The sequence below is a fragment of the Erythranthe guttata genome, chromosome 7 (assembly GCF_056151865.1).
Source record: "Erythranthe guttata isolate IM_541 chromosome 7, IM_541, whole genome shotgun sequence".
In the NCBI taxonomy this organism is placed as follows: domain Eukaryota; kingdom Viridiplantae; phylum Streptophyta; class Magnoliopsida; order Lamiales; family Phrymaceae; genus Erythranthe; species Erythranthe guttata.
This window is the reverse complement of record NC_142539.1, coordinates 4660153-4721830: the sequence shown is the minus strand read 5'-3', so window position 1 is coordinate 4721830 and position 61678 is coordinate 4660153. Positions and strand designations below refer to the sequence as shown.

Sequence of the window (61678 nt, the reverse complement as noted above, 5' to 3'; positions counted from 1 at the left end):
CCAAATTGCAATCTAGATAGAAAAGACTATTGTGAGGATTACCCCGACCAATCGTCTTCTTCGTTGATTGGTCCTGAAATATACATCCAGATGAAGAAAAAATTATATCACAATTTGTGGATTTCGTAAACTGTGACATGGATAACAAATTGAACTTAAAATATGGAATGTAAAACACATTCGAGAGAATGAAAGTACCAAAACATTTGACAGTGCCTATGTGAGTCACAGGCGCGTGAGAGCCATCAGGTGATTGAACATATATGTTTTTTACGAATAGGGGAATATGAAGAAAAAAAAACGAGAGAGATGTACGCATACGATTAGAAGCACCGGAGTCAATAATCCAACAAAATGACGAAAATGTGTGATTTTTACCCGCTAAGTGCACTGAGGGTCCACTGGTCTCTTCTTTGGCAAGAAGTCTGAGAAGCTTGTTGTATTCTTCGTGCGTGAGTGAACTAGCCATAAGAGTGGAGTTGGATGGTGGTGGCAAGGATTTCTTCACATGTTTGTCGGGAAAGCCATGAAGTTGATAGCATGTAGCAAGAGTATGACCATGTTTGTTGCAATGGTCGCAAAATAGACGTTGACGTTTTCCCGATGGACGAAATGGAAGTTTAAATGCTTGAAGTGCAGCGGCATCAACAGTAGGAGTTGTGAGAATATTGATCCCTTGCTGCTTTTCTTCTTGACGAACCAAATTGTAGATACGTTGAATGGAAGGAAATGGTTCCATCAAGAGAATCTGGCTGCGAATAGCGGAAAAACGATCATGTAGTCCTTAAAGAAATTCCATGGATCGATCTTGATTTTGTTGGTCAATAATGCTTTTAGCATTACCACAAACGCAAGGAGTGATATGGATAATGCAAGGAACCGAGTTCATCCCATAGAGATTTGAGTTGTGTAAAATACAATGAAACATACATGCTTTCTTGCTTGAGGACAGAAATGGACTGTTTCAATTGACAAATTTTTGGAGCATTTGATTGAGAAAAACGATCCTTCAGATCGGTCCAAATTTATGCTGCAGTTTCAACATACAAGATACTTGGACGGATCTCAAGTGAAACAGAATTAAGGATCCAACTTCCTACCAAATCGTTACAACGTTCCCAATTAGAAATGTCAGATTTCTCTATCGGAATTGGGAGTGACCCATCAACGACACCAAGCTTATTTTTTGGCACGAAGTGCCATTCTGACTGCACGACTCCATGATCCGTAATTATCTCCTGTCAACAAAGGTGTGACAAGGATAGTAGAAGGACTATCGGAATGATGGATTGTGTAAAAATCGGTTATGATGGGTGTGGGTGATGATGAAGAAGACTTTGTAGGAAGAAGATCGTCGGTAGACATTTTGAAGAATGAGGAGAAAAGAATCAAAGATTCACTAATACCATGTAGAAATGATGAAACACATAATGAAGAAGATGAATTGTGTCTTGTATTTCATCAATGAGTGCTTGTACATTTATATACACACAAAAAAGAAACAATAAAAGGAATAAAATAATTACACTTAATCAAATCCCTAATCAAATCACTAATTAAGACTCGATTGAATCTAATCAAATCACCTAATTAAGGCTTAACTAAATCAAAAGTGAATATGAAATATATTACTCTAACATATGTGTTCAGGTTTCTTGTCAAATGACTCCTAGATTCGGTCCAAGTTAGAGGATTCTTATTCCTGTATAAAGGACCTCTAATTGATGAATTAGGGATGAGATGCGATTGAAGAAAACATGAGAGAAACAATAGAGAGAGAATAGAAAAGATGTAGAAAAAAAGAGATACACTAGATCGAAGAAGATAGTGTAAGAGAAATAAATCTTTTGTGCTTTGTAATTCTCGAATACTGTTGGTGTTTGAAATTAACAAAAGCGGTGTTCCCTTTCCTGGTGGATGTAGGCCTTTTCCTTGGCCGAACCACTTTAATCTCTGCATTCTTTATTCTATTTTTTTTTATATTCATCATATAAACGTAATTAGAATTTGTATAGTTTTGTGAGTTGATTGTCACAACAGTTGGATGATAATTCTCTAACACAAACTAAGATTTACAATGTTTCAGAAATAAACAAACGCACATAATCTGATGATTGAATATGTGCACTAGAATATATAGATATACCTACATAAAATTGCACACGTAGAAACATACATATACTCACACACAAACACCTACTACACGAACATATATATACATATACGAACACGCGTAGACATATATGAATGTGCGTACAAACCAAGAAGAGTAAGCTTTTAGCGACACTAAAGTGTACTACTATATATACATATCAACAGTCCTAGTAGTCGGCCTCTAAAATCTCACGAACGGGCCGGACAAGCCCTTTATTAGCAATACAGAGTTGGAAAAAAGAAAGACCTAAATTAAAATAAGTTTAATACATGTTTAAAGCTAAACCAACTTAATGAACTCCATAACCCACATCCCATACACATAACAAACAACCTTAAACTCCCCGAAGCCAGCTTTCTTTGCCATGCCTTCAAATTCTTCCTTTGTCCTTTCTTTTCCTTCGAGAAAACATGACATCGTAAGGTTCATTTGAGAAGCGTACTTTGCGTGAATGTCGTCTTGGTGCGTGTTTGGCAGAATATAATCCATAACGATCAACTTTCCGTTGTTTGGCAGTGATTTGTAGCAGTTCTTCAACAGATTTCCGCATTGTTCATCGCCCCAATTGTGCAGTATAAACTTTGCAGTCATTTTCAGTACAAATTAATTAATATATACATATAGCATCAAATTATTATTATTATTATTATTATTATTATTATTATTATTATTATTATTATTATTATTATTATTATTATTATTATTATTATTATTATTATTATTATTATTATTATTATTATTATTATTATTATTATTATAATTATTATTATTATTATTATTATTATTATTATTATTGTTATTATTATTATTGTTATTATTATTATTGTTATTATTATTATTATTATTATTATTATTATTATTATTATTATTATTATTATTATTATTATTATTATTATTATTATTATTATTATTATTATTATTATTATTATTATTATTATTATTATTATCTACGTACAAAATTGGATATTAAAATAAGAATGGTCAAGTAAAGAAAATTGTTGTACGTACGTACCTTCAACAAAATGGCATCTCCATTTGGTACTTCAACAAACATATCTCCACCAATGTGCTCTATGCCTACATAATACAGTTCTTTTAGGCTTCATTTATGAATAAAGGAAAAAAATAAAACTAATTCCAAAATTCAAACAATAGTCAAATTTCAAAAACACCCACTTCATTTATTTTTTGAAATGGCGTTTAAAATAAATGTATACTCATTAAGTAAACAATTAAATAACATTGTCATTATTTGACAAATAACATTGTGGTATCAGAGTCACGCAAAATGAAAGGTCTTGTGTTCGAATTCCACCATCACGCATTTCAAATATTTTAAGTACAAGCCTAGAAACTCTAAAGCGATCAATGATACAATATGGGAAAATAAAATCTCACCGTTGTAGGTCGGCGCGGTTTCTACGACATGGGGCAAATCAAAATTAACGCCGCGAATCGAAGGGTACTTTGAAATGATAGTATCGAGAGATGAACCACTACCACCTCCGACATCCACAAGACAACTCAAACCCTCGAAACCTTTATACGTTTTAACAACTTTTTTGATTATTACAGAAGAGTGGGCTCTCATGCCGTCGTTAAACATCTTAGTAGCTTCCACATTCGAGGTAATGAATTCGTAAAACGATTTCGCGCATATCTTTTCAAATTGATTGCCTCCTTCGATAACTGCATCTTTTAAGCTGCAAAGAAAAAAAAAATACCTCAATAAACTTGATCGAATACGTTTGGTTGATAAATATATGGAATTCAACTTTTCGTTAGGAATTTTTTTAAAATAAAATTATAGGGAGTCCGTTTTTTTCTAATTTTCCACATGTCATTTACAAGTGGGATCCGTTTTTTCTCTAGTAATAGGGAGTCCGTCCCAAATTCGCACCCTGTATAATATAATATAATATACTCAATAATAGTCGTTTTATAGAAGTAGTAAGAGTTTCAATAAATGTTTCTTGATTTAAAAAAAAAATACATAAAAAAACTAAAATAACTTTGATCATTTAATGATGTGATAGAGAGAATTAATATTAAAGTTAAATAAATATGGGTAAAACACGAAAAAATGCAACTAGTACATTACTGAAATTCTAAAGTGACAAATAATATGAAATAAGAATATTTCTCTGCGAACGATTGAGTGGAACTGAGCAAATAAGAATAATTCTAAAATGACAAATGACAGTTATTGTAGAATGGAGAGAGTACCTGAACCCTATTTCTCCTCCTTTGCGAACGATTGAGTGGAACTGAGCAAACGAGACGCCACTCTCGTCTTTCACAAAGAACTTGCCCGCCGGAGCAATCCCGTATCGCCGTTCAACAGCGCCGCCACCACCATCAGCAAGTACATTGGTCGAACAAATAAGCAAAGAGTGAGAAGCCAACAGTTGGAGCATCGCGTCGAGCACGGGGGCAGCCCCATCGGCGGCACTCGGCAGCTGAGCGGCGATATCGGAGGCCGACATGCGGGCCCCATCTCCGGCACCGGAAATGATCTCAAAGAGGTCAAGGTCAATGGCGGCAGCCAACGCCATCGGAAAGGTATGAGAAAGACAAGCCGCCAAGGCCAAAACACCTGCTTCATCGTCTTCCCCATGCTTGTACTCATTACCATTGATCACCACCTCCATATTATATATTTATATATATATATATATATATATATATATATATATATATATATATATATATTCTTTTTTTTTTTTGAAAACAGATTGGATTAAGTGATGATCAATTTGAATATTTTTCAGTGAGTTATATATACTATTAGAAATACTCTCTCGAAATCTGGATAAGAATTGATATGAGGAAGTGATGTCTGCTCTCTTTATTGTTTTGCATAACAAATTTTGTCCCTTTTGTATCTATATATATATCATGGCTGCTCTCTTTAACGCTTTCTTTGTCATTTTGATAAACATTAACATATATTTCAAGAAATGTAGCTGGCCGGTTTTAGGGGTGGAACCAGGATAAAAATTTAGGGGCACCTAAAATTTTGGGATTCAGGGCAACGCCCTCAAAAAAAACTTAGGGGCGGAACAAGGATCAAAATGTAGGGGCACCTAAAATTTCGGGATTCAGGGCAACGCCCTCAAAAAAAATTTAGGTTCACAAGACATTGCCAAAAATAAGTTTATATTGATATATATATATATATATATATATATATATATATATATATATATATATATATATATATATATATATATATATATATATATATATATATATACTATTTTAAGCATAAAAAAAATCTAAATTAATTCAAATTATTCTAATAAGGATAGGGATAATTAGTTGAAACCCCTCACTCATTTAGTATAATAAGGATGGATCTACTCCCTTTTATATTATTAGTGGAAAGCCCCTTAATTATTTAATTAAATAGATATTTATGAAATTACTATCCAATATACCTAATTTGCCCATCTATCCCTTATTAGTTTACATCTGTGATCCCTAAATTCTGAAATTATGTTTCACATGTTGTTCCCGATACATAAAACGGGTAGTGATTTAGTAAAATGATCAAATAAATTAGTCGAAATACGAAAAGATTAGCCGAGGCGAGAAAACTCTTTCCTTAAGACAATATTGCCCCGCTACGGTGCTTACGGTTATTTGGCAAGTGTCTCCCAAGATACAACGGCTAACTCGGCATATGAGCACTCAAAATCCCGAGTACAACGAACGTTACTTTGTGTCTCAAACTCTCGAATCGAATACGGAAGAAAATATTCTACGAAGAATATTTCCGGGCTTAAAGAAGGAAGAATTCCATAGAACAAAATTATAGAATTGAATTGATTTTTATGTTGTTATTAAATCAAACATGTGGAGTTTATATTTATAAGTTTCCAATGGTTGTGATTAATGAACACAACCTTTAGGAAATTAAACAAGTGAAGAGGTGTGACCACACCTCTTCATATTGTCACACCTATTTGATCAAATAAGTGCCTAAATATATATTTTTATTTTCATTCAATTTTTTTTTTTTTTTATTGAATAAAATTCCCAACAATCCCCCACATGAATGAAATTAACGAAAAACGATGGATTCTATCGAGAGTTCAAGTGGAAACTATTGCAATGGGGATAGGTAGCTTTTGGCTTTGAACCTTCCTTAGAGGTATAACATCGGATTTACTTGGCTAGTTAGTGAACGCGATGTCTTGAACTGCCAGCCGTTTGTGTAAACCAAGACAATGATAACCACACAATAGTTTTCCCACATTTCATCAGTTCTCATGGTTGCGTCCATTTTGGCCCTGGAGCACTGCATCTTGGATTCATAAGTGTTTGTCATTTTGAAGCGGCCCACACTTCTACACTTAGATAGGTGATGTCCTATTAAAGGTATCCTGCCAATGCCTCACCTTTTGTCAAGATTTTGGAATCATTAAAAGCTTTCGCTTATCCTTTACCCTCTCTGCAGGCAGCACTAATGTCTATCACGGGAATGAGTTGGAAATATATAATTCCATAGGAATATATACTCCTTAGTGCATCACTGAATTTTCCGTAACTTAGTTGTCCCTTTTGAACCAGTTCTTGGGATCTCCAGTCATCATGGTTGGGTGTCCACTATAGAAATTCTTAATTTGTGGGTTTTGATCTCACTCCCCTAGACATGTAATATGTTTGATCTCTTTAGTTGACTTTTAGTCGCGGATCCGCTATTGACCATTGATTTTCATAATCAATGTTATATTATTTCTCTTGAGATCAATTGCCTAATGGTCTTATGTGTACGAGTGTATCGATACTTGCCATTATACATGTCGTTTGTGCCCTTAACGTAACCAATTGGTTATCACAATTTATTTATAATTGTAGACACCGACTTAGTCCAACACGGAACATCCTCCAATAATTTTATGAAGTTTATTCAACATCTTTTCTAACCTTATATCAAGTTATATATTCGAATTCAACCATGAATCGAGCTATTCAATTTTGTTTGAGGATTTCCAAGATACATAATCTTAGTGGACTGATATATCCAATGTACTTTCCTAATACAATTGTATATTTTCTTTAATGTAATTCATTTAAAGGCGATACTTAGATTACCTAAGAACCCTTATAATATCATTGAATGATTATTTATTAAGGAATTACATATTTACTAGTTTGCAATTCATTACGCTGCCAAACTATCCAAAAATATTTGTAATTGAACCATTGTTCATCATTATTTTTTGCAAGTAAGACTTGGTCTTTAAATAACTAGATCAATTTTCTAGTAATGTATCAACATGAGACTTTCAAATGACTATCTTTGTCTTAGTGACTTTAATTTATAAGATTACATCGTCTAGACCCTCGTCTTTTGACATCAAACATAATTTTTTTTCTTTTTTTTTCAATATTTTTTCAACGTTCAAAATAATACCATGATCATTATCTCATGATTATAATGTCGTCTATGGACATATACTTCCATGTGCTTTTAATAAACACACCGGTCACACTCGTTATTACGAGAATTATTTGATAACATAATTTTATCAAATATTATTTTTAACGGATTTCAATATCTTGTTATAAATAATCAAAAATTTCATAGCTACTAATTTAGCTTTATAGGACCATCTTTAACATTATTTTGAATAGTCCATCTAAACCTTAATGGTTTACTACTTGGAAGAAGACAAACTAACTTCCACGTACATTCTTCCAATGTAGACAATATTTCAATAATTGTCCTTCGTTCATTTTATAACTCATAAGTTATAAAATCAAATCAAATCAAACATATTGATTTTATTTTCCATCTTGTTGTATCTTGATTGTTCATCACTTTGATGATTTACCACTCACACATATTTTAACTTGGTTGTTCACTACTTTGATGATTTACCACTCACACATATATTTTAACTTGGTTGTTCATCACTTTGATGATTTACCACTTACACATTTATAAGTTCTCTTATTTAAAACTTATTTATTTTCTTATTTTACAATAAACCACGATATAATCAATTTGCATCAAGAGTGACTACAATCATTATAAATATATTCAATATTTATCCACTTGATTATACTAGGCTTTATATTAACTTAGGTATTTTTATTTTTACCTTGGCCTAAACACCCCCACATTTCTAGATATTAATGTGGTTATGGCCTAAAGACCCCCACATTTCTAAATATTAATGTGGTTAGCTCGGGATATCTAATTTATGTGGTTAGGGCCTAAAGACCCACACATTTCTAAATATTAATGTGATTAACTAGGGATATTTAATTTCCCCCACAAATTCTAGAGTATGTATTCTAGAATTTACCAATTTGATATCCATAAATTTTTTTTTTCAAGAGTTTCAGTACTCATTTTTAATTCATTTGTTAAAGTTGACATTTCCCTACCTTCATTCACATAGCATTTAAATGCTTTGAAATCCTTATTTTTTTTATATTAATAAGGATACACAATGTAACAAAATACATTTCTTCTTTAGTTAGAAAAATATTTTGGATCACCAATATGATTTAATTACAAATAATTTTATGTCTTTCTCTCAAGAAAGCACAAAACGATGAAACTTATCAAGATACTTAAATCTTGTCAACAAACAAGTTAATAAGTTTTCTTTCTTTTCTCAAAAAGAGAAAACTCGTCAAGATACTTAAATCTTGCCAATAAACAAGAGAATATTAATCTCCCCAAATGGTGGGTGATCTCCACTATTCAATATTAAAATTAGAATATACAAATTCTAATCTTAATTGGTCATAACTTAGGATTGTATGTCCTAAACATGTCGTTCAAAATTCAGCCAAATCCAACGATTTAATTCTACAAAACGAGCTCTTAAGTAAACTGCTCGAATTTTATTTCAACAAAACATCCATTGTTGTTAACAACTATTTCGGATCTTTGAAAATCAAAATCCGATCTCATCCATTCACATTGTAGATCATCATCATGCAAATGTGATATCAAATCATATCGAACCAACGATTCAATCTTCTTTTATGTTCTTGAGACAAGAACTACTCATGTGCTCTCATGAATTGAGCTTCTCTTTCTTTCTATTTCATTTCAATCATGCTTTTAATTTTACTGTAGTATGATTCATATATAAAACATATGTACATCAATATTATAATAACATATTATATGACATGTGACCACGACTTTCATACTAGTTGATCATAGAAAGAAACAATAGATCAAGCATATTTTATCAACATATACATAGTATACACACGACTACATAATAACATAAAGTTTGGATATTATTTCATGGCATAAATTAATTCATGTCCAACATAATGAATTGATAAAAATTCTATCGCACGTAATCAATGCATGTCCATGCAATAACACAATTATAAGGAACTAGTATGGCTTACACAAATAATAATATGTATAGTAATATTCCTCTTACTAAGTAACTCATACTTAATATACGAGAAAGTCTAATCGTTCATAGACAATAACAAAAATGTTAATAAGATCACGTACTCACAAATTTCATATAACATATTCGAAAATCAATCAATTGGACGGTTCCACATCAAATGAAAATTGGGAGAAAGTTAATCCCGTATCAAAACTATATGCAATTTATCAAAATAAATATTGCATTTTCATCAGAAATGTCATGCGGTTTATGATAAACTTATTCAAATAATGAACATACACATACCTTATCACTTTATTGCATTTAGGATAAAATGATTTATATCATTAATGTAGATACACAAACATAATGAATATTCATTAAGCATATATATTGTATATACTTTTTGTATATAGTTTACCATTCTTCCACATATTAAAATTAAACTATCATGCAATAATCCACCATTTTATCATATAGCATTATCAATTTATTGCACAAATAGATATCTTATAATTAAAAAACGTACCCGATAAATTATATGTTCGTGAATTCAAAATTTGTGGGTAGCACCAAATCGTGTCAATATTATGGCAGTGCTGAATGATTTAATCATATCTCTTCCGTCTGAAGTCCGATTTTGTTGATTCAATATAATCCGAATAGCCAACAAAATTTTCTACAACTTTTATCTTTTACTTTTTCTGAGATTCGGACTGGATCATGATCAAAATAAGCCTCGAAGTCGGAATAGGTGTGCTGTAAATTTGCAACTACAATGGAACCAGAAAAAAAATTATTAAATAATATTCATGAATCGAAAATAATATAAAACCTCATTATTGATCTTCGATTCAGTATTCTTTCACCAAAATTTCGTGCATTAGACATTGTTGAGGCGTTAATATGCGACAAGTTGCATTGGTCACGAACGGTTGTATTTTTCATGAAAAGGTGCATTGGCAGTTCTGTCACCCTTTCGTTTTTCATCATAACTTCTTCGTACGATCTTCGATTGTGATGATTTAACATGTTTTGGAAATCTAACTTTATTATCTACAACTTCTGTGAAATGTTAATTCGCCATATCCGGACTTTAACACCTTAAAAATTGGGCAGGAATGTCGACTTCATGTTCTGTCAGAAAATGAACTTTCTCCAATTGTATTTTGTAACTTCTTGATTTTTGGCAGACTATCTTCTTCTCCATCTCGTTTACCAACGTGTGCAGAAAACACAATTTACTAAATCACAAAAATATTGTCTTAAGATTGTTGTTCCCCATACATAAAACGGGTAGTGATTTAGTAAAATGATCAAATAAATTAGTCGAAATACGAAAAGATTAGCCGAGGCGAGAAAACTTTTTCCTTAAGATAATATTGCCCCGCTACGGTGCTTACGGTTATTTGGCAAGTGTCTCCCAAGATACAACGGCTAACTCGGCATATGAGCACTCAAAATCCCGAGTACAACGAACGTTACTTTGTGTCTCAAACTCTCGAATCGAATACGGAAGAAAATATTCTACGAAGAATATTTCCGGGCTTAGAGAAGGAAGAATTCCATAGAACAAAATTATAGAATTGAATTGACTTTTATGTTGTTATTAAATCAAACATGTGGAGTTTATATTTATAAGTTTCCAATGGTTGTGATTAATGAACATAACCTTTAGGAAATTAAACAAGTGAAGAGGTGTGGCCACACCTCTTCATATTGTCACACCTATTTGATCAAATAAGTGCCTAAATATATATTTTTATTTTCATTCAAAAAATAATTTTATTTTATTAAATAAAATTCCCAACATCACATCTATTCATTTTCTTCCTCCCTCTTCTCTCCACAGGCCGCCGTCATTCCCCTCCACCTCAGTGTCCCCGCCGCCATCTCCTCCCTTCCACTTCCGCCGGCCGCCGCTCTCTACTATCGTCTCCGCTTGCAGCTGCAAAGTCGTTGAGAGGCTAGGGTTTCGGAAAGAATTAATTTAAGAGTAAAAAGCAGTTTGCCCCTTAAATTAATGGTCGTTTTGCACTTTGCCCTCCAAACAAAAAAAATTTACACGAGTTTACCTAAACTCCTTAGTCCGTTGCACGGTGCCCCCTAAACTCAATTTTCCGGTAATTTTGGATGGAATGTGATATCATGTGCGAAGCACGTGTGATTTGCGTGGGTAAATTTGTCTATTCACTAAAATTCGATATATTAAATATAAATTAATCATGAAAAAACAAAAATAAACAAAAAAAAGAAAAAGAAAATAGTCATCTTCTTCCCCAACAACGAATGGAGCAATTAAACCTTATCTCCATCCATAACAAGATTTTCAATCAATTATGTGCAGGGATAATCATGCAAAAAATCAGCCCTATTGCCCCTTGAAGTGAAATTCAGGCCGAGGGATTAAGTTGATTTTTTATTTTTTTGAAGTGAGCCCACTTCAAGATTTTGCCTCGTAATAAGCTTGCAGACGTTTTGAGTTTAATAACAGAGGTGGTGCTAAGGCATCCAAGTTTTAACTTTTAAGGCTCTCGATGAAGTTCTTTCTTTTTTATTTTCTTACTAGTAATTCACCCGTGCGATGCACGGGATCAATTTTTTTTTTTTAAATTATTTTGGATAAATAAAACGAACGAAAACTTTGAACAATTGACATACATTTAAATAATATCAAAAAAAAAATGTTTTATTGAATCAAAATATACATTTGTTTGTAATTTACCTTCATATTCGCTGAAAATCTTTTTGTGAACGCAACATTGATCGTAAAGTTAGTTATATCGCCCGATTCTGAATTGATAAATATCTTTATCTGAAATCTACTTTTAACTCTGGACATTGCGGCGTACAATTGCCCATGCCACCCTAATATTGACACTAATACTAAAACCAACATTGATAATACTACTACTACTAATACTAAAACCAACATTGATAATACTAATACCAATACTAATATTAATACTAAAATCAACACTAATAATACAAATATTAATATTAATCCTAATATTGATACGATGATTAATACTAATAGTCTAATACTAACATTAATATCAACACTACTATTAACCAACACTCATTAGGAGAGTTGGTACCTAGTATTTACCAATAGGGTAAAGGTCTAGCGTTCGAGTCCCCCCTCCCCTACTCCCCCCTGTAATGGACTTGAATTTACTCAAAAAAAAAAAATAAAAAAAATCAGCACTAATATTAATAATAATACCACTAATACTAATACTAATATTAAGACTAATGTTAATGCTAATGTTAATGCTAATACACCAAGACAAATATGAATTCGAATACTAATAATGATAATAATAATAATAATAAGAATACTGATATTGATATTGATACTGATACTAATACTCATACTAATACTATTATTAATACTAATACCAATACTCATACAAATATTGATATTGATACTCATACTCATACTGGTGTTGTTATTGATATTGATACTAACTCATAGTGATACTGATACTAATAACTAATACTGATACTAAATTAATAATGTTATTGATACTAATATTGATACTGGATTAATACTAATATTAATATCAACACTACTATCAATAATAATACGAATATTTAATGTTTATACTAATACGCCAATACTAATACTAATATTAATACTAATACTAATACTAATACTAATACTAATATTAATACTAATACTAATACTAATACTAAGACTAATGCTAATGCTAATGTGCTAAAACGCCAAGACTAATATGACTTCGAATACTAATAATAATACGTATAATGATAATAATAATAATAATGATAATAATACTGATATTGATATTGATACTGATTGTGATACTGCTACGGATATTAATATTGATCCTAATATTAATACACATACTGATACACATACACATATGGATACTGATATTGATACTGATACTAATACTATTATTAATACTAATACCAATATTAATACCAATATTCATACCAATACTCATACAAATATTGATACAGATATTGATCAGATATTGATACTGATACTGATACTGATACTCATACTCATAATGATACTGATGTTGTTATTGATAATGATACTAATACTGATAGTGATACGCATACTAATACTGATATTGATACTAATACTAATACTGAAACTAATACTAATATCATACTAATGCTAATACTAATATTTATACTAATACTAATATTAATACTAATATTAATATTGATATTAATACTATTACTAATACTAATACTAATACTAATACTAATATTAATATTGATACTGATACTGTTATACTAATACTAATATATACTAATACTGATGCTCACAGTGATACTAATATTGATGCTCATACTCATACTAATACTAATATTAATATTAATACAAATACTAATACTAATACTAATACTAATACTAATACTAATACTAATACTAATACTAATACTAATACTAATACTAATACTAATACTAATACTAATATTAATATTGATACTGATACTGATATTGATATTGATACTATTAATGTTACTGATATTGATATTATACTGATATTTATACTGATACTGATACTGATACTGGTATTTATACCCATACTTATAATTATACTCATACTCATATTTATACTCATATGAACCCATACTCATACTCATACTCATACTTATATTCATACTCATACTCATAGTGATATTGATACTTTTATTAATACTAATACTATTATTGATATTGATATGATACTAATACTAATACTCATACTAATACTAATACCGATACTGATACTGATACTGATATTAATACTGATACTAATACTAATACTCATACGTATGTAATGTTGACATAATTATAAATTCAATGTTTAAATTTAATAATTTTGCTGCATTATGAAATTAGTGATTATTTGTTTACTGTTAGTTGAAAAAAAATATTATTATTTGAAAGAAATTAAAAGAAGATACATAAAACATGTGTCAAATGTAGGTACTACTACTTGTCAAAAATATAGTTTCCATTTAAACTTTATATAGAATCATATCAATTAATATTCATTATTAATTTCTTTTTGTCTCTAATTATTATTCTCAGTATATGATAAATAATAAAAATAAGTTTACGATTTATATACTTAAACATAAATGAAATAGCAAAAGGAAAAGAAGAAGATTGACACATGTAATAGAAAGTAAATAGCAAATTATGAAACAAAAATCTGGAAATACAACTATCAATGTATAATGGGTATCGAGAAAATATGTGGGTATCTTTAAATATTTTATTTGATCTAGAAAAAATATGTGGGTATCATCTATATGTAACATTTATATTGACCATTTAATACAGCAGATTACACACACACACACACACACACACACACACACACACGTAATATTTAAAATAGACTAATTGATTACATAGTATAAGGTATCGTTATACCTATCCAAAAATAGTGTATATATTAACCAACCAAGTATATAAATATTAATTGATATTCATATTAACTAACAAATAATAGAAAAAAATCAATGCCAATGTGATTTATAATTCTTGTTTTATACAAAAAGTAATGGCAAAGGACAATTTTATTATGACTTTTGTAGACAACTGGATTAATTTCGAAGAATATATTGCGGTTTGCGGTAAAAGTTAATAGGCAATATATATTATTAGATCTTACATCCTTGTACATGTCAGATAATAAATCCTCGTAATGAGTAGTATTACACGTTAAACCGTATTGCTCGATTATGCTATATCAATCAACCAATAAACAATGCACTAAATAAATAAACAAACAAACAATCATACCATTAAACAATATGGGAGAATGAGACATAAATATATAAAACATGAGAACAAAAAATATTCGATAAGCATAAAACACATAAACATACATTTGTAACATCAATCCACTTGTCCATAGTGCTTTATATCTCCATCAGTATAAGACCGGGTAAAAATGAACATAAATATAAAGAAATAAAATAAAAGAACAAAATGAAAGAGAAAAAAAAAATATAAATTGAGTTGTGATGTGAAGGAATTCGCATGGTGTGGATGAATGAGGTAGTATGAGGGTTTTATATGTGTGTTTAGGGACCAAAAAAAATTAATTTTTAAAGATAGCAAAACAAATCGTTAATATTAATCAAACATAACATTCCTAGTATTTTATATAACATCTTTAATTCAACGACTGAAAAAATGAAGGAAACAACAAAGTAAATAGGAAAATCGTTACAATATAGCAAATGACTAATCTATTACAATAAATGAAAAAACAAATAAGCATAATTGTACCCAACCATATGGTGCTAAAATAAGAAAACAATTGCATGTTAATAATAAAAATGAAAAAAAACGTTAATTTATTATTATTATTATTATTATTATTATTATTATTATTATTATTATTATTATTATTATTATTATTATTATTATTATTATTATTATTATTATTATTATTATTATTATTATTATTATTATTATTATTATTATTATTATTATTATTATTATTATTATTATTATTATTATTATTATTATTATTATTATTTCTTTTTTCAGAAAATAAAGGAAAACTAATTAAAAAATAAGAGAAATGGGGCTTGAGAGAACGGAACTGAAAAAAGAGAATGAGAAAAAATAGAAGAAATTAGGGAGAAGATATGGCAATGAAAAAATTGAAACATAGGGGAAAATAGTATATAAAATGTTAGACCTTGTGTAACACATCCGGTAGTTTTAAAACATTGATCTATATAAAAAATCAATCATTAAGCACACATACACGAGTGTTATATTATGTGTAGATTAATAGTTAAGATCGTCCGGTATATTTCAGCAGATGTACCATCTATAAAATCGAAAAAATAGAGAATATAGAAAAGAGTGAAAAAATATGGAAGCATGGCGACAAAATATAAATAATTTAGTTCCAATAAGAGGTAGAACAGAGAATTTGAGAATCCATTATGTATGACAGTATGGTATAACATAATTTTAAAAGCTACATGCAAATTCTTACTAATAAAAACATGTAAAAATAATTTAAGATGAGTCGTTGTTATGAAAAACAACATAGCCAAAAGAAATACTAATATTAAAGTTACATCATGAAGATTGAATGAAATCAAGAAAAACGATTATTGATTAATTTTCCACTATAACTTAGTAGATGAGGTTTGGACAGTACTTAACAGTCTAGCCTCTTAAAAGAATGGATATAATTTTGGCAACAATCACCATGGTTTATGATACCGAATCTTCCACTAAAATTTAACAAAAATAATTATTTGATGTAACCATATATTAAGATGGAGTTAGTTATATGTTAACATAAAAGATATAAAATGTCGAATTAATTTGAAAAAAATCAATATTCAATGATAAGATGTAAACATATGTATTAAAGACAACAATTGTTATAATCATGTACAGCCAAATGGAATAATATGTGATTAGAAAAGTAAAAAATATACATAATAAACTAATGAAAATCAAAATAAAATGAGGAAATCATAGAATGGCGCATACCATTTGATTTATCATCCGAAATATCTTTTAAACTTACTGTAACTCATATCTGTAAAACATAAACAAAACAAAGTTAGAATGATATGTATGCAAAAATTGAATTATTATATGTGCATAAAAAAACTAAATAAAAAATCAAACCGTAAATTAATTTGTATAGTAATCGATATGAAAATAAAAATGAAAAAAGGAAAAAAAACTAAAACCTAATTTCAACATATATTAAAAAAATGCTACAAAGAATTACTATTCAGCAGTTTTAACAAAAGAGTTACTCAAATGCTACAAAGAGAATTGAAAAAATAAATCAAATTATTTTTTTTTAAACATATATTAAGAAAAATGGCAAAGGTGAATCAACCACCGTAGTAGTAATGTGATGATGATGCAAAAAAAATTCAAATCTCATCTCGGTATTTGCAAAACAGTAAAAAAAATGATAAAACAATAATTAAAAAGTAATGAAGCGAACTAAGACAAAGGAGTACGAAAAAAATAAGTCAACGCGTAAAAAAAAAAAATTCACTTTTTATATCATACATTGAATTAACATTCCCCAAGTGTGAGACGATCCTATTAGTTTCTCGACCTCGATCATTTATCTGCAAGGGTGAAACATGATCAAATCTTCATCAAAATAACACCTTTTTAAAGTATATGGTCAAGTAAAATACATAATACGGGAAATAACAAAGTAACGAATGTAGAATAAAGAAAAAAATAACATTACACGAATAAACAAATATAAAACGGAACGGATACGAACAATGATGAAAGTGAAGGCGTCGGATGCCCATTTTATAGCTCGAGTGGAAATTATATATAAGGAAAATAATATTATAATTAATGCAAGATTGCTGTAAAGGAAGGAAGGAATTTGAATTTCAAAAATAGATAAATTTATTTGTTATGTTATCCCATGTATTATGTGGTTAATGGTAAATAAAATTCAAAGATTTTCTTTAACTATACCAATATAAATAGATATAATTGTTTGATATCTTGGCTGGTAATTTAAAATAAATGAAAATGAGAAATGACCATATTTACTCGGAGAAAAAAAAAAGAGAGAGAGAAATGGATATATGGTTTCCTTATTGGTAAGATTTGAATGATCATTTGTATAATTAAGCAGAGTTGGATTAATAGAGCTGAATTAATGGTAATACTACTAATTTCCAAAAATGATGTGGAATGTAAATGAAATGTATCGATGACATGTTTTTTGCTATTTTTCCCACCAATCAAATTGACAAATGGGATGAAATTCGGGATATATAACATAATAAAATTGACAAATGTCAATAAATTGATAGTAAAATTCATCTTTTATATATTATATAAATATATATTAGAAAAATGTGGGGCAAAAATGGAAATAAAAAATGAAAATAAAATCAAATACAAAAGAGTGATAAATCGAGTTTTATTTACAAAATAGTGAAAATAAATAAATAAATATAATACAATTTATTGAAATAAAAGCATAAAAAATAACATAAAATCAGAAATTTGTTAAAAATGTAAAGTTAATCAAATTAGGTGGAAGTATCTATATAAATTATGTAATAAAATGTGTAATATATTGAGCATTAAAATATATGGAAAAAACAAAGAAGATTCGGTTTTGTGGAGATGATAATTAAATTCAATGGAATATATAATACAAAAGGCAAGTAAACCAAAATAAAAGAAAGTAAATAAAAGTAGGATCAAATTTGAAGATGTAAAAACTTCAATTGTCTATTCCCATTTATATATTATATAGATATAGATATAGATAATCAATTTTAAATTGAAATCTGAAAATAAAAAAAATTCAAAATATAATAATGTATTCCAATTTTTTTTTTAATTTCAGATTAAAATAATCAATTTAATTTGAAATCTGAAAATTAAAAAAAAATTCAAAATATAATAATGTATTCCGAAAAAATTCAATTTCAGATTAAAATAATCGATTTTAATTTGAAATCTGAAAAATTAAAAAAATTCAAAATATAATAATGTATTCATACAATCGTCGTCTTAATATAATAATGTATTAATAAAAAATAAATTTTATAAATTAATCCAGTATATTCTTTGAACGTATAATAGAAATACGCAATTTTTAAATTATTATTAACAAAAATATTATATATTTATTAAACAGTACAATATAAAAATAAAACATTTTTGTCAATAATTTTTATTATTGAATGGATATTCGAATATTCCAAAATATCGAAAATTAAAAAAAAAAGATACAAACGTATTCCTTTATTTTGATATTTGAATATTAAAAAAATATTTTTTTCTGAAAATTATTTGAATATTCTTAAAAAATTGAGTATCATGAATTTTTTCAATAAATGTATTTTGAAATACTGAAAATTTAAAAATATATTTATTAAATACTTCAATTAAAAACTAAAATATTTTTTATTATTATTTTTAATGGAATGGATATTCGAATATTCTAAAATATTGAAAATAAAAAAAAAAAACATATTCCTTTATTTTAATACTAGTAACTCACCCGTGCGATGCACGGGGATTAATTAAAAACATTAAAATGAGTTAAAGTATAAAACCAACGAATAAAAATTATGTCGAGAATGCTAAGAATACAACGGAACAAAAAAAAAATTCCCATCTTAATTAATCAATAAAAAGTCGATCATTGTAGTCTCTAGCTTCTCCGTTCCGATTCTCAGAATCCATTCGGCAAATTCCCTATTTCATCTTCATTAGATGAAGATGCATCTGACTGAAGCCTCATGTTTTTGTGCAACCTCGTGACCCGACATTCTCTCCACAATGGTGATGAATTGATCGTAGCATGTACGATGTCTTGCCTCGATGCTTTAAGTACAACAGGTAATATCTGTCTAAAGTCACCACCAAGTACGACAACCTTACCACCAAAAGGTTTTTCATAATTCAAAATCGATCGCATGGTTCTGTCTAGTACTTCACCCGTGCGATGCACGGGGATCAGCTCGAAGATCAAAATGAATTGATTTAAACAATCAACGAACTAAAAGATACTAATATTAATACTAATACTAATACTAATACTAACCAAGGTTGTAAAAATCGGTGATCGGGTCCGAGTCGGTCAGGCACCGACTCACGATTAATCGGTGCGGCGGTGATTAATCGGTGATAAATCGGAAATAAATCGGTTTTTAAAATTTAATATAATATATTTCTAAATATTATTTATAAATACTCCAAACATATGTAAAAAAATATTTAAACATAGTTATATCTCCATCATGTATATATCCTAATAACATAATAAAAGTTTAATAATCATAAGATCATAATACATAAATATCCTTATAAAATATAAATAAAAAAACAATTTTTTTGAATTTACATTTATTCTTGAACATTCGTGGCATACATCATTAGTTCTTTAACAATAACAATTAACATAAACAAAATAAGGCATAAACTCATATTTTCTTTTATTAAAATCCAACTTTTATATTGAATTATAAAATAAAATAAATAAAAAAATAAATAAATAAAAAAATGATTTTTAACCGATTTTTAACCTATTTTTGACAGATTTTTTGCCACCGAGTTTGACCCGCCTTAGAGGTTTGACCGCCTCAGACCGCCTCGGACCGACTAAAACCGCCTCACAGGCAAAAAACCAATTTTTCAAACCTTTACACTAAAATCGTAAAGGTTTTGGACCGCCTCCGCCTCGGAGACCGATTAATCGGCCGCCTCGGCCGATTTTTAGAACACTGATACTAACACTAATGCTCATATTAATACTAATACTAATATTAATACTAATATTAATACTAATACTAATATTAATACTAATACTAATACTAAAACTAAATTAATAATCATACGAATACTTATACTAATACTAATACTAATATTCACACTAATACTAACACTAATATGAAGACTAATACCAATATTCATACTAATACTAATATCAATAGTAATACTAATGCAAATATTAATAGTAATACAAATACTATTACTAATACCAATTCTAATACAAATACTAATATCAATACTAATACTAATTCTAATACAAATACTAATTATAATACTAATACGAATACTAATACTAATATTAATAATAATACTAATACTAATGATATTACTAATACAGTAATACTAATACGCTAATACTAATGATAGTGTTAATACGAATACACTAATACTAATGTTAGTGCTAATGTTGAGGCTTAATTATTCAATCCACGAACTGTCTTTTATGTCTTTTATGAAGTTGATACATAGTGGTTTTTAATTTACCTGCAGTTTTTGACTAATTGATTTAAATCAAAACAAAGTGAATACTAATTACTTACTTTTAGACGATGATTTTTGAACCATCATGTCGCGCGATTACAGTGAACGGTGCCAACAAAACAAAGATTGGTGCTTTTTTCCTCTCAATACTATATTGTTGCTATTTGTATCTTCATCCTATCAACAACGACTGATCTCCATTGTTGGGCAATCTAGGTGTGTGGGTAGGTAGCTGGGATTTCGTGGGTGGAGCATGAGCGAAATTCGTGGGCAAAATTTTTGAAGGAGATTCCGGTGTAATTAAAATGGGGGAGATTTGAATATATCTTAATTTTTTTTTTATTGTTTTTCGGCATAGTGAATTGGGGCTTTTTTGTATTTTGGGTGGATTAGGTTTATATCAAATATCAATTAAAAAATGAATTTATGATGAAATCAAAATTCAATAGAGGGTTTTGTCAAATAGCTCCTATATAATTATCGGAAATGCTATTCGCGGTTGCGTTTTTGCTATTCGCGGTTCATAAAAAAAACCCTCTCTCTCTCTCTAAACTTCCAAAACCCAAAAACCGCAAATAGCAAAAAAAAAAAAATCAAAAAAGAAGAAATCAAGCTCGAATAGCCATTGGGTTTCGATTTTTTGAGGTAATTTCGACTAATTCCCGTATAATATGCATTGCCCATGTCGTTTATGCAACCAATTTCATGTTTAAAGCCCCTAAAAATCGAATTGTAGGGGCTTTTTTATTTTCGGAAGTAACGAACTGCACGCCCAAGTTGGGCGGCCAAAGGGTGTTCAAACGCCCGATTCGGGCGTTCGAACACCCCTTGGCCGCCCAACTTGGGCGTTGGATAGTGCAGCTGACGCCCGGTTTGGGCGTGAACCGGGCGAGTGAACGCCCGGACCGGGCGTTCACTCGCCCGGTTCACGCCCAAACCGGGCGTTCGAATTAATTTTTTATTTTTTTTAATTCAATTATATTAATATAATTAATTTAAAATATGTTTTATGTTTGTAGGATGTCTAACTGGATGAAAAAAATAGGAATGGGAAAAGGAAAGGGTCCCCTGATTCGTCCTCCTGCAAATCCGGTGGAGGAGAATACTGCGGAACGGGAGGGCAGAACGCACAACCGTAATGTTACCAGTTCTAAACGTCGTGGGGAACGGACTGGTGCTTTTGTACAACCGCGTATGACAATTGAGGAGGAGGAGGAGTCAGAGGCAGAGCCCGAGCAGGAGATGGATACATATATGGATCCCCACGAGGACGAGTACGATCCAGGACTACGTTTTCAGCAGAAGTATCAGTTCCCGGTGCCTGATTTGCCATCCGATGATGATGACGAGGACGGTTTGACTCCGCCTCCGCCTCCGGCTTATACAATGGCTGGTACTTCCGGTGGTTCTACTCCTGCCCCAAACCCGAGGTCCCGGCCCGGTCCGAAAAAAACTCTTCCTACTCGACCGTGGAAGTTGATTGGTGAGACACCCGGTGGACCAAAATACCCTCATTTGATTCCGAGTTTTGGAGCCCATATTGCCTACGACATCTGGGAGGGAAAGGTAATACTTATTAATTTTAATAAATTTTGGTTAAAATGTTTATAGTTGTTTTTTCTATTCTTAAATATCAATATATATTCTTAAATATCAATATATATTCAATAGGGCCGACATATGCTGAAGTTGCGGTCTCATGCGAAGTCTACTTGGTCGGGCCCCGACGACTATTATAGTGTTTCACTACTGGAGAGTACTGGGTTGTATCACTTGCGTTATTGTTCGCTCCCTCAGCACAATAACCCGTTGATAGAGGCTTTTATCGAGAGGTGGCAGCCAGACACCAACAGCTTTCACATGCCGTTTGGAGAGATGACAATTACTCTCCACGATGTGCACTATATCATGCATTTGCGAGTTAGTGGAAAGCGCCCTAACGTTTGGATTGATAAGGTAGATGCGATTTATGCGGGTGCGAGAGCGTTCGGTGTCGAGCCCCCAGTTATGGAGAAGTGGTATGGAGGCGGATCCCGGTTAGATGATTTGGATAGGATGTATAGCGACGATTCTTCATTTGCTTCCGAGTTTCGGGTACGAGCATATATTGCGTACTTGCTTGGAAAGCTATTGTTTGTCGATAAGAGTGGATCGAAGGTGAAAGCACAATAAATGAATTTTTTAAACTATTGAAGGCAATTTAATATATTATTTTGTTATTATTGTTTAGTTAAGGTAAAAAGAAATGGATATGTTATAACAGGTATCTAATATATAATTCATGAATAAGATCATTTAATAGAAATCACATTTGAATTTGAATTTGAATTTTGAATTTTCAATATAAACATGTGTTAAATAATAAAAATAAATTATTGCACGGTAGAGTCGAAAATTTGACTCATCAAAAAAGAAAAAAAAAATTGGAAAAATTTGAACATGGTATATGGCATATGAAATATATGGTAATTTGTTAAATAACAAAAAATTATTGAATTCTATTTGACCTTTTCTTTTATATTCTTATAGTTTTAAAATATTGTAGATCGAAATTACGAAGATTGTAATGAAAATTAATTATAGCATGAATGAGGGTAACTTTGAAATAATTTGATATAATTTGTAAAACATTAAAAAAAGATTATTATATTTATAAATTTTATTTTTTAGACAAAAGATTAATTCATATGTTGTTAAGAAAAGTTGTATATAATCTAATATTTTTTGACAATTATCGACAATTATTAAGATGGTAATGACAATTTGTTCATAACATTAATTAGGTCAATTTACAATTATTTGATATATTTGTATATGGTAGTTAATTGAAGAGTATTAAATAATCTTTTCTTTTCTTAGTGAACAAAAAAAATACACACACACACAAACGGATATTCATTTTAATTTGTAAGTAAACATACATAAAATACAATATTTTCCATATATTTACTACGACAATTAAAACAAATCAATTTAAATAAGTAAGAAATTGGATTCAATAATGAAAATACGAATAATTGATTAACAAAGTAATAAAATCAAAAAGACCTAATACATGAAGTATAATAAAAAATATCAAACCAAAATATTACAATCTTCGTTATAAAAGATTAAAAAAAATATGTGAATTAATTTTTTATCATTGAATACAATCTTACTTGTCAAACATTTACAATCTTACCCAAATTACAACATTTGCATGATGTACAACGTCATAATGTTGATTTTTCAACGATTTCATCACAACACACGATGTTAGCCATGCATGCACCTGCACACCAATTTTTTGTTTTTGAATCTATCAGCAAACATTTCCACAAACTAAAATAACATAAATTATTTGGTAAATTAATAGGCATCGAACCAGATAAATTAAAACAATACGTAACAATAAATAATTACAGAAAAACAGAATTACTTGAAAAAAATATGATGGTGTATACCATTTCGTTTTTCGTGTGAATATAAACACAATTGAGTGCATAGTACGAATGTAATGTAATGTGTTTGAGTGGAGTTATTTATACATATTTTTTTAACATAAAAAAGGAATTCATCTTTTATCAAGGAAATATACATAAAATCTTATAATTTCTAGAAGTGATTGATTAATTTATAATTAATACTTATACATTTTTTTTTTGACATAAAAAAGGAATTCACCTTTTGTTAAGGAAAGATACATAAAATCTTATCATTTCTAGAAGTGATTTATTAATTTATAATTAATACAATGGATACATATAAAGATAATTATTGATTTTTTTTTTCCAAATCTTGTTAAGCTGGCATAGTTTTATATACTTCAAAAGATCAATTATATATACACGGGAGATTTTGTTGCAACCAAAAGATTTGTTTCTATTTATTTCTCTTAATTAAATGAAAAAGATAATTAAAGAAGGAAGTCAAAAAATGAAATAAATGAAAAATGTAGGATCAAAATTGAAGATGTCAAAATTTTGATTATATATTTATACGTTGTATTTTAAACAAATATAATTTATTGAATGCATATTCTAATATTATATAATTACGAAAATTAAAAAAATGTATTTTTATTATTAAAATCAGTCGATTATTACAATGAAAAAAAATTCCTAAAATTTATTTGAATATATATAAAAAAAATGGACATTCAAACAAATATATTTCGAAATTAAAAGTATAAATAAGATAAATATTTTTCGAATTTAAATATAGATTAAATGCATTAGAGAATAAATTTATATGCGGTATAATAGAATAATTTGAAATACGCTATAATAGAAATTATATACAAAGAATATTGTATATTTATTAAATAGTTCAATTAAAAAATAAAAAATAAAAATTTATAATTATTTTTAATGGAGTGGATATTCGAATATTCCAAAATATTGAAAAAAAAACGTACTCCTTTATTTTAATATTTTAATATTAAAAAAATAATTTTTCTGAAAATTATTTGAATATTCGTAAAAAAAATGAGTATCATGAATTTTTTCAATAAATATATTTTGAAATATTGGAAATGTAAATAAGATTTTTTTATTTCGAATTTAAAAAATATTAATTTTGAAAATAATATATATACACGTGGTAATTGTTTAAATGAGTGTATAAATGCTTAATAGGAAATAACTTAAATACATACCAAAATAAAATTGACAACTCACCAATTGGAGAATCCACCTCATCAATTGAACTCCAACTAAGCAATTTTAATAAATGACATCATCATTTGCCACATGTCAATCATTGAGGGCATATATCCTCTTTTTATATTATATATAGATTTTAGTATTTAAAAAAAAAAATTATGAAAATTATTTGAATATTCGTAAAACAATTGAGTTTCATGAATTTATTTGAATAAATATATTTTGAAATACTGAAAATATAAATAAGATTTTTTTTTATTTCGAATTTGTAAAATATTAACTTTGGAAATAATATATATACGTGTGGTAATTATTAAATGATTGTGTAAATGTAAAATAGGAAAAAACTTAAAAACATCCATAAATAAAAATGCCACCTAATCAATTGCAGAATCCACCTAATCAATTGAACTCCAACTAAGCAATTTTGACAAATGACATCATCATTTGCCACATGTCAATCATTGAGGGCATAGATTCTCTTTTTATATTATATATAGATAAGGTGCAGAAAAGATTAAATCCGAGGGATGGGATGGGAGAAGACATGTGGACGCCACGTGTTGTACTGCCAGAAAAAGACAATTTCGCCCCAGCTAATCTCACGTGAATAGCTCGTGCATAACAGTCCGGTGAAATTTTCTGGAAAATACCATATTTAGGGCACCGTGCAACAAAAAATGGAGTTGAGATAAAAGCGTGCAAAAAATTTTTTTTTAGGGGGCTAAGTGTAAAACTGACATTAGTTTAGGAGACAAACTGTTTTTTACTCTAAATTTAATTTTAATTCGGTAAACTTTGTTCTTCTTCCATGTTAGAAATTAGGGGCTCAAAATATTCCACTTAATTCTCTATAATTTCGTTGTTCGATGAATCATTCAGGAAATAAAAAGTTTGGTTTTTAGCTCCCGCATGCGGCAGAAGAGAGTCCCATAATGCTGTTGTTTGCCGTGGCGGTCGAATCTGGGTTCCTGGCCTCTAGAGAATAAATTGAGAAAGTAATATTGTAATCTTGGCACTTTAATTATTATTATGGGTTAAAATGACAAGTTTTATTGAACTTTTTTGAGATTTATTATATTCTAGAGTGGTTAGTTATAAGAGATTTGAATTGTTGTAATTAGAGAGAATGAGATAATGTTACAGTTAATTTTCGACAATTTTTTAGTTGATTTCCGTTTTTTTTTTTTTTTTTGGTTGATTTTTGTAGTTGATTTGCTTTTAGTAAACCTGCTATTACAAACAACAATTTTGTGGTTGTTGATTCGGAAAATAAACGAACAAAACAAGTAGTCGTTTTCAATAATTTATAGTTGATTTTGACAATTTTTCACTTGATTTTCGATTTTTTATCATTGATTTTTGTTAATTTTGTAGTTGATTTATTTGTTAGTAAACCTGCTATTAAAAATATATATTTTTTGTGGTTGCTGATTCAGAAAATAAACGAACAAAAGAATAGTTGTTTTCAGTAATGTACCGTTGAATATGGAAATAGTTGACTTCGGAAATAATTGATTTTGAAAATTTCGGAAATTTTATAATCGATTTGAATACCTAAAATTGAAAAAAAAAATTAAAATAATTATTTAAATAAATAAATAAATGTTATAATTAAAAGAAAAAGAATGACCCTAAAGTAATTTTCCTCACACTTGACCTAAGTTAATCTCGCGAATTCAAAATCTTTGTGTGTCAAGTCTAACCTACCAATCAAAGATGCTCATAGAACTTAATTAATTATACCAAACTAATGCAGTCTCTAGTTAATCTAGCCGACCACGTTAATCTGGCATAACCTTTTCCATGGCTACCTTCATCGTTATGTCAGTTGAATTACAGCTTACTTTACCATAGCACTCCCCGCTAACACGGCTTACTGCACTATAGCAAAGGGCTACACATAATTCAACCGTTGGCAGAAGGAAAGAAAAATTCAACAGATTGGTTTTTCTTTATATCTTGAAATAATTCTTAATTAAATTAAGAATGAGAGAATTTTTAGAAAAAGTTTTATCTCATCAGAAGGTTTGGATTGGTCAATGTGATTCCTATATCTATGTTCTCTAAAGGTATATGGAAGCGCATATTGTCCTAAGAAGAACATACGACCTAACTATATAATTAATTATCGGGTTTTTCAAAATAATTATAGGACCTCAACTAGCATAAATCAATCAAATAATGTTGAGGCACTAGTAATTAAGTTGAAGTATAATTAATATTATATGTGTGTTCTATTAATTAAGAACAATTTAACAATTTCAATTAATTAATTAATCTAACACCTATTTACTAAAATAGATGATTGTTGAATCGATTATCTAATTGGGTTTAATTGAAAATAATTTTCCAAAAATTAAAATCAATTTGTTAAGTTTCATTTTAGAAATCTGATATAAAATTTTTTTTTTTTTGAAAGAACCGGTCTGACCGATTCAAATCCACGTGGATTCAGTCAGTTGGATCGATTAGAGCCATCGAACCGACTGATTAGACCGGTTCGATTCGATTAAATAAAAACCGATGTTTTAAAATTAAATTTCATATCTGGTTTTCCAATTTTAAACAATTTTAAAGCTAGAAAAATTCTAAACAATATTTTAAAAAATGTTTTAAACTTTCGAAAACACCCAATTAAATAATACAACCATCATAACTTTAATAAATCAAACATGCATCAAAATAAGCATAGCATATAGAAACGCAACTAATTGCGCAACGAGCTCTGATACCACTGTTGGAAATCAGGCACGTGTACGCAACGGAAAACAAAAATTTTACGTGAAATAAACGGACTTAATTCACATAATCACATGCCCGACAATTATTTAAACAATTAATTGCGTACCTTTGGGCTTCCAGCGAAAAATTAAAAGCAACAATCATGGCAATTAATTTAATCGACAGTAAATCAATTAGCATGCTCGCAGTAAATCATGAATTTCATATAAACATTAAATACATATAAATTCACGAAAACATACTACGGAAACTAACATGGATAATTTAATCTAATTAAATTAAAAACCTAATCGAATATCGGATTCGAAGGTTTACCTCTTGAAGCATGAGGTAGGCGCAAGAATCGAAGCAAGACTGCTAAGAAAACCAATTCGTGCAGTCGGGGAGCGGCGACGGCGGCGCGTGTGGATTACGCGCTGTCTTCAGACGGCGCGTGAGAGCGCGTGCGGCGTCGGCTCAGGGGCTACTTCTCGATTCTTCGACTCTTTGATTTTCCTCCTCTCGGATTTCACCTCGTATACTTCGATCTACTAAATACATGGCTCAAGACACGCAAAAGTTAGAATAGACATAAGAAAAGACAAGAGGAAAAGAACTACCAAAAACCAATCGGCGCTAGGGGCCGATTCCGGTGACGAACTGCGGCGGTGGCGGCAGCCGTGGGTGAGAATTCGGCCGAGTGAGAGAGTTCGAGCAACTAGGGTTTGAATTGTGTTGTGTATTTTTTGCAAGAACTATAAATCATGTATTTATAGTGTCTTGTATAAAATCCCAACGGGCTTAAGTTGGACCGGACCCAACAACTTAAGTTCGTTAGTTCTTCACTCGCTCGTTTCTCACAACTCAATGATCAAAAAATTGTAACGATTACATTTTCGGAATCATTGTAATGTCCTCGTAATTACGAGTTCCAATTCTCGATTTCCAATTTCTAAAAGTGGAAACCCTAATTCAGTGGACTTTCTAAATTTGGAAACTTCCCGATTTAGAAAGTTCACAAAGACATTCGCCTATTCTTTTCCTTTTCTTATTCTCATTCATAATTCCAAATTACGAATGTTGGACTCAATCACATTGACTTCCAAGCATGCAAAGATTAAACATTTTTATCTCTGACCGTTTATTGAAAGATCTCGAGTGGACGAGTGGACGAGCAGTGTGACCCTCGATGGTTCAGGTGTAAGCTAGCCGTGGGTCCACAACCCTTTGTGGTTTAAAATCGTCCCTTAGAGTTACGATTAAGATGAATCTCGTTTCACCTTAATCACCCAATGAATCAAGATTGGCGTCTAGCAACTACGTGTCATGATTCCCTAAATACAAATGAAGTGCCTGCAAGAATCTTTTGATATAGTTAACGTATAGTACGATCCCTTCGATTCATATGTCCCGGTTGTACTAGAGGCATTGGTTCATCGAGACCTCCTTAGTAGTTCAATGACTGTGCGATCGTTCTAAGTGTTGTAATCGGTATGTGCATGACTTAGAGAATCGAATTCTCTAATCATCACTTAGTCAGCTCTGGCCAGAGACTTAGAGATTACAAACTATGAGAACACACAGGACATCCAAGACTATTCTAGCAATCGAATCCCCGACTACAATGCACAGACCTCCCACTAGATTTCGGACTACACGAACACTGGCCCTTGGGGCGGTCCTCGGTTGAACTCAGGGACAGGTCACGACACAGCTGGTCCTCTAGTGAAGTCACGGTGATGTCTAGGTCATAAGGACTAATGGCGTAAAACTATACCACAGATATCTCTACTCGATTATTGAGAACCACTTAGAGATTTCTAGGGTGAGGGAGTTCAGTGAACTCGTCAACTTACGAGCACCCACTTATGCATGCCGATATCACAATACCGTTTACTGATGAGACGCAGTACACATACACTAAGTGCTAGTTTCTTAATGGGAAATGCTGATATCCTCATTGGTGGCGTTACCCTTCGTCTAGGAACACTGTTTAACAGTTATAATACTAAAGTAAATATCTCACGATCCTAAAGATCAATTACTAGTACTTGTAATAACTGTAAGGACTATATCTATGTTTGAGACAAAAGGACAAAGATATAGAATGCCAAGGTGTTTTTATCATAAATACGAAAAAAGGATTATTTATTACAAGAATAAATGGAAAGACCACAGCCACAAGTTGGCTTGTTGGTCACCTACTCTAATGGGGTTCTCACTAATAGAAACATTCTAATAATGTATTGCACTTAGTATTTTTGGGATTCATGGCATCGTCTCATATTATTTTTTAGAGTTATTGATAAAAAAAATTCAAAAATAAATGAATATTCATAAATTTTAGGGGTAATATGCCATGAGCCCCTCAAACGAAACCTAAGTTGAACTTAATGACAAGTTCAAATCCAATCTTTTAATTAAATCCTTAGTTTGAAATAATATATGAGCCACATCCCTAATTTTTTTTATCCCTATCTTACCCTTATACCCTAAATTATATAACATATACATTCACATTTCTTCAATTTAGATTTATTCCTTTTGTTTTCTCTCTCTCACGTTCTCTCTCTCTCTCTCTCTCTCTCTCTCTCTCTCTCTCACCGTTCTATCTCTCACGTTCTCTCGATCTCTCACCGTTCTCTCTCTCACATTTTCTTTTATCTCCCTTTAATATATTATATAATTTCCCTTTAATACCCCTGTTTTATTTTTGAACGACATTTATTTCCTTAACTACGTGATATGAGATTTGCTGATACGTGATTCTAAAATCACGGAATAAATTTACGTGAGATCATTGGCCGTTCTATCAAATCGTGTCTATCAAATTGTGTACAATTTTTTTTTGAAGATTTATCTAGCGTTCCATCGTTTTAATCGCCTTTGAAGATTTCTTCACCGTCAAGCGGGTATGAATGCGTCTTTTTTCGCTTTTACTTTCGCTGTATGTACAGGATTGTCGTGTACGGTGGTTAGACATTTTTAAGAGTTGTGTTGATACTTGATTCTATTAAGTAGAACGTTTTTTTAACAAAATTACATCGTCATATATACATCGTTATTTTTGGCGGATGATGCTTGTTTGGAAGAGATTGACAGAGTTAGAAGAGGATGGTTCACGCAGATCGGACCAGAGTTGTTTTATATGAGCTTCGTAGTTGGTTTATGCAATAATCGGAATAATTGTCCGCTGTGGTCGAGTTCATGTTTTTAATCCCGATCGATAGTTGGTTTATTTGTTTATAACAGCCGATTTAAGTGTGCTGGGTAGTACATTAAAATATAGTTCGTAGTCTTTTTTAATTTAGCGTATGGATTTTGCATTTTAAGTTTATTTTTGATGATATTAATGTATTATCATTCAAATGTGTTTGCAGTCTATTTAATCATTTTTTAGTATTCTGCATTTTTTATTTTGTTTCATGATTTTAGGTTTTTTTCGATGGCGAATTTCGTACGGATTTGTTGAGGTTTGGTGGGTTGGTTGCTATAAAGAGGTGTTTACGATGTAATGGCTCGGTAACTTCGGTTAAGTGTTAAACCGTTGTAATACAGTAGTATACTATTACGAATACCGTATGATACTACCATTATCATTTTATTATACTATTATGAGATTATTAATGTACTAGAGTTTTTTAACTCGACATATTGGTTTGATTGTGTTATGATGTGTTTCATGTATTTTATCAAAACCCTAGATTGAAATTATGAGATTATTAATGTACTATTTTATTGGTTATGTTGGAATACTTTACGTTGGTCTTGTTCTCAATGTTCTTGTCATTTCAGTGGTATATTGTTTGTAACACAATTTCATATCACTACTATAACCGTAATATACTATCATAGCAGATTAATGTACTATATTGAAATTATTAATATACCTGAATAATACGGGATCCATAGTCGATTAACGAGATCCATAGTCGAATTAGATCAATAAGATAGTCTATTACATGATATAAGGAAAATTACCCTAATTGATTAGTATTTCAAACAAACATATTATTCAGTTTCCATATATATTATTATTTTTTCATATATATTATTATTTACCCTAATCGTTTTCATATAATAAGGAATTACCCTAATTGATTAGTATTTCAAACAAACATATTATTCAGTTTCCATATATATTATTATTTTTCCAATAGTCAATTAACTAAACCCATAGTCGAATTAGATACATGGGATAGTCTATTAAAAGATATGAGATAGTCTATTAATTGTAAAACACAAATCCGCCGCCGTCACTTCTCAAATCTAGGGTTTTGATGATTCTTCGGCCCATAGTCGATTAACGAGATCCATAGTAAAATTATACCAGTGGGATAGTCTATTAAATGATATGGGATAGTATATTAATACAGATGTAATTCGACTATGCATCTCATTAATCAACTATGGGCCAAAGAATTATCAAAACCCTAGATTTGAGTAATCCTAGATTTGAGTAACCCTAGATTGGAGCAGTGACAGCGACGGCGACGGCGGCCAACGACGATATCACTTCTGGTGGATGTCCTGCCCATCAATTGTTGCAATATCACTGATTTAGTGCTCGAATTCGGTATGTGATTATAACAGATCTGCAATTACACAAACGTGATAGTCGATTTAGCCAAAACATATCAATAAATCGATGGATGATAGCGATTCAGCGAGTGACGACGACGTAACTACGGAGGCTTGGTTGGAGTGCAGAAAAATCGCCGATCCACGGCCGTGCAAATTTCTGGTTTTGGGAGGTTTTGCAGTTTTTTTGATAGTGGGTTTGTAGTGATAGTGTTTTAACGGGAAAATAGGGAGAGATTTGATATTATTTCAAAAGGTAAAGTAACGAGATTTGTGGGATTTGATTGAGGGTAATTATGTAATTTAGTAAGGTTTGGATTTTTATCAAAATGACAAATTTAAGTTTGAGTCTATCCCTATTATTTGAATGTTTAAAGGGTTATATCTAATAGACCCATATAATAATGCCTGTCAGCTCTCTATATATGTTCGTATATAATTGACATCAAATCACGTCATAGGTTCAAATCATTTATTTATCAATTTATATGGCGTTGAATCACGTAGAAGCATCTTGAAACCACCTAACCAATTAGAAATTTCCAATATTTATATTGAGTTGTTAAAAAACACATCATATTATTAATCGGGCAAACGACAAAAAGCCCATCACATGGGATTTAAATGCATTGTGCTCAAAAAAAAAAATAGTCTCTCAATTAAACTCATGCCTATGTCTTTAGTCTAAAATACCCTTCATAATATAATTCTTATCAATTCCACTCATTATGCTCTAAATTCCTTAATATTACACATTGACCCCGGATTTAAACAAATATATCACATTGACACCTAATTTTTTTTTCAGAAAATAATTTTTTTTCTGAAATGTTTTTTTTCCTGCCAAATTCCGGCGTTGACTTTTTTTTTTTTTTTTTTGAAAACATTTTTTTTCCTGAAATTTTTTTCCGGGCGGTCAACCACTGCTTACCGCCGGTCTCCGATGTTGACTTTCGTTTTTTTTTTTTTTTTTTGTTTTTCTTAAAAAAAATAAGGAGTCGCATTGGGAGTGCGTGAATGACACAAACGAGGTAGAAGGGGGTGTATGGCTTTGACTACTAATAGAGTGGGGTTTTAGTCACTTAATTTGACCCAGGGGGTTTTTTGGCCATTAGGAAAATGATAGGGGTGTTTTTGCATTTAACTCTATAATATTCAGTGGGAAGGATTAATGTAGAGTGTGGGAAGCAAGAAGAGGTGATTCTTCCTAGACACAGTAATCCCTTCTTGCTCAGTGAAATCAACATCTGGGAAACTGATCCCGGGAGGCAAAGACCAGTCAAAATGGTAGAGGATTTGAGCCAATGAGAGCTCGACACTTGCCAAGCCAAAGTTCACACCAGGGCAAATCCTTCTCCCCGCACCAAATGGAAGGTACTCGAAGCTACTCCCCAGGAAATCGATGCAGCTGTTTTCGAATCTCTCGGGTTGGAATGTTTCCGGGTCCCTACCCATGGCCCATACGCTGATCATGACCCTGGAATTCAAAGGGATTGAATACCCGTTGACTTTGACTCCTTCTTACTCTGCATGCTCTTGGTAGCAACGGGATCGGAGGGTGTAGCCGGAGAGTTTCTTTCACCACCAGTTTCAGGTATTTCAGCCCCTTTACGTCGATATCCTTCTCCTTACCCTTTAAACATTCTCTTACTTCTCTCTGTACCTTCTCCATTACCCTAGGGTTTCTCATCAGCTCCGCCATTGCCCAATCTATTGCCGACGACGATGTTTCTTTTCCCGCCGAAAACATATCCTGCATGCATCTATGTACATATATTACTTGTAACATGATTTAAGTGTACAATATATTACTTCTTCTCGATACGTGTAAGTATTTTCACCAACAACTATATATCAAAGTAGAGAGGTCCAGGATTTGAATCTCGCCTGCCCCTCAAATCCCCTACTTCCTCAATTTGTTACAGGATTTAATTATACTACTTGTCCGATACGTGTACTTGCGTGCAAGTATTTCCACCAACAACTAGAGTAAACAGCAAAAATGTATACTTAGTGTAATCTCCAAATAGCAAAAGAAAACTATCTTATTCTCTCTCTCTCTCTCTCTCTCTCTCTATATATATATATATATATATATATATATATATATATATATATATATATATATATATATATATATATATATATATATATATATATATCTTAATTAGGTAATCTATTTTTATTATCAGATAATTTATGTATATATTTTAAATTATTCCTACATCAAAGGAAAACTCAAATTCCATTATTATGTATTTCTTAATTTTGTATCCCGAAGTTGTCGTGGCTTTTGCTATTTGGAATTAAACAGAGGTACATTTTGCAGTTTACTCATTTATCAGGAGTTAATTGCATTGAGCCCCCTGTGAAATGTCTAATTTCCATAAAAGTCCTTGTGTTAAAACAATTGGCATTTACCCCCCTATGATGTGTTTTATTTAGCCTACCATCCCCTATCCAAATAAAGCCCGTTGACTGCATTGAAATGGCTATATTGCCCTTATGAATGTAATCCAAAAACAGCTGTCCATCAAAATTTGTACCTTATATATTTGTATTTCTATATGTATATTTGTTTTATATTTTTAATAACTTTTAATTATTCTCTTATGTAATTTTAGGAACTTTTAAATTTGTACATAAATATTCCAAACACTATACAAAAAAATATATTAAATGTAAATAAATCTTAAAAATTACCATATCAATATTTTATGTCATAGATATTTTATTTTGTCTACAAATTTTTAATAATATTTTGATATCTAAAAAATAAAAATACCAAAATATTATATTGTTAATAAAAAAAATCTGCCCCATTCCATTACCCAACATCTCAATTCTCAAACCCCAAATTCTGAATCCAAAAAATCCAAAAATCAATTCAATGAACTACCCTTGAAGAAAAAAATCAGAACAGTTGAGTCCTTTTCTTTTTTGTTCATCTGCACAAAATCAGAAAGTAGAAATAAAAAATAAAATTAAAAAAAAAATAAAAAGCAGGAAGAAATCTGCTCTTCTTGCTCGTTTTTCCGAAAATGTTAGCCCTAACTCCGGCGAGGTCGTTGGTGCAGACGAGGAGGGAAATAGCTCGTCAAGCGGGATGAGGAGAATAGGCGGAGTATTGCGCGGTCCTAGGAAGGGATGGGGGGATGGACGACGACTGAGGATGCGATGGAGGCGGGGATCGAGAATGCGCAGCCGGCATAGATTAAGAAACCCAGGGGAAGAGAAGACTGAAGAGGGCCATGCCTGAGGAAAGTGACGGGATGAGAGGAGCTGTCAATATCTCCAATAGGAGCGATGAAGAGTTACATTTTGGGTTGGGGTGTGGTTTTGGGTTGATTGGGGAAGATGGCTTTTTACAAATATTGGGGATTGAATTGAAAATTTTGAAAACTTCATTTTGGGCCTGATTAAAATTATGGGGTGAATTTATAATTTTTTAAATTTCTAATTTAAAGGGTATTTGAGTCTTTTTGCGTAAAAAATACTCACCCATTCGCACATTCCGCGCGTGCTACACACGTTTGGATAGCAGGGGCCTTATTGCCTTTGACTAATTTTCATAGAGGGGTATTTGCTAATTTTTTTAACATAAGGGTTTTTTCAGCAATTCGAGATTACACAAGGGTGGTTTTTGCAAAAACCCCCATTTATCAGAGTAGAGAGGTGCAGGATTGAAATCTGGCATGCCCCTCCGATCCCCCTACTTGCTCAACTTGTAACATGATCTGAATTTAAAAAAGAAAAAAGACAAAACAAAAAATGAGTAAAGGAAAAAAAGAAATACTTACAAAGATGACAGCTTTGATGTTGTCGTTAGCGATGGGAAACTGGAGCTCCCCATTTGTCTGCACCCTGATAAGAACATCAACAATGTCTTGATTGATTTGATGAGAATTGACACCTCATCCTGCCTGATGGAGCCGAACGATTTCACGTTTTTCGCGCTGAGGAGTTCTACGACGCAGATCCTTCGCATCTGCCTCCGGTACTCGTTGTACGGACTGAAAGCTAGGTCTGTGTAATCGTACCACATTTTCGATAAACAAAACTCACTTAAATATTCTATTAAAGTTGGGTTTACCCCCAAATTTTCCAACAACACTTGGATAGAAGAATATGAGAGAATGACTTCAAACCTATAATCATAAATTCATTGATCTTGTTTGGAATTATTTATATACGATGATAAGTTGAAAAACCTTAACTCGTGTAAATTTTAAAATTGCGGTTATATAATTGACTAAAAAATATATTATTTAAGAGTAATTTGAAGCAACAAATTATATAAACAATTAAGACGAGATACAGAGAAGTTCAACGCACGTACACCTTGTTCACGAAGTGAAATAGAAAATACAGAAAAGAAAAGACTGGCAGATTTAAATGAACTTTTAGTTGGAAGGATTGTAGAGTGTGGGAACCAAGAAGAGACGATTCTTTCTAGAGACAGTAATCCCTTCTTGCTCTGTCATATCTACATGGTCGAAACTGATCCCTGTGGGCAAAGTCCAGTTAAAATGGTAGAGAATTTGAGCCAATGGGAGCTCGACACTTGCCAATCCAAAGTTCATACCAGGGCAAATCCTTCTCCCCGCCCCAAACGGAAGGTACTCGAAGCTATTCCCCGTGAAATCGATGCAGCTGTTTTCGAATCTCTCAGGTTGGAATGTTTCCGGGTCGTCCCAATAAAGCGGGTCCCTACCCATGGCCCATATGCTGATCATGACCCTGGAATTGATAGGGATTGAATACCCGTTGACTTTGACTCCTTCTTCTCTGCATGCTCTTGGTAGCAACGGGATCGGAGGGTGTAGCCGGAGAGTTTCTTTCACAACTAGTTTCAGGTATTTCAGCCCCTCTACGTCACTATCATCCACCCTCTTCTTCCCCTTTAAAGTTAAACACTCTCTTACTTCTCTCTGTACCTTCTCCATCACCCTAGGGTTTCTCATCAGCTCCGCCATTGCCCAATCTATTGCCGACGACGATGATTCAGTTCCCGCCGAAAACATATCCTGCATATTCATTATTTATCAACGAATTGGTACCTAGCCTCTATTATTAATTAATATACTATTAGAGTACTAGCTAGAGATGAGGTCCAGGATTCGAATATGGCCCGCCTCTCCCCTACTTACTCAATTTGTAACAGGATTTAATTACCCGCTATACACTTGTCCATACGTGCACTTGCGAGTAGGTATTTCCAGCAACAAAACTATCAGAATTTGAATTTCACAAAAAAAACAAAAAAAAGAAAAAAGATTTATATTACTTACAAAGATGACAGCTTTGATATTGTCGTTAGTGATGGGAAACTGGAGTTCCCCATTTCTCTGCACCCTGATAAGAACATCAACTATGTCTTCACCGCCGAACTCACCGCTCTTGTTCAACCTATGCTCCTCCAAGAGGGCGTCAAGAACTAAATCCACCTTGCGTCGCATCCTCCACAACTTGTTATTGCTCCAACTGAGAATATTCAGAAGCTTCCAAGAAGGGAAAAGATCCACCAGCTGAAACCCTCCGGCCATGGAAAGACCCTCCTTCATCAAGTACACCAACGAGTCACGGTCCTTGAGCACCTCACCGAACACCGCCCTGCAAGTGATCGAACTTATCATCCCGAACACCTTCTCCGTCAGATTTATGGGCTCCCCGCCGCACAATTTCTTGATTGATTTGATGAGAATTGACACCTCATCCTGCCTGATGGAGCCGAACGATTTCACGTTTTTCGCGCTGAGGAGTTCTACGACGCAGATCCTTCGCATCTGCCTCCAGTACTCGTTGTACGGACTGAAAGCCAGGTCTGTGTAATCGTACCACATTATCTTAAGGGCGATGCTTTCCGGTCTGCCCGCGCACCCCGGGTCCTGATCTTTCAGCACCTGTTTCGCTGCCTCCGCCGATGAGATCAACACCGTCGACACTTGCCCGAGCTTCAGATGTAACACCGGTCCGTACTTTTCGGCTACTCGACGGAGCGCGTGGTGGGCCAGCCCCCTGCCCACTATGTGGTGGAGGTGGCCGATCACCGGCAGCTCCGGCGGGCTCGGCGGCAGTTTCTCGTTTTTCGTTGGGGTATTCGGTTTCTTCAGTGCTTTCATTACTAAGAATATCAAAGATGGAAATATGAGGAGACTGATCAAGTTGAAGGGTATTATTAATTGGATCTCCATCCCTAATTACTATTGTGTTTGATGAAATTGCTGAACCAATCTGCTGCATGTATTTATAGTACTGCAACAAGGAGAAGAATACTATGCTATTATAATTATGGGTAAATTACAACCACCGCTAATGTTGTAATTATTTTTATACAAAACGAGTACAAACTAGAGCACGTTCCACGAAATCTAGATGATTATGTTGAATTTGACACTATAAGGAATTAAGGATGGAGGTGTAAGAAAAAAATCGTAGTTGAGGAGTATATATAATTATCCAAACAAACAGGGTTTTTTCATGATTTAACCATACCATAAAGGAGTGGTTGTAATGTATTTTTTTGGATTTTTTGCTTATTGATTCCAATTGTATATAATAATTATAATGTTTATATATTTTTTTGTAAAATAAAGTTGAGTTTGCATTTTTGTAGTTGTGATTTGTTATTTTTAGTAGTCGATCGGTTCCTTAATCGACTATGATTCATTATAGTCGATTAATATACATGATAGAGAAAAAAAGTTAGAAAATGGATAAAAAAATTAAAAAATTGAAAAACAATTAAAAAAATAAAATAAAAATAATAATAATAATAATAATAATAATAATAATAATAATAATAATAATAATAATAATAATAATAATAATAATAATAATAATAATAATAATAATAATAATAATAATAATAATAAAGTAATAATAATAATAAAGTAATAATAAGAATTAAAAAAAAAAAAAAACACGGCTCATGGATCATGGACGGATAGTGCATGTAAGGTGGCAGGGACATAATTAAAAAAATTGGTGGCTAAAATTATAAGTGAGTGTTTCTCAAATTGTACAAAATATTTTGGATCTCTCTATTAAAAGAAGTATTGAGGGGTTATATGGAAGAGACGCTTAATAAAATTAATGGTTAACTTCTTCCTAACACGTACTGTGCGTCTGTGCCATATCTATTATTCGTAGGGGCAAAATCATGATCAAATTTTTTTTGGAGGTTTGTGCTATCGCCCCATATTATTTTTTTAGAGGCATTGGTAAAAGAAATTCAAAAATAAGTAAATATCCCTAAATTTTATTTAAAATAAGATACCTTCTAAATATTTTATTCTATATTTATGAAATATGATATAAATATCTATAATTTATATATATAATTTATATAAGATTATGGAGAAGAGAGAAAAAAAAAAATAAAATAGAAAATTAACGATCACAAATTCACAACACACATTTACAAAAACTTTAAGAAGCAAAAGTAATATTAAAAAATAACATGGAAAAATATCTTTTTTTTTTCTTTTTAAATCTGCCACCACCGAACGGTGATTAGCCGATAAGAGGCATCTTGAACTAGTGAGCGTTATAGTTTATTATTCATGTGTTATGCATGTAATAAACATTAATATTTAACCAATAATTTTGCAGTTATTGTCCTCTCAACAAAAAGCTTAAGTTAGTTAAGTGCAAACGAATTATAATTAGGGTATTTTATAAATAAATGGGTTAATATTTGAGACACCCTTCAAACCAAACATAATTAGATGTGAGACACAACCTCAAATAAAATGTTTTAACTAAATACTTATTTGAAAATCTAATTTGACCAACATCTTTTTATTTTATTTAACCTAAAAATACCCTTGATATACCTAATAAAAAATCACGTAGCTCTATATCTTCCCTCTCCTTTTGCTCTCTTTTCCCTACTCTCTTTTTATCCGCCGCCTACTCTGGCTCTCTCTCTTCTTCAACCGCCCCACCCCTTTCTCTCTCTTTCTCTCTTTCACATGGAAAGGATATATTAGATCTGGGATTGACGGCGGCGGCGGCGGGTTTTGCTGTCGAGAATGACGGGCGGCAGGAGGATGAGGCGACGAGTGGAGAAGAAAAGACCCGCTTCATTGTCGGATGAATCTGATGCGATGATGTTGGAGAGTGAATTTGTGTGCGGTCGAGATTTACAACAGAACTACCGCCATGGACATGATGAAACCAAGCCTCTACCGTTGTTCTTTCAATAAGAGTTATTTATTTATTTATTTTTTATTTTTTTTATCTACCACTAATTTAGAGAGCTTGATATATTTACAATGGGGTGGTTATGGCGATATGGGAGGCAATGGTTTTTGGTGTGAGGGCGATGATGGCAGATCTAGGTTACGTAATGAGGAGAAAGATGACGACGGGTTCGAGGATTATGGGATTTTGGAGATCCGTTTTCATAGGTGGAGTTCGTGGCGGATCTAGGTTTTCCAAAAGGGGGTAGGTGACAACGGTTGCGGCGGCTGCGGCTGCGACTGTTGGCTGCTAGGATTTTGGGCGGCTGCGTTTACTGCTAGGGTTGGCAACGACTGAGAGTTGTTCGCGGCTAGGGTTCGGAATAGTATACCATAGTAAACCATAGTATACCATAGTATACCATAGTACACCATAGTATACCATAGTACACCTTAGTATACCATAGTGCACCATAGTATACCATAATCTATTATAGATTGCTATAGTGTATATAAACAGACAAATGATGTACGCCGTGAAGTTCAAGTTTTAGAAGCCTACAAGCGACGAAAAGGACTACGATAAATAGATGACTACACTACCGATAGAAGATAAACTAAAAATTACAAAAAAAAAATGAAAAACATGTAAATTGAATTATTAAAAAAATGAAAAAATAATATTTTTTTTTGTAATTTTCAATATTATTATGTATAAAAAAAAAGGAAAAAAACAACGAAGTTTTTTTTTTTTTTATAATAGTCTATAAAATACTAAAAAAAAGAAAGAAAAAAAAAAGACAATTGAGTATTCTATAAAAAATAAAAAAAATGTCACACGAAAAAAAAAAATATTAATTGTAGAATAAGAAAATGATTAATGCAGTTTATTTACTTAATGAAGATTTTGGATTTGTTAGTGAAGGGGCATTTTTGGAATGAATATTATAAAGGATGTGAAGCAAATGTTTAGTTGAGCTTGTCATTTAGTTCTAATAAGTTTTGTCACCAAAGACTTATATCCATTGTTTTGAAAACCGGACCGAACACCGAACCGGTCAAGCGACTGGGTCACGGTTGGACCGGTCCGACCGGGGTTCAACCGGGTTTTTAATTTTTTTTTATTTTTAATTATTTATATAATTTAAAGTGGTTGTGATATAAATTTACTTATATATTCATAATAAAATATCATTTTAATCGTTTAATATGATTATTATATGATTTAATAAACATTCACAATAAAAAATAAAATTCACAGATGCATACATTATGGAAATACAAATATTAAAATAATTTATTAAACATAAAACTTAGAAAAAAAAAATATACGCATAAAGTTTCTATTAGCAAATACATAATTGTGTTTCATATGCCTCAAAAATACATTTGGAGTTTGACTAGTGCAATTAAATTTGTAAGTATTAATTAAAATTATTTGTGAAACGAATAAAAAAATAGTAAAACAATTTGCACAAAAACTTCAATAAAAATAACTTATTTAATCCCAAGGCCCAAAGTTCAACCCTAATTTGGTCCTAGTTAAACCAAACCGCTCATGCGCCTCCCTCAGTCCTCATTACCCCTTCTTCTCCTCTCCTCTCTTTCTACAGGTTTTTTTCTCGGTTTTATTTTTATTACAATATTATTATTGGTTTGATTGTTCTTTCTGTACTCATTTCTTCCTTTAACTCCACCACCACTGCTATTGCCAACGTAAGTTTCTCACATTCTCTGTCTCTCATTTCAACTATAATGGAACCGGTTTTTTGCGGTTTTATGGCGGTCCAACCGGGTTTTTGGCCGATTTTACCGGTTCTTAGCATCCGAACCGGTTTTTTGAGCCATTACGGTTTTAGCACTAGATCGGACCGGCACGGTGAGCGGTTCGCGGTTAAACCGGTCGGACCGTCCGGTCCGGTCCGGGTTTCAAAACATTGCTTATATCTCAAGGCCCCTTTATAAATAGAACACTTTACAAATAAACTCACCAATATGTACTTATTGATAAAAAAGTCTAGATAATATACTCTTTTACAAAAAAGTCAACACATGGTCCATATGTTTTCGTAAAGACTAAAATAGCCTCTCATATTGTAATATGCTCCAATTTCATCATTTAATTTAATCTGACCTTAATTTGACTCCTAATTTCACAAATTATTCAATTTTGACCCAAAACACATTTTTATGGACAATTTCGTCCGTCACCGTCGTTGACCGCCGGGCAGTCTCCGATGTTGACTTTTTTTTTTTCTTCCTGATTTTTCCACCGGTTTCCGGCGGTCAACGCCAGCCTCCGACGTTGACTTTTGTTTTTCCTTCCTGATTTTTCCGCCACCGGTTTCCGGCGGTCAACGCCGGTCTCCGACGTTGACTTTTTTTATATTTTTTTTCTTTAATATCTTTTTGCCCTCGTTTAAACAACAATATGGATGTGATTGACCGTAATATTAACCATTAACCACTTTACTGTTAAACACAGTAAAATTAACTATACTACAATTTAACACAGTAATATTAACACAACAAAACTCATTATTATTGTATAATAGAGTAATATTAATATCTTGACCGTTCAACAAAGGTAAACATAATAAAAATAAAAAAGAATTAATATTACTGTGAGTGACAGTAATATTACTGTCTCAGACAGTAATTTAGCAGCCAAGACAGTAATATTAATTAAAATATTTTTTTTCTACGAAAAAAAAAATTCAAAAAAAAAGAAAGAAAAAAGTCAACGCCGGAGACCGACGCTCAACAGTAGTTGACCGGCCGGAAAAAAATTTTAGAAAAAAAAAATATTTCGTAAAAAAAAACAAAAAATTCAACGTCGGAGACCGGCGATCAACGCCGCAATCTGGCCAGAAAAAAAAATTCTGAAAAAAAATTATTTTCGGAAAAAAAAAATTCAAAAAATTATTAAAATGGGGGCTAATGTGATATATTTATTTAAATGCGGGGTCAATGTGTAATATTAAGAAAGTTAGAGCATAATGTATGGAATTGATAAGAATTATATTATGGAGGGTATTTTAGACTAAGAACATGGTCATGGGTTTATTTGAAAGATTGTGTTTTTTTTTTTTTGTGGACCAATGTGCATTTACGTCCCTTGTCATGGGCTTATTTGCCATTCGCCCTAAAAACAAAAGGAACTTGGTACTAGTTGAGGTTTGGTGGTTGAACTTCTCAAGGAGCAAAACATTATATTAAAAAAAACTGATTGAAAACTGTACAACATAAAAATATAGGGGTCATTACAAATAAGCCCATCAATGGGTACTTATTCATAAATAGATCCACACAAAAAACTCATTTACTAATAAGTCCACACATGATCCAGATTTTTGTAAAAGACTAAAATAGTCTCTCGTACTTAAATATGCTCCAATATCATCTTTAACTTAATTTAACCTCAGTTTGACCCCAAATTTCACAAATTATTCAATTTTGATCCAAAACTTTTGTTTTTCAAAAAAACAAATTTTGCCGCCGGATTCCGGCGTTGACTTTTCAATTTTTTTCCTTCCGGATTTTTTCGCTGATTTCCAACGTTGACTTTTTCGATTTTTTTTTCTCTTCCGGATTTTTTCGCTGGTTTCCGGCGTTGACTTTTTCTATTTTTTTTTCTTTCCGTAACATTTTTTTCGTTTAAACAACAATATTGTTGTGATTGACAGTATTATTAACTATATTACTGTTAAACACCGTAAAATTAACTAAACTACAGTTTAACACAGTAATATTGCTATATTAATCTCTAGCACAGTAATATTAACACAACAAAACTCATTATTATTGTGTAATAGAGTAATATTACTATGTTGACTGTTCAACAAATGTAAACATAATAAAAAGTCAAAAGAATTAAAATTACTGTGAGTGACAATAATATTACTATAACACCAATAATATTACCGTCAACCACTGTAATATTACAATAATAGACATTAATATTAATACGTTACTCCGTGAATAACTCAAACAAACAAAAAAATCCAAACAAAATAATAATATTTGATGTGGTTGACAACAATATTACTATAACAACAGTAATATTACAGTCAACCACTGTAATATTATTGTGGGAAAATTACAGTTTATGTCCCTATGATTTACCACTAAAACGATTTATGTCCCCAAACATTTCAATCCGCGAAATATGTCCTAAAAAATGCCACTTTTGATCACTTTATGTTCTGCTGTTAACGTCGGCATCTAACTTCGACGGAAATTGCACGTGTGGCTCATGTGACGTCTATGTGGCCGTTAAATATCGAGCTATTCAACACCCAGTGCCTACTTGGCCGACGAAACGTGATGTGGAGAAACACGTCATTCTCCTCCCCTATTTCTATTGTAAAATCCCTAATTCTCCATATCCCCAATTAACCCGTAAATCCAAGCCCTAAAACCCCATTTCGAATCTTTCAATTGAGTTGAAATTCGAAAATAGCAGAATCGTCTTCTCAAGTTTTTGAATGTCCGAGTAGTTAAAGCGTCACAATTGCAAAACAATTTTCAATTTGGTAAGTTTCCTCAAAGTTGTTATCTTTGAACAAGTTTCGATTTTGGTAATTAGTGTACTTGTAGTGTTGATTTCACCTCAATGTTTTCGATGTAGCATAAAATATGAGTAAAGGATCTAATTATGGCTGTCGGAGCTCATCCTCAACGAGCTCTGATGCTCATTCAACATTTTACACAATCAATTGTAAATGTGGATTTCGTTTGCCAGTGATTACGTCATGGACGCCAGACAATCCAGGGAGAATATACCAAGCCTGCCCAAAGTATGGGGTAAAATGCTTTCCTTTTATTTGTTCCTGACAGTATATTGGATTTGTTATTTCAAGCTTGAACAAATTATGGGGTAAAATGCGTTCTTTTGATTCAAGTGTTGGGATTCGTTACAGAAATCAACCTACTGTGGTGTATCCAAGTGGTTGGATCCTGAAATATGTGGTAGATCCAAGATGATTATCCCCGGACTTCTTAGGAGAGTGAACAAACTAGAGGGTGAATTAGCTTGCTTCAAAGAGAAAGAAGAAATATTGGACCAAGTTGAAGGTGAAGTGGCTTGTTACAAAGAGAAAGAAGAAAAATTGAACAAGCTAGAAGGTGAACTTGCGAAAGAAAGAAGGACTATTCAGAAAAGAGCCAAGAAACTGGAGGGTTTAATTGCAATGTACAATAAGAGGATGAAGTTTCAAGTTGGAGTCTTTATGGTCATACTTCTGTTCATTGCCATATATGTCATGAAAATTGGCATAGAAAGGGGGTCTATGTAATGTTTTGTTTGAATTTGGATGTTAGGAGTTCTTGTAATGGTGGATTTGGTAATTTGGTTGTAGTTCTTGAATTTGGTGAATTTGGTAGTAGTTCTTGAATCATCAATTTTCAGTTGCTAGAAGTTCTTGTAATGATGAATTTGGTAATTTGGTAATAATTCTTGAATTTGGTGAATTTGGTAGTGATTCTTGTATTGGTCATTTCATTTGCTAGCTATTATGTTGGTTGGCTTCCATCAAGTACCTTGTATGTATTGATCAATTATAGAACTTATATATACATAATTAAAAAACAGAAGCTTATTCATTAACTTGAAATTTAAATAGAAATTCAAATATCAAACATTCAATAACTTAAAAGAGTCGTCAAACATCTCATACAAACCAACTGTGTTCAAATCCAAACAAATCAAACATCTCATACAAACCAACTGTGTTAAAATCCAAACAAATCAAAACTCATACAAACCAACTGTGTTCAAATCCTAACAAACTATCAAACATTAAACAGCCAAATATTCAACATTCAAACATCAAACTAGCTAACAAACATACAAAATAACAAAAGTACAATCTTGTTCAAACTTGATCACTTCTTCATCTTGGAGGCTGACTTGGAAGCAACTACTGACTTGGAAGATGCCTTGGAATTTGTGATGGATACAGAGGCTGACTTAAAAGAACTTGCACCAATTTCAGAGCCTGAGTTTCCCTTAAGTTGATTGGTCACTGATGATGCTAAATTGGACAGTGTTATGAAATTAACACCTCCTTTTATAATCATTGAAGCCTGGATTGTTGGAGAAGATTGACTTGGCTGTAATTAATAAAAAAAAATATAAATTAATATAAATATTTATTAAAAAAAAACATAATTATGAAAATATTAATTTAAATACCTTAAAGGATCCAATTATGTTCTTTCTGCCTGTTACTGTCATTTTCTCCTGAGGTCTTCTAAACTGCAATTTTGAACAAATAACTTGCATAAATGAAATTTTATATATTATATACATTGAGATACTGAAATTAAAAAAAATAATACAATTATAAACCTATAATTTTTCTTTATCTTTTGCAGTGTGAATTGGTGGTTGTGGTACTTGTGGAGTTGAAACTGAAGCTTGAGTTGAAGCTTCAACTTCATTCCTTTGGTTTCCTTGCTCAGCACTCATACCAGCACCCTTGCTCCCTTCTTGAACATGTGAAAATTTCCTCTTTTTGCATGTTTTGGAGTTGTGGTTTGTGCCTCCACATGTCCTGCACTTGTTTGATCTTTTAACTCCAACCAGCCTATGAGGATTTTTTGCAACAGGTGGCTCATCTGCTTCTCTCCTCCTAATTCTTTGAGGCCTACCTACTTTATCTGTGTAATTGGGTGGTAATGGAGGCTCTATTGTACTGGCAGACCACAATTCAGGTCCATTTAAAGGAAAGATAGGAGTTTCATAGCATTTCAGATAGGTCTCCACTTTGTAACCATAAGATTCTGGATCTTCATTTCTGCACCAGATAGCAGAACATGCATGTTTACAAGGGATTCCAGTGAGATCCCATTTCCTACAGCTGCATCTCCTCTCTCTGACATCAACACTGTGCTGAGTTGAAGGTCCCATAATTTGGAAATTCCACTCATCTGACCTTATTGGAATGCACTATCTAGCTTCTTTCATTGTCTTCACCAACACTTGCTTAATCTTAGGACAAAGAGGACCATCCCACTTAAGTGTTTTTTCTCTATTTATCGGAATTCTTGTCATCAAAAGGTTTCTAATAGATTCAAGCAAAGAGATAATTGGTTTTTTCTCTTGCATCCAGTATGAAGCTATTGAAACACTCACACATATTATTCAACAAAATATCACACTTGGGATAGGTAGTGAAATAAGACCTATACCAGTTTTGTGGAGGTTTTTTGACTAGCCAAATATAGGCATTTTCATCTATCTCCTTCAACTCTTGCATTCTCCTCTGAAATTCCTCAACTCTAGTTGCCCTTGCTGCAGCCCATAATGCTGGTTTAATGGCCAATCCAGTGAAACCATCCCTTTTCATATTACTATGAAGATGCCTAACACAGTACCTATTTTCAGTAGTTGGGAACAAGGTTTCAAAGGCTGGAATCAAGCCCTTTTGCTTGTCAGACATGAATGTCCATGTGTGTTCATTTTCACTAAAGTTGAGATCAATATTCAGCATATTCAAAAACCACATCCAACTCTCTTTTGTCTCACTCTCAACTATTGCATATGCAATTGGATAGATGTTATTGTTTGGATCTAATCCAACTGCACTAAGCAACTGACCCCAATGATTACCCTTTAACCAACATCCATCTACCCCAACCACTGGCCTGCAGTCATTCCTAAACCCAATTTTACATGCATTAAAACACATATAAAATCTTTTAAACCTGTTTTCATCATTCAACTGCATTCTCACAGTAGAGCCAGGGTTACTCCTATCTAACTCTTGACAATAATCCCTTATTTTGCTAAACTGTTCCTCTAAAGTCCCCTGAATCAGTTTCAGAGCCGTTTGCTTTGCCCTATAGGCATGTGATCCAGATACATTGGCGTTTAAGGTGATACAGGCTTCATTTCTAAATTCACTTGTGCCCAATTTTGGATTTTCTTTCAATTTTTTGACAAAAGTTTTCCCAATCCAACCTGATTTAATGCTTGTGTTGTTATAATTCCAAGAGCATTTGTTATGATTTGGATTATAGCTCTTAATTTGCCAAGCACCATCCCCCTGCATTTTTCCCACATAGCAAAACCACTCACATCCATCTTTTGTACAAACTGCCCTCAACCTAATCTTGTCAACCTTCTGAAATTTTATCATCATACCTCTCCTAAAGCAATGAATCTCAATGGCCAACTTAGCCTCATCCCTGCTACTGAAAATTAATCCTAGTTTAAGTTCTGGATTCTTTTTTTCAGTCCTAGGATTGAACTTAGGGTATTTCACTCCAACACTTTCTTCATCACTACCACCACTGACAAAGTCATCATCATTAGCAACAAGATTTTCCTCCCCTTCTTCATTATATAGATTATCAAACATCCCACTACTTATGAATTCACTACCCTCATCTATCTTACCCTTGCCCTTGTTTAAACCACCAAACTCAGCTTCAGGATCAACATAAGCTTCAAATAGCTTATCATCATCCTCCATATCATACTCAGACTCATAAAAAATGTCATCATCTTCACTGTCATCACCCTCATCACTTAACTCTACCCCAGTTTCATCTATCCCAATTTCATCGCTTATGACAGATTCAGTACCCCCCTCTGAGTTATTAACCTTTTCAATGAACATCTGAACTTCAAAGTTTGAAGGAATACAGTAAGCTATGCTAAGAACATCAACATCAGTTTCAATTGGCCTAAAACAATTCTCATGTTTTAGCCAAAATTTGAAACTTCCCTTCTCAGTGTACCCTAAAGCATTTGCAAAATCCCACATATCTAATATACCAAATTAGTCAATATCCAAAAAATCAAAGCATTCTACCTGCCCTCTTATATATGTTCTAGTTGGTTCAAGCCTCATAATTCCACCATAAAAAAAGTTTATGCTGAAACATGTAGGTTCACCCATTTCAACTACGGGGTTTGAGGAAGCCAAAAAAAAACAAAAAAACAAAAAAAAAAAAATACAAAAATTAGACAAAAGAAAAATCACATTTCCACATAATTTAACAACATAGCTACAAAGTAAAGGATACTTACTGTAGTTTGGAGTCCACTGAAGGCCGGATTCGCTCCTTCTTGACATTTTCTTCTCTAGAAATCACCCAAAGCTGCGTAGCTTCTGAGAAGGAAAAAACTCTTCAAATGTGAAAATGTTTGGATTTTTTATGGGTTTATGACTTCGATTTTAGTATGGGTTAGAGCAAGAATGCAGATTAGATTGAAAATTTGGGAATGAGTTGAGGTGATTGAAATTGTGAAGTGTGGAAAAATTAGGGTTTATGGGTATGAAACGTGATTTGGGATTTGGGAGAATGAGTTAGAGGAAATTAGTATATTATTGTGCCACGTCAATATTTAATATTCAATATATTATTCCACGTCACATTTAACGGCCACATAGACGTCACATGAGCCACGCGTGCAATTTTCGTCGAAGTTAGCTGCCGACGTTAACGGCAGAACATAAAGTGATCAAAAGTGGCAAGTTTGAGGATATATTTCGCGGATTGAAATGTTTGGGGACATAAATCGTTTTAGTGGTAAAGTTTAGGGACATAAACTGTAATTTTCCCTATTATTGTGTTTACAGTAATATTACAATAATAGACAGTAATATTATTACGTTACTCCGTGAATAACTCAAACAAAAATAAAAAAACCCAAAAAAATAATAATATTGATGTTGTTGACAGTAATATTATTGTGTTTACAGTTATTTTGCTGTCAACGACAGTAATATAATTACGTTGACTCGTCAACAAATCAAATCAAATAAATAAATAACAAAAAATAAAAAAAATAAAAAAAATAATAATATTACGTTAATTTACTGTGAACGGCAGAACAATTACATAAATGTATTGTCAATGGCAGTCTAATTACGTTAATTAACTGTCATTACAGTATAATTACGTTAATTTACTGTCAGTGACAGCACAATTACGGTCAACGTTTAGCGGAGGACATAAAAAAAAAACACTAAAAAAAGTCAACGCCGGAGACCTGCGAAAAAATCTGGAAGAAAAAAAAAGTCAACGCTGGAAACCGGCGAAAAAAAAATCGAAAAGTCAACGCCGGAATCCGGCGTAAAAAATGTTTTTTGAATAAAAACAGTTTTTGAAAAAAAAAAAGTCAAAATTGAATTTTTGTGGTCAAAATTTAATTTTTATGGACAAAATTGATTAAATTGGGGTTACACTTAATAATTGGGTATAAAGGGTTGGGAGTAATATTGGCATATACATGAACGTTTCATTTATTTATAATAAATATTAAGGGGATGAGCTTATTTCTCCTAAACCTAGAATAGAATAATAAAGATGCTTGGTTGGGGACTTATGCACAAAAACCCAAACAATATATATTATTTTTAGGGAATATTTTTTTTTAATCGAGGGTGGGTAGTTGCACACCACTAGCTACATGTGCGGTAACTAAAATAGATTATCATGTGAGTTATTTAGCTAGATGACTAGATGTGCAATAATTAATCCTTTTTTCTATTATTAGAGAAATGTGCACTAATTAAAGAATAATAGATCATCACATGACCCAGTTAGCTAGATGATGATAAATGACAGTAATTAAAAATGGATCCTCTTTGTCTATTTGATCAATAATTCAACGTTGTGACGTGTCATTAAAAAATCTCGCTGTCATGTGTTATTACAAGATTAAAATAACCGGCCATTTGGTATTTGATTAGGATAAATGGCAAATAGGTGCTGACAGGAGAACTAAATTAAAAAAAAAATATTCAATTTTTTTGTTTTTTAAATAAATTTATTTCATTAAGATTTATTTGCAAAGAAGGAAAATTCTTTTATATATATCAATTTACCCCCAATTCTTTGAAACCCTAATTCAACCCGATTTCATGACTTATCCCTCTATTTAGCATAGTTTTACCAATTAACCAATTTGGACCCCAATTTTAGCCGCCACCTTTTTATTTTTGTGAAAGTAATATTAGCAATTTTTACCGCCCAATTTCGGTCTCTGGCGTTGACTTTTTTTTTTTTTTTTGAAAACTTTGTTTTTCTTGAAAAAATATTTTCATTAATATTACCGTCTTGACGTGCAATACTACTGTCTTGGAGACATTAATTTTACTGTATTAATTAATTTTATCGTCTCGGCCTGCGATTTCGCTGTCTTCGACCGTAATATTAGTAATATTACTGTTTTGGCATTCAATATTACTTATTGTCTAAGACAATAATTTTGTTGTTAACACAGTAATTTAGAGAGAAAAACGTCAACGCTGAAATCTGGCTGAAAACAAAAATTCATAAAAAAAATATTTTTTCAAAAAATTATGAAAATAAAGGTTAATGTAATATATTTGTTCAAATCCGGGGTCAATGTGCAATATTGATGAAGTTAGAGTATAATGAATGGAATTGATGAAAGTTATATTATGAGCGGTATTTTAGATAAAAAAACACGAGAATGAGTTTATTTGCAAGACTATTTTTTGTCTAGACTTATGTGAATTTAAATTTTTAAACATGGACTTATTTGTCATTTGCCAGTTAATTATAATGTTAGAGAGTTATTAATATTGCCCTATCAAAAGTTTTAGTATACCAAAAAATTCGGTAAGGGACTATAACACTCAACATAAATTGGTAATTAATTTTACTCAAAAAAAAAAAAAAAGTGGTACTTTATTATTACCAATTTATGCTGGGTATTACTTGCATCAAAAATTGAATATTATTTGTGCACATCAATTAAGACATCTATATCTTTAAAATACTCACAACTAGTATTTTACCTGATATAAAATATTAAAAAAATAAAATTATAACCTAAAAACTCTTAACATAAATTTCATTATTCACAATGAACACAATCACAATATTTTTGACATACCTAATAATTAACTAATGTTTAATAGTAGAGCTTATTTTGTACACTCGACTAAATATCTAATAACTAGGGATAAATTCAAGCGGAAATCATCCTTAGAATACCCCCAGGAGAGGGAAAATTACTATACTGCCCTCACATGCAATTTTCGCTCAAACTATATTCAGTATTTATGGGTTTAGTACTTTCCCTGATTATTTATTTTATTTATGCTAGTTTTATAAAAACATGCTTTTTATTTTGTTATTTTTAATATGTATATCTTTTTTAATAATTTAATTTTAATTTTTTTTAATTTGTTTTGCTCATGGGTGTTTGCAAATCAACTTTTGCTTTTACTTCTCTTAATATAAGTTTTTTTAAGTTGTCTTTTTAAAAACACCCATAGACCTGCTTTTCTATTTAAGTTGATTTCCCAGAATATTTGCTACACTTGCAATTTTTAGAGACAAGCACTTAATAACCACTTAATTCACAATTAATGATTACGCTTTGAATCAGCTTTCGCAAACACCACCTAAGTGTTGGATGAATGGGCTTATTTGCAAAAGAGAATAAACGGGGAACCTAGAATAATAAACCCTTGTTATATTTAAAAGCCCATTTTTCAATTCTTTCATCGGATCTAAAAAAAATTTGGGCAAATGGCAAAAAGGCCCATGACAAGGGCACTTTCAAATATTAAAAAGCTCATTCAAACTTATATGCTAATAAAGAAAACGCTTTTATATATGCCAAAACTACCCTCAATTCATTGAAACCCAATTCAACTCCGATTTCATGATTTACACCCCAATTTAGCCCAATTTCACCACTAAACTAATTTTGACCCGCCACCAGCGGAGACCGCTGGTCAGCCGATGTAATCGCCGGGTCTCCGGCGTTGACTTTTTTCTTTTCTTTTTTTTTTTCTTAAAAAAATATTTGAATTAATATAACTGTCTTAGCTGCTAAGTTACTGTCTCCAACGGTTATTTAACTGTCAGAGACAGTAATGTAACTGTTAATTGACTTTTTTTTTTTCTTTTTTTTTTTCCATAAAAAATATTTCAATTAATATTACCGTCTTGGCTGCTAAATGACTGTCTTCAGCAGTTTTTTTAACATTCGGAGATAATAATTTATATGTAAATTGATTTTTTTTTCCTTACAAAAAATATTTTAATTAAACTTACTGTCTTGGCTGCTAAATTACTATGTCTAGCAATTATTTATCCGCAGTAATTTAACTGTTAATTGACTCTTTTTTTCTTAAAAAAAATATTTTAATTAATATTACTATATTGGCTGCTAAATTATTTAACTGTCAATTGACTTTTTTTTTCTGAAATTATATTTTTTCTTAAAACAAATTATTTTAATTAATATTAATGTCTTGGCTGCTAAATTACTGTCTCCAACAGTAATTTAACTGTCTGAGACATTAATTTTATTGTATTTATTAATTTTATCGTCTTGGCCTGCAATTTTGTTGTCTTCGGCTGTAATATTACTGTTTCCGACCGTAAAATTAGTGTCTCATGCAATAATATTAGTGTTAGGGATAGTAATATTAGTAATATTATTGTTCGGAAAAAATAATATTTATAATGTTACTATCTCAAACAGTAATATTTATTGTATGAGACAGTAATTTAACCACCAAGACAGTAATATTAATTAAAATATTTTTTTTCTAATAAAAAAAAATTCAAAAAAAAAGCCAACGCCGGAGACCGGCCGGAAAAAAAATTCAGAAATATGCATTTAAGTCCATTGTCATGTCCCTATTTGCCAATTTTTTTGAAAAAAAAAATCTTCTGAATTTCTAAAATATTGATTTACAATTGTTCAGAAATTTTATGTACAAACTATGCAACAATATGACCCCTCATTAAATAAAATACATATTTCAGTAAGTACGAACTATGCAACAATATGACCCCTCATTAAATAAAATGCTTACAATTACCCCCCTAAGGGTAATTTTGTCTGTAAATAGAACTATAAGAACGTTCCACGTGTACAAGGGCAAAATTGGTATTATCGGAGGAATATTCGGGAGAATCAAAAAGATTCCATCGAGTTTAACACCGTTAGAGCGATTTGTAAGATGTCTGCATACCTCAGGGGGGTTTTCGTACTTACGAGAACGTGGGGGGAATTTCCGTTATTCAGACTTACCTCAGGGGGGTTTTGGTAATTTGCCCATTAATTTTATCGTCTTGGCCTGCAGTTTTGCTGTCTACGACCGTAATATTACTATCCCCGACCGTAATATTACTGTCACATGCCATAATATTACTGTTTGTGACAGTGATATTAGTAATATTACTGTTCGGGAAAATAATATCCATAAAATTACTGTTCCAAACCGTAATATTACTGCCTGAGACAGTAATTTAGCAGCAAAAACAGTAATATTAATTAAAATATTTTTTTCTGAGAAAAAAATAATGTCAACGCCGGAGAACCGCCTGTTCAACGCCGGAACCTGGCCGTAAAAAAACAAAATTCTGAAAAAAAAATGATTTTTTCAAAAAAATATTAAAATGGGGGTTAATGTGATATATTTGTTTAAATCCGGAGTCAATGTGTAATATTGAGGAAGTTAGAGTATAATGGATTGAATTGATAAAATTTATATTATGGAGGATATTTTAGACTAAAAATATGAGAATGGGTTTATTTAAAAGACTACTTTTTTCGTGGACCAATGTGCACTTAAGTCCCTTATCATATCCCTATTTGCTATTTGCCCTTGTTATTAAGCTCGCTTAAGTATTTGATCAATATGCCATATTCAATCACTCAGTAGTAGTAGTAATAGTAGAGTTCTATGTACGTGATAGCAAATCTAATGTAAATTTTGGACTCTTTGATCTTCTGTAAATAGAGCTTTATTCATCGACAAATTGGCACTCTTTGCGTTATATATTTTATTTCAATCCTTATTTACATTATCCAATTTTTTTTAGCCATATATATATATATACAATTGACATGCAAAACTTATAAGATCCTCCTCACACAATATAAGGAGATCATATAATTGTGTATGAGTCATAAGCATCTGTTTTCCAGTTATTGGAAACCATTAGGGGAGGAAGTCGGAACCAGAAAATTTTATTAGGGGGGCGAGGTTTTTATGAAATGACACAATGGAGAAAGATTAAATTTTTTGGGTGTTTGGGAGCATCGCCCTCGATTTTTTTTAAGTAATTCATACAAAATGAAGCAAAAACAAGTAAAATTTTATTTATTAATGTAAAATGGTATGATTGTAACGGACTAACAGTAATATTTTATATTATAGTAATAAATATGAAAAAGGATATGATGAATACATAACGATTTTTAGTAAATGTAGGAATTTTTTTTTTTTATTTTAACTTGATGTGTATTTCTGGACCCATATTTTAGTACCTATAGACACTTTAATATAAAAATTAATTCTCGTCATCGATTTATCATTAAATTTAAATGATTGCATTTATTGTTTACAATATCGAGCCTCAAACTAGGGCCGGCCCTGAGGGTATGCCACACAAGCAAGTGCTTTGGGGCCCCCATCCCAAAGGGAGCCCCCAAAAAATAAATATTTTATCTATATAAATAAATATATATATATATATATATATATATATATATATATATATATATATATATATATATATATATATATATATATATATATATATTTTAATATTTTGTTGATATGATTTATGCATTTTAGTCCTATTATCTCTAATATAAATATATATTTTAACTCTCTTTTATTGTGTTATCAAAACAATTCACAAAGTTTATTGTTTTTTAATACTTATGTATTTTTAATAGATAAGTAAACTTTTAGGTTTGTTAAAAAAAAGTAAACTTATATATATAAAAAATAAGTATTAACAAAAAAAAAGTATATATATATATATATATATATATATATATATATATATATAAAAGGAAAAAAAAAATATTTTTGTCTACACTCGCTTAGGGCCCCAATATTTGCAGGACCCGCCCTGCCTCAAACACATATGAACAAAACAATAAATTATTTATCTTTAATATTCGATATTGAGTATAACTAAATTTTTACCTCACTTTCAACCATATCATCCTCCAAAGCCGATAACTTCGTGTTCTTGGTTATTAATGATGATTAATGGTATGATATTCTCCAAAATAGTTTCGATGAAAAAAAGAGTTTGAAAAAAATAAGAAATATATAGGTTTTGCATATTTAAATAAGGGCAAATTACCAAAACCCCCCTGAGGTAAGCCTAAATAACGAAAATCCCCCCACGTTCTCGTAATTACGAAAACCCCCCTTAACTAACGGTTGACCGAATTTTTTTAACCGAAAACGTGAAATGTCTATTATATCCTTCTGTTAAATATGTGAAAATAAAAGAAAAAAGCTGAAAAAGAAATTATTTTGAGGGTGGAGATTTTGCTGAGCTCCGGCGGGAGTTTTCCGGTGAGTTGCTTCTTGAAGAGGAAGAGCGATTCGAGTTTCGTGATGTTGCTGAGTTGTTTAGGGATTTGGCTGGAGATATTTGCGTCGGAAATCTCAGATTCCCCAGCTCCGGCGGAATTGCGCCGCCGAGGAAATTTCCGGCGAGGTGGATGAACTCGAGCGATTTGAACGAGCCGTACTCCGGCGGGATTGGACCGCTGAAGTAGCTTCCGGCGAAATTCAGCACTTTGAGAGACTCCACCTGAGAGACGTCGGCCGGTAGGTTTCCGGCGAAGCTGTTGCAGAACGCGTCGAGAACGACCAAACTCCGGAGCCGCGGAATCCCACTCGGAAAACCCCCGGAGAAATTGTTCCTACTGATGTCCAACGATTCCAGGTTAGTGAGGTTGAAAACACCGGCGGGAAGTTGGCCGGAAAAAGAGTTATGACTCAGATTAAGATCGACGAGATCGGAAAACAAACCGAACTGCTTCCCGGATAACGAGCCGCCGAGATTCTTCATCGACAGGTCTAAACCGACGAATTTGGAGGAATTGGCACTGCACCAAATCCCGGTCCAAGAATTGGTATTACAATTACCCCCCTAAGGGTAATTTCGTGTACAAGGGCAAAATTGGTATTATCGGAGGAATAATCGGGAGAATCAAAAAGATTCTATCGAATTTAACACCGTTAGAGCGATTTGTAAGATGTCTGCATACCTCAGGGGGGTTTTTCGTAATTACGAGAACGTGGGGAGAATTTCCGTTATTCAGACTTACCTCAGGGGGGTTTTGGTAATTTGCCCTTTAAATAACTGTCTATGTTTACTAAGAATATTCGTTTGATATTTTCCCAAAATAATGTCGTCGAAAATTTCTAAAAAAAGGATTTAACATAATAAGATAGTATATATATATATATTAGATTTTAGATTTTAAATATCTACAACAAAATGTCATACATTTGCTAAAATCATCCTGCATTTATCAGCACCCATATGAAAAAGTATATAAATTTATATGAAAGAATAAAGAAAAGTTAAAAAAATTGAAGGCTCAAAACTTATATTACACAAGATTGGAAGGCCAAAACCAATATCTTAAAAATATTACTCAAAATTACTATTTTTTTTAAAATCTTTAGGATCCACAGCCATCTTTAAATCTTTGTGTTCCGGCAGTCGGAATATGATGGGCTACCCACCTTTGGAGTTATTTAGCTAGATGACTAGATGTGCAATAATTAATCCTTTTTTCTATTATTAGAGAAATGTGCACTAGTGAAAGAATAATAGATCATCACATGACCCAGTTAGCTAGATGATGATAAATGACAGTAATTAAAAATGGATCCTCTTTGTCTATTTGATCAATAATTCAACATTGTGACGTGTCATGCGTTATTACAAGATTAAAATAACCGGGCATTTGGTATTTGATTAGGATAAATGACAAATAGGCCCGTGATAATAGACATAAATTAAAAAATGGACATTCAATTTTTTTCTCTTGCAAATAAATACATTTCATTAAAACTTATTTATAAATAAGGAACTATATTTTATATATAAATTTACCCCCAACTCTTTGAAACACTAATTGAACCCGATTTCATGATTTACCCCTCAATTTAGCCTAATTTCACCAATTAACCAATTTTGACCCCAATTTTAACCGCCACTTTTTTTTTTTTTGTGAAAGTAATATTAGCAATTTTACCACCCAATTTCGGGCAATGCCTGTCTTCGGCGTTGACCTTTTTTTTTTCTTTTTTATAGAAAACTTTATTTTTCTTAAAAAAATATTTGTTTATTAATTTTACTGACTTGACTTGCAATATTACTGTCTTGGAGACAGTAATTTTACTGTATTAATTAATTTCACTGTCTTGGCATGAAATTTTGCTGTCTTCGACCGTAATATTAGTGTCTCCTATTATTTAGGATGTTTTCGAGATAGGAATTTTTGAAGAAAGATTTGTGAAACAGGGAAAAGTCGAGGCATGAACTTTGTTCTCTCTCCTTCAGACAAAATTGTCCCGCAACAGTGCTTCGGTTTCGGCAATTGTCTCCCAAGATACAACGACATACAGTTCCAACAGAGCAGCACAACAACTGCTGGAACACAACGAACGAAAAGACGTGTTGGACTTTTATTGACACGAAAGAAGAAGATAATGCAGCAAATATGCTTATGAATGCTTGGATGATTGAGTGAGACTGCTGGAAAACTAGGGCTCTATTTATAGTTTTCAGAAAGTTGTGTTCCAAAAGACACAACTCTAGAAAATGAAAAGGGCTGAAAAAACATTGTGCCTTTTCGCAGGGGCTAAACACCAATTCGTGTTTAAACTGCTACATGTTCGGATATGATGCTAGATTAATTAATTAAGCCAAAAAACTTAATTACTTTTAGGCCCAAAACGGACTCAACTCCAAACCAAACATTTCCAAAGTCCAAAGTCCAAAGTCCAAAGGCCTCAAGCTCGGGCGGCGGCGGCGCGCGTGTGGCTTGGTACTTAAGCCCTCGCTTGATTATACCTCTAGCTATCCATTTGACACTTTTTAAAGTGTTGTCATTAATGCTCTTTTCGTGATGTGGGACAAGTGACTTTTCACCTCCCACCAAGCTCTTTGAGCTCACTTTAGCTCATTGAAGTACTTACTTTGTGCATTTATTTCTCATTCATCCCATATTGGATGTGAGCATTTAAACACACTACAATTATCTACTCGAAGTGTAGATTATGTTTCCCATAATTTATTCCTTGAAACTATCACGGAATTTTTTACTTCAATATTTTCCACATTTGAGGTGAACACCTCAATTTTCCAACATCTCCGACCGTAATATTAATGTCTCATGCAGTAATATTACTGTTCAGGACAGTAATATTAGTAATATTACTCTTTGGTACAATAATATTAGTAATATTACTATTTAGGCATTAAATATTACTTACTGTCTAAGACAATAATTTAGAGAGAAAACGTCAACGCCGGAATCTAGAAAAAAAATCAGAAAAAAAATATTTTTTCAAAAAATTATGAAAATAGAGGTTAATGTGATATATTTGTTCAAATTCGAGGTCAATGTGCAATATTAATAAAGTTAGAGTATAATTAATGGAATTGATGAAAATTATATTATGAGCAGGATTTTAGATAAAAGACATGGAAATGAGTTTATTTGTAAGACTGTTTTTTGTTTAGACCTATGTAAATTTAACTTCTTAGACACTTATTTGCCATTTACACATTTAATTATGATATCGGAGTGTTAATTTGCGCTATCAAAAGTTTTAGTATACCAAAAAATTCACTAAGGAACTATTCAAATTTTGACGCAAGTAATACTCAACATAAATTGGTAATTAATTGTGGTTGCTTTACAAATAAGCTCATCGATGAGTACTTATTTATAAACGGGTCCAGACAATAAACTCTTTTACAAAAAAAGTCTACACATGGTCCAGAGGTTTGTAAAAGACTAAAATAGCCCATCACATTTTAATATGCTCCAATTTCATCATTTAATTTAATTTAACCTCAATTTGACCTCAAATTTCACAAATTATTCCTTTGACCAAAACATAATTTTATGGACAATTTCGTCCGTCACCGCCGTTGACATTTTTTTTTATTATTTTTTTTCCGCTGGTCACCGACGTTGACTTTTTCAAAAAAAAATTATTCCTGATTTTTCCGCCACCGGTTTCCGGCGTTGACTTTTTCGCTTTTGCTTTTCTTTTCTTTAACATTTTTTTGCTCCCCCCCCCCCCCCCCGTTTGAACAACAATACTGCTGGGGTTGACAGTAATATTGACAATATTACTGTTAAATACAGTAAAATTAACTATACTATAGTTTAACATAGTAATATTACTATTTTAATCTCTAGCACAGTAATATTA

The 61678-nt window shown here is 31.7% G+C and overlaps 2 protein-coding genes and 2 pseudogenes across 2 annotated transcripts; all 4 read right to left on the bottom strand.

Moving 5' to 3' along the window:
- Positions 1–2104: 2104 nt before the first annotated feature.
- Positions 2105–4775, bottom strand: LOC105964570 (O-methyltransferase 13). Its single transcript, XM_012989077.2, has 4 exons — positions 4382–4775; positions 3554–3858; positions 3168–3232; positions 2105–2734 (listed from the first exon to the last, which is right to left on the bottom strand). The coding sequence occupies exons 1-4, from the start codon at positions 4708–4710 to the stop codon at positions 2435–2437; spliced, it is 999 nt and encodes a 332-aa protein (XP_012844531.2). The 5' UTR covers positions 4711–4775; the 3' UTR covers positions 2105–2434.
- Positions 4776–34419: 29644 nt separating this feature from the next.
- LOC105964568 (cytochrome P450 71D95 pseudogene) lies at positions 34420–35067 on the bottom strand (annotated as a pseudogene).
- Positions 35068–37512: 2445 nt separating this feature from the next.
- Positions 37513–39568, bottom strand: LOC105964617 (cytochrome P450 71D13). Its single transcript, XM_012989124.2, has 2 exons — positions 38556–39568; positions 37513–38291 (listed from the first exon to the last, which is right to left on the bottom strand). Exons 1-2 carry the CDS (start codon positions 39456–39458, stop codon positions 37668–37670), a joined length of 1527 nt encoding a protein of 508 aa, XP_012844578.2. The 5' UTR covers positions 39459–39568; the 3' UTR covers positions 37513–37667.
- Positions 39569–47336: 7768 nt separating this feature from the next.
- Positions 47337–49844, bottom strand: LOC148769026 (uncharacterized; annotated as a pseudogene).
- Between the last annotated feature and the right edge of the window lie 11834 nt (positions 49845–61678).

Excerpts from the sequence above, each read along its gene's own strand:
- LOC105964570 (XM_012989077.2), bottom strand. The coding sequence starts at position 4,710 with ATGGCGTTGGCTGCCGCCATTGACCTTGACCTCTTTGAGATCATTTCC. Across the intron at positions 3,233-3,553 it reads AACCGCGCCGACCTACAACG|GCATAGAGCACATTGGTGGA; the intron begins GTGAGATTTTAT and ends TGTATTATGTAG. Across the intron at positions 2,735-3,167 it reads GAGATGCCATTTTGTTGAAG|TTTATACTGCACAATTGGGG; the intron begins GTACGTACGTAC and ends ATGACTGCAAAG.
- LOC105964617 (XM_012989124.2), bottom strand. The coding sequence starts at position 39,458 with ATGGAGATCCAATTAATAATACCCTTCAACTTGATCAGTCTCCTCATA. Across the intron at positions 38,292-38,555 it reads ATATCAAAGCTGTCATCTTT|GATATGTTTTCGGCGGGAAC; the intron begins GTAAGTAATATA and ends ATGAATATGCAG.